Source organism: Peromyscus leucopus, chromosome 1 (genome assembly GCF_004664715.2).
Source record: "Peromyscus leucopus breed LL Stock chromosome 1, UCI_PerLeu_2.1, whole genome shotgun sequence".
Taxonomy (NCBI): domain Eukaryota; kingdom Metazoa; phylum Chordata; class Mammalia; order Rodentia; family Cricetidae; genus Peromyscus; species Peromyscus leucopus.
In genome coordinates, this window is record NC_051063.1 from 117,900,282 (window position 1) to 117,972,370 (window position 72,089).

Sequence of the window (72,089 nt, forward strand, 5' to 3'; positions counted from 1 at the left end):
TGGAGTTGAAAGGTGCAGTGTTTGTGCTGTTGGGTCTTGAGATTTCGTTGGTTTAGTCTTTCATTGTTTTCCCCCTATTGGTGAAATTATTAAGGCCACTCCACTTAGTTAATGGGGGAGATTTATTTAATGGTGTAACTTACAAATGAAGGGATAGATAGTTTGCGGGTTCTGTGAAAGATGCAGTGCAGTATGGCGGTGTTCTCTGGAGAACTCTCCTAGGTCTACCTCTAGCGTTCATGGTCCAAGAAGGAAGAGAGCATGGCACATGCTGATCTCTGGTCTTCAGGGCCCTCCCTTCACCCCGCCTTATAGGCATGATAATTACCAAAGCCTCAGTGGGGTTTGGAACTTCCAGACCAAAGCTGGAATGGCTACCTAGTATATCCCCCCATTTCTCCTTTTAGAATGTAAATAGTTATTCTGAAGTATATTGGAAATATGTGAATTATTTTTTAATTTTACATGTGGTTATATTTAAGAGAGTCTTTTAAGTTCCAGAAGGAACTTTAGGCTTTGGAACATGTTAAAATTGTTGAGATTTGGGGTATTCTTATGTATTTTGTATTGAGACAACTACTGTAACAGACATTAGCACAAATGACTCCACAATGGTAAAACCGTTCATGACCCAAATCTCAGCATGTAGACAACACTACCTGCCCAACGAAAACAAAGGTCCAATCCTTCCAAACTGATGGGAATGGGAAAATCTCTAAATGTTATAACCTTGCCCTTTGGCTTCTGTAGTTCAGCTTCTGTCTAACTGGTTTTTTTTTTGTTGTTGTTGTTTGTTTGTTTCTGTTTTTCAATTTCAGTATGTGGACCAGGATATTTTTTTGTTCTTAACAGCTCACATTGAGAAATGCTGTTTGAGGGCTACACTGGAAACTGAAACATGTATGGTAATCTCCAGCCTTCTAATAAAGACTTTATATTGGTTTAAACTTATGTTCAAGTAGAATTCTCTGGTGGATATCCAATATTTTGGAGGTCCCACAGAGATAGAGCCCCAAATACCAGACCTCAAGATTGGGAGGCACTCATGTCCAGGCTGTTCATGTAGATCATCCATTTCTCCATCATTGATTGGGCAATCCCGGTGCCTTTCTTGGGGTCTTGTTTTCCAGGTAGCCTCACTGGTGATGTGAGTAGCAGTCGAGTCATCCTTGTTCCACATCTAGTATCTTCCTATGAGTGAGTACATACCATGTTTGTATTTCAGAGTCTGGGTTACCTCACTCAGGATGATTTTTTTTTCTAGATCCATCCATTTGCCTGCAAACCTCATGATGTCATTGTTTTTCTCTGCTGAGTAGTATTCCATTGTGTATATGTAACACATTTTATTTATCCATTCTTCAGTTGAAGGACATCTAGGTTGTTTCCAGGTTCTAGGATGTCTCAGACTACCAGCCAGCAAGAGGAATACACCAGGAGAGCCTCTACAGAGTCATGTAACATCAATGTTGTAAAATGGCTCATGGATCGCTTGGTAGATTTGAGACAAGGTACATGGTGGGTAACAGAAACACAGCATGCAGATGTTGGGGGGGGGCGGTGGTGTGGTGTGGTAGAAAGTTACTCACACCATGTAGACACAGCATCCATGGGGAAGGTTTTATTGGGAAAGGGAGGATAAGGAAGAAGAGAAAGAGAAAAGGGAAGAAAGAAAAACAGGAAGAGTGCATTACATCATAGCATGAGAGAAAGGAAGAAAGAATGGAGGTAGAAAAGGAAGTTACTATTGTGTACTGTCTGCAGGGGCAGCTAGTCTGTATTGAAAATGCTCTAAGGTCTTAGTTAAATATGTATAAAGCTGTCTTTGTAACTGAGAATACTGTTACTTTCCTGTGTCAGTCATGAAAAATATTCTAGTATTATTTCTAGTTATCAGAATTATACACAATACCAATGGCTGTGCAAAGAATCCCATAGCTTTTTTTAGGGAGGTAAGTCTCTCTCTCTCTCTCTCTCACTCTCAAATCCTGTGCTCTATCACTGGGTACCCAAATCATTTTGATTCTGACAGGTTACCCAGAGAAATCCAAAAGACCTGTCACTTTAACCCTGGAGTGCTGAATTGTTTATTATCTCAACTCCTGCTCAGGGTCCAGGTCAAATTTGGCCCCTGTGTGGAGGCAGAGAAGGGCAGGACTCTCATCCAGGACCCCTGCAAACTAAACAGAATGAACACAGGGAGGGAAAAATAGTTCCCTGAAGTGTGTTCATTCCCTCAACTAGCAGCCCTGGGGTAAGGGAAAAAAGGAAGTTCCACTCCTTCCTCTTTTATGATTTGCCACCTTTTCAACCAATGATCTGTATAACTGCAAACTCAAAACCCAACCATTTTCTGAAAAAGTAGGAAAATTTGCCCCAGCTAGGGTAGGGGATGGCTGTTGGATATTGCACTCTGGATATAATGTAGTTGCTTTCTGTCCAACACTGGCCAAGGAGATTTGAAACCATTTTCCTTATGGCCTTTCTTGAAGGAATAAAGACAGCTGCTAAAAAATTTCTTTTGTCACACAGTTGGCTAAGGACATTAGAAAAAAAAAACTTTGTAAAAGTTAAAAAAAATAGATATAAATATGTCCCTGCTGCTGGAGTAGTGCAGGATTAGTTTTAGAACAGAAAACTGATTGAAAGACAAGAACTTTTGCATAAACTGAAAGCCAAAGTCACTTTCTCTGATGATGAAATACAGTTAAACTTACAGATAGCCAGCAAAATTTTTCTGTCTTGCCATCTGTCAGAAGAATAACATCTAGTGCTATGGGATGTTCTGCACACCGTGAATGTGGTGCTCTGATTGGTTGGTAAATAAAACACTGATTGGCCAGTAGCCAAGCAGGAAGTATTGGCAGGATAATCAGACAAGGAGGATTGTGGGAAGAGGAAGGCTGAGTCAGGAGATGCCAGCCTGCCGTCCAGGTAGCAACAAGTAATGGCACACAGGTAAAGCCATGGAATACATGGTGACATATAGATTAACAGAAATGGGCTGAATTTAAGTTTAAAAGTTAGTCAGTAGTAAGCTTGAGCTAATTGCTGAGCAGTTTTAATTAATATAAGCCTCTGCCTGGTTCTGAGCAGCTATGGAACCAGGCAAGACACAGGAAAACTTCTGACTACAATCTAGCTTAAAGCTTTCCCTAATCAAAAGATACAGTTGGACTGTCACTCATATTGATAACAAATATTCCTGGGAGTATGGGCAGAAAACAACCCCCTGGGGCTGGCCCAACACCAAGTTTCTATCATTGTAAATTAACTAATTGCTCAACTAACTAATTAATTGCTTAGTCTACTCCCATCCAGATTAAACAGTGCCCCAAGTGTGTGGAAACAAAGAAGAAAATTACAGTCACCATTGCCTGGCGTGGAAAGTCAGGCATCCTGGTGATCTGCTGGTCAATCTGGAATACACCTCTCCTACCTGTGAAGAAACCTGGACCTCTGATTCTCTTGAGTCTAAATATTCCAGAAAAACAGGTGTATACTGCCTTTTACCTGAAATATGCATTCCTTTGCCTCCCCTTGGAAGAAGTGTGTCAATCCATTTTTGCTTTTATGTATACAGACTCAGATATAGGTTACAGTAAAAAAAAAAAAAAAAAAAAAAACTGATATAGTGGGTAGCCATTCCAGCTTTGATCTGGAACTTCCAACCCCCATTGAGACTTCGGTAACTGTCACACCTACAAGGCGGGGCCAAGAGAGGCACCTGGAGACCTAAGATCTAGATGGGCTAGCGCTCGCTTGGTTCCCGGGACCCTGAATGGTGGAGGTGAACCGAGCAGAGCTCCAGAGAACACTGCTGGGCTATGATACACCTTCCCCAGACCCGACGACATACCTATCCCTTAATTTGTAAGTTATGCCATTAAATAAATATCCTTTTAACTACATGGAGTGGCCTTAATAATTTCACCAATATCTGGCACTTATGTGGGGCAAATTCCAAAGACCTGGGTGGCTCCCACTCTCTCCTCCCTGGCTGGTGGGTACCTAAACCCACCTGCAAAGTTCCATATAACCAGGTTCCATTCCTGAAAAAGGGAGCAGCTAGTCCAGTCTCAGTTCCCTAGCTTAGCCCTGAGACCAGTGAAAGAGGCACTCCTATGCTCCCTGAGTGCTGGCTCCAGCTTCTGCCATCTCAACTCCAGCGAGATGCAGTCAGTCAAGATCACCAGCAAGCCCTGCTTTGGAGCTGTACCAACTCCAGCAGCTGGCTGAAAGGTGCTACTCCACCCCCCAAAACCACAAAAGGTAAGCATATTGTTTCAAGTAATGGTAATTGATAATTTTACACCTTAAAATTGACTAACAAATTTTGAGTAATTCTTGTAATATGGCCGACAACATTACCTCACAAGAATTTAAAAACTTTCTGCCTGTATGATGAATGACATCTTCCTGGAAATATACGACCTTTCTTTTTTTTCTTTTCTTTTTTTTTTCTTTTTTTAAATCTTTTTTTAACCTTTTTTTTTATTTTACAACACCATTCAGTTCAACATAATAGCCACAGATTCCCCTGTTCTCCCCCTCTCGCCCCCCTCCCCCTCCTCCCCAGCCCACCCCCCATTCCCACGTCCTCCAGATCAAGGTCTCCCCCAAGGACCGGGATCAACCTGTTAGACTCAGTCCAGGCAGGTCCATTCCCCCCCTCCCAGACCGAGGCAAGTGTCCCTGCATAAGTCCCAGGATTCAAACAGCCAACTTATGCAACAAGCCCAGGACCCGGCACCAACGCACAGCTGCCTCCCAAACAGTTCAAGCCAAATTACTGTCTCACCCATTCAGGGGGCCTGATCCATTTGGGGGCCCCTCAGCTCTTGGTTCATAGATCCTGTGCTTCTATTCATTTGGTTATTTGTCCCTGTGCTTTATCCAACCTTGGCTTCAACAATTCTCGCTTATATAAACCCTCTTCTTTCTCAATAATTAGACTCCCAGTGCTCCACCAGGGGCCCAGCCATGGATGTCTGCATCCAGATTCCTCAGTCCTTGAATGGGGTTTCTGGCACAACTATCAGGGTGTCTGGCCATCCCATCACCAGAGTAGGTCAGTTCCTGCCATCTCTTGACCATTGCCAGCAGTCTTTTGCGGGGGTATCTTTGTGGATCTCCGTGGGCCTCCCTAGCTCTCTGCTTCCTCCCCTTCTCATGTGGTCTTCATTTACCATGGTCTCCTCTTCCTTGTTCTCCCTCTCTTTTCTTGATCCAGCTAGGATCTCCCACTCTCTTTCCCTCGACCGTCGCCCTTCATTTTTCCCACTCATGACTAGGTTGTTCATGTAGATCTCATCCATTTCTCCATGTCTTTTTTGAGGTCCCGTTTTCCAGGTAGCCTCACTGGTAATGTGAGTAGAAGTCGAGTCATCCTTGTTCCAAATCTAGCATCTTCCTATGAGTGAGTACATACCATATTTGTCTTTCTGAGTCTGGGTTACCTCACACAGGATGATTTTTTCTAGATCCATCCATTTGCCTGCAAACCTCGTGATGTCATTGTTTTTCTCTGCTGTGTAGTATTCCATTGTGTATATGTACCACAATTTATTTATCCATTCTTCAGTTGAAGGGCATCTAGGTTGTTTCCAGGTTTTGGTTCTTACAAACAATGCTGATATGAACATAGCTGAGCAAGTGCTCTTGTGATATGATTGAGCATTTCTTGGGTATATGCCCAGGAGTGGTATAGCTGGATCTTGGGGGATATTGATTCCCAACTTTCTAAGAAAGTGCCATATTGATTTCCAAAGTGGTTGTACAAGACTGCATTCCCACCAGCAGTGGAGGAGAGTTCCCCTAGTTCCACATCCTCTCCAGCATAAAGTGTCTTCAGCGTTTTTGATCTTAGCCACTCTGACAGGCATAAGGTGGTATCTCAGAGTTGTTTTGATTTGCATTTCCCTGATGATTAGGGATGTTGAGCAATTCCTTAAATGTCTTTCAGCCATTTGGGTTTCCTCACTAGATGCAGAAAAGGCATTTGACAAAATCCAACACCCCTTCATGATAAAAGTCTTGGAGCGATCAGGTATAGAGGGAACATACCTAAACATAATAAAGGCAATATATAGCAAACCAACAGCCAACATCAAATTAAATGGAGAGAAACTCAAAGCAATTCCACTAAAATCAGGAACGAGGCAAGGCTGTCCACTCTCCCCATACTTTTTCAATATAGTACTTGAAGTTCTAGCCAGAGCAATAAGACAAATAAGGAGATTAAGGGGATTCAAATTGGAAAGGAAGAAGTCAAGCTTTCCCTATTTGCAGATGACATGATAGTATACTTGAGTGACCCCAAAGATTCCACCCAGGAATTGATAAATCTTATAAATACCTTCAGCAACATAGCAGGATACAAGATCAACTCAAAAAAATCAGTAGCCCTCCTATATACAATGGACAAAGAAGCTGAGAAGGCAATTAGTGATACATCACCCTTTACAATAGCCAAAAATGACATAAAATACCTTGGGGTAACACTAACCAAGCAAGTGAAGGACCTATATGACAAGAACTTTAAGTCCCTGAAAAAAGAAATTGAAGAAGATGTCAGAAAATGGAAAGATCTCCCATGCTCATGGATAGGCAGGGTTAACATAGTAAAAATGGCAATCTTACCAAAAGCAATTTACAGATTCAATGCAATCCCCATCAAAATACCAACACAATTCTTCACAGACCTGGAAAGAATAATACTCAACTTCATAGGGAAAAACAAAAAACCCAGGGTAGCTAAAAGAAACCTGTACAATAAAACAACTTCTGGAGGCATCACAATCCTTGACTTCAAGCTCTACTATAGAGCTACAGTAACAAAAACAGCTTGGTATTGGCATAAAAACCGATGTGTGGATGAATGGAATCGAATTGAAGACCCTGACAAAAAACCAGAACAACAAGGTAAAATCAGAGATTTTGTGATCTCCCAAGATCAAATACTTGGTGAGGGATGTTTCACTGACAGGAATGTACAAGGCACTTATGATGAGCATACAGTATCCCTATGCCGTACAGCAGCTCTAAATGCTTGGGAAAAAAATCCAAAACCTGGAAAACTAACTGAGATATACACAAAGATGTTTCAGGGACTGCACTAACCCTTCACTGATTTTTTTTTACAAAGGCTGAACATAGCTATAACAAAAGCTGTGTCAGATAAAGAATCAAGAAAAAGTATTAACTGAGCACTTGGTGTTTGACAATGCTAAAGCAGAATGCAAAAGAATACTTACATTATTAAAGATCAAATAAGCTCCTTTGGAAGAATGAATTCCGTATATTAATGTTGTTGAGTCTCTTAACTACAGTAATGAGGCTTCAATATGAGAGACAAATCCCAGAGGTGAAAGAAGACCTCATAGTACCAAATGTTTTAAATGTGGTATACCAGGTCATATAAGTAAAAACTGTACATGGGCTACTCCTAGAAGTAGTACTCCTTCTAGGAATAGCCTAACCAGGAGACCCCAACCACCTCCTGGATTATGTAGAAGATGTGGCAAAGGCCGACATTGCATGAGTGAGTGCAGATCAAAAATAGATATACAAGAAAACCCTTTACTGGTGGGAAAAGGCTCAGGGGGTGTCTTGCAGCCCCCAAATCAAACGTGGTACAAACATTCACAGCCACTGTGGAAGAAATTCCTCTCCAGGACAACTGAATAAACCAATGCCTAATGTAAAAACCGATACTGCAATGGATGATAAAACAGCTTTGATAGATGAATCACAGTTTACAAAGAACACTATAAAACAAATATTTTGGCAGACTTCCATAAATGAACAAAGACCAAAGCTTACAATAAGAATTAATGGCCTGGTTCTGGAGGGCCTGGTAGACACAGGTGCAGATGTCACTATAATTACACCAAAATAATGGCATCAGAATTGGTCTCTTCAAGTGGTAGGTGTCCAACTTTTAGGGATTGGCACCCTATCTCAGATAAAACAGAGTTCGAGATGGGTTGAATGCATAGGGCCAGAAGGACAGAGAGGAAGGCTGAAGCCATATGTAGCAAATGTAGCAGTAATTCTTTGGGGCCCAAATCTGTTACAACAGTGGAATACCCAGATTAAAATTCCTACACTCTTAGAAAAGGAATATAGACCAATGCATGTTTCTAGGAATAATATCATGACATGCTATAAAAATCAATCACCAACCATTCAGGCTTTTTACAAACAGAGCACAACTGTTGTTGAACTCTCAGAAGTACCAACTGCCTTATCTTTAAAATGGCTAACTAATAAACCTGTCTGGGTTGGACAGTGGCCTTTGACAAAAGAGAAGCTACAAGCTTTAGAACAGCTGGTTCAACAGCAGTTAAATGCTCAACACATTGAAGAAGCTACCAGCCCTTGGAATTCTCCTGTATTTGTTATTAAAAAAAAGTCTGGACACTGGAAAATGCTGACAGATCTGAGAGCTATTAATAAAGTAATTCAGCCTATGGGCTCCCTACAGACTGGGATGCCCTTGCCCTCTCTGCTACCCAAAGAATGGCCTATAATAGTTATTGACTTAAAAAACTGTTTCTTTACCATACCATTACAAGAAAATTATAAAGAAAAATTTGCCTTCATAGTACCTAATTATAGTAATTCTCAGCCAGTCAAGAGATATCAATGGAAGGTCCTCTGACAGGGAATGTTAAACAGCCCTACGTTGTGCCAATACTTTGTGCAGAAACCATTGGAGATAATTTGTGTAAAGTTTCCAAAATCTATAATTTATCACTATGTGGATGTTATCCTATTAGCTGATCCAAAGTTGGATACATTAGAAAGCATGGTTGAAGAAGTAAAAAAGTTTTGCATTGCAGGGGACTGCAAATTTCTCCTAAAAAATGCAAAGAGGAGATTTTATTAATTACTTAGGATATAAGATAGAGCTACAAAAATTAGACCCCAAAAGGTACAACTAAGGAGAGATCAATTGAAAACTCTTAATGATTTTCCAAATTTATTAGGAAGCATTTCCAACTTACTGGGTATCATGGGAATACCCAAAGATGGACTACAAAATTTGACTAATAGTACAGAAGGGGACAAAGAATTAAATAGTCCAAGAGAATTATCAGCCGAAGTTGAGAAGGAATTGGCTCTAGTAGAAAAGACAATTTGAGAAACACATGTGGATCATGTGGATCCAGAACTTAAATGCATTCTTGTCATATTCCCCCCAGACATTCCCCAACAGGTATTTTGATGCAGAGGGAAGATATTATATTGGAATGGATGTTCCTACCACGTAAACCAAATAAGAAATTAAAGACTTATATAGAAAAGATCTCTGATTTGATTCAAAAGGGTAAATTAAGATTTTGCCAGTTGACAGGAATGGACCCACAGAAATTGTAGTACCTTTAACTAATGAGGAAATTTCATCACTATGGAAAAATAATGAATACTGGCAAAAAGCCTGCAGTAACTTTTTGGGAGAGATTAACAAACATTATCCCAAAAACAAGAGAGTAGAATTCATAAAGAAGCCTGAATGGGTCCTTCCTCACATTGTATGACAAAAGTCAATTTCTGGAGTTCTCACATTCTATACTGATGTAAATAAATCAGGGAGAGTAGGATATAAACCAGGAGACATAAGTAAAGTGGTACAAAGTCCGTACAGCTCTGTACAAAAGGCAGAACTGTATGCCATTCTTATGGTACTGATGGACTTCACAGAAACCCTCAAGATAGTCACTGACTCTCAATATGCAGAGAGAGTTGTTTTACATATTGAAACTGCTGAATTTATTCCGGATAATACAGAATTAACTTCATTATTCATAAAATTGCAGGAAATCATCAGAAAAAGAGAATACCATATATATCTATATATCTATAAATCTATATATCTATATATCTATCTATATCTATATCTATATCTATATCTATCTATCTATCTATATCACATATCAGATCCCAGACAGGTCTGCTAGGACCTCTAGCACAAGGTAATGATGAGATTGATCAGTTACTAATAGGTAATGTGCTAGAAGCCTCAGAATGTCATAAGAAATACCATGTAAATAGCAAAGGTTTGAAGAAGGATTTCTCCATCACTTGGCAACAGGCTAAGGATATTGTGAAACAAATGCCCTACTTGTTCCTTATATAACCAAACTCCATTACCTGCAGGGATCAATTCAAAAGGTATACAAAAAATGAAATTTGGCAGATGAATGTGTTTCATTTTGCAGAATTTGGAAGATTAAAGTATGTACATCATACCATTGACACCTATTCAAGATTTCAATGGACAACTCCTATGAGTTCTGAAAAGGCTGATTCTGTGATTACACACCTATTAGAAGTTACGACCATCATGGTAATACCTGTACAATTAAGACAGACAATTCCCCAGCATATGTCTCCAATAAAATTAGACAGTTCTTTGCTTATTACAATATAAAGCATGTTACAGGTATACCACACATTCCCACAGGCCAAGCATTCATAGAAAGATCCAATGGATCTTTAAAGGATATGCTACTTAAACAGCAACAGGTAACAATGACTCCTAGAAATAGATTGCATAGTGCTTTATTAACCTTGAATTTTCTCAATGCTGATGAGAAAGAAACAACAGCTGCAGAGACATTAGACGACAGATGAATCTCCTGAACTAAACCTACCAGTTTATTTCAAAGATGTGCTGACCTCAGAATAGAAACCTGGATATGTTCTACGTGTGGGAAGGAGTTTTGCTTTTGTTTCTGCAGGAGAAGAAAAGCTACGGATACCAACAAAATTAATAAAAATTTGATTCGAACAGGAAAAAACTCTTGATGAAGAGAAGTAAAAGATCATCCACCAATGTGACATCTCTACAAGTTGTAAGAAAGATTTAACAATCAAAGGTTGGGGTAGGGTTCTGTTTTTGTCTTTCCAGGATAATGGAAATACCCATCTTCCAAAAATCATAAGGCCTTGGATATCCGGATGTTTACAGCAGAAAGAAAGAGTCTACTGGTACCAATCTACACATGGTAAAATCTCACTGTCTAACATCTATATCTCTATCAATCTAGAAAAGTTGTGGTTCCAATTCAATTATAAGCCAAGCTGGTTTTGGAGATAGAATTGTCTCACTCCTTCACTACTCAAGCATATTTCTAAAAGAAAATTTTGAGAGATTCTTTAGTCCCATATCAGAAGAGCCCTCTGGTGTGGGACAGAAGGAATCCAATAAAAAGGGACCATTGTCTTCTAAATTCTAATTCTCCCAATGCTTACTCTTGATTTCTCAGAATCCTTTCTTACACGCTATGTCCTCTTTAAATCCAAACCTTCCATTTTTGATAATGAAGTTTTTCCAATAGCAATCTCTGAAGTCTCCAGAAGGAAGATGGGGCCCCAACAACAACTCTACCCAATCCAGAATGATGCCATGGTAATCATCATCATAATACACTTCTTGCCAGAATTTCAGACAGTCTTACTCTAAGACTTGCTGCAGAACCTACAGTTAGTCTAACTGAGATTTACCTATCTGAGCTTTCTCTCAGTACCCAACAGAGATTACATCACCCCCTAAATGGCAGGAAGCAATTCTAAAAAAAACGATGCCCCTTCTCCCTTTGGTTTCATAATTCTCAGGGTTATGGATGATGGTTATAGGGTTGGTTGTCAAAGAAAATATTAGACTCGGTATTCTTAAAAAAAAAGGGAAAAGAAGAAATGGAATGGATAGGTATAAGATATTATGGTAGATCATTGTATATACTAGTAAATAAATTTAGTAAAATAGCAACCTTAGATAATTTGCACTGTTATGGATTCTTATATGCTGTTACAAATGTAAACTATTTTTATATTTCTGTTTATGATAATTTGTATATTGACACAAATACTGAACTATATTTGTTATAATGTACATATATTTCTATTCTTATTTGAAATCTTTGTATATTGATATAAATGTAAATTTATAACTGTCATACTTTATGTATGTTCTACTTCTATTTAGGATATTCAGTATATTGATATATATTTAAGATTATTGTCATATTGCATATCACACTAAATATTCCTAACTCTGTTATAAATATCTTGTGCATTGTCACAATTTTGAAGTCATTGTTCTTTACCATACATTTGCTTATAGACTGTTTACCTTGTTTACATGAAGCCTTAGTCCTTAGGTTATTTTGGTAGATAAGACTTAAAGATTTATAGTCACCTATGCTTTTCATCTCTATAGTTACATTAGTTAGGTTATCCATATTTACAGATACATAGGTCAGATGGACAGGTGATATTTAAACACTTCATATACCTAGAGAATATGGCATTTAAATAACTTAGAATTCTGTTGACATGAGACACAATTGCTCCTGGCTGCACCAATTTGTTCCCAAGAGAATGTTGGGCTTCTAAGACATTTCCATTTGGAAGTTTGTCTTCTTGGCACAAAATGGCCTACTGGGCTAAGAACTGCCCTTGTCTCGATGGCTGACAGTACGAATGTAATGCTGTCCTTTCAGGACAAGCGGGCAAGCGACCACTGCATTCTGCCAAGACAGGGTAAATTGGTCTTTCATAATTCCTGCTTCTGAAAATGGTCTGTCAGATACGCTAGTCTTGTAGGCAATTTGAATGCACCAGCAATGCTGAGAAACATTAAGTGACTGTCCAGGCTGCCAGCTGTCTTGGTCTACTCTTGCAAGATTCCTGAAAGTTGCTTGCATCCATCTACCATTTCCCACGTACCATTATGTTCCTTCTCAGGTCTTTGATGGGATTGAAGACTAGCGGTTATAGTTACAACTTAGTATATATAATATCTTAGATGAACATATTAAGTACTAGATTCAGGTTCTTTAGGATAGGACACCTTTTGGAATGATCTTTATAACATGCCATTTACTTATGCTCTATACTTCTCTGGATTTTAATATGTGTTTCTTGCTTGATATTGTTTGCATTGGTTGTAGTTCCATCTTATCTAGGTCATTATCCCTCATTATTCCTGGACAATATTTGATAACCATTCCATTGTATATAGTCTTGTATTAGGTTAGAACCTTCTATTTAGTTAAAAATGGGGAGATGTACTGGGTAGCAATTCCAGCTTTGATCTGGAAGTTCCAACCCCCATTGAGACTTCAGCAACTGTCACGCCTACAAGGCGGGGCCAAAGGAGACCCCTGGAGACCAGAGATCTGGATGGGCCAGCGCTCTCTCTGTCCCGGGACCCTGAATGGTAGAGGTGGACTGAGCAGAGATCCAGAGAACACTGCTGGACTGTGATATACCTTCCCCAGACTCCACGACCTACCTATCCCTTAATTTGTAAGTTACACCATTAAATAAATATCCTTTCAACTACGTAGAGAGGCCTTAATAATTTCACCAATAAACTTACATATACTGGGTTCTGCTAGGATTTAAAAATTATTCAGCTCTGTTTGACGAGACATAATATGCTGACATTTTGCCCTTCCATCAGAGGCTTTTCAGGACCATATTCATAATAAGCAAATAATCTCTTCATCTACAACTAAAAAATATTTATAAAAGGAACACTAGGGGGCTCTTACAAGAGTTACAGACCTTGGTCTACAGAATGTCTGCTAAGAAAGCCCAACATCAGAGGCTACCTAACTTGACTACCACCTGAGGGGATCGAGAAAGAGCTGATCAAAGAGTAGAATTGTAGCCATCTTCAGATTCTAACTCCAAAGACAAAGTTAAAGGCTTAAGGTCTAGGTTTTGCTGTCTGTGGACACCAGAGTTTGCAGGAATAAGAAGGCTTCTATATACCAGCACCAAGTGTCATTCAACCCTGATCTATACTGAAACTAAACAAATGGCATTTTTTGTCTTTAAAAGTAGCTCTGATTTCAACTCCAGCCCTAGCACTTCCAGATGTTTCAAAACTTTCTGACCTGTTTGTCAACCAAAAAAGACATTGTAAAAGTAATTTTGGCCAAACTTTTGGGCCATGGAAATGCTCCATAATATAGTTGTCCAAAAGTTTGGGCACTGTAGCCACAATATGGCCCATCTTTCTAAGAACTGTAATAGCTACTGCTAGTCTAAAAAACAAACAAACAAATTAACTCTGGGTCAGAATCATGTACTTACAGCACTCCAAACCATTGAGGACTTCCTTTAAGGAACACCAGGACAATAGCTGTCTAATGCCTATGTGGCCCTATTCCTGATCCACCCTCCAATCTGGTTTGAGAAACGCTCTGCTGTCAATCCTTCTAGCCTCTTCCAAGATGATCCATAGGTGTTCATTCATGACTATCTGAAGATGAATGATGAAACAAGTAGCTGAAGTAGTTCCTTTAACTGAAATGATTTGACCCATATTGAGGTACCTTACCTGAGAGATAAGAATTGATCATATGACTCAGGCTCTTAAATGAGGAAAAGGATAGTCCACCAGTCCATACTTTTACTATAGCACATATCCACACTTTAGGCTATAGAGAAAGAGAACTTCTCACTTCTGTAAAAAAATGAAAATAAAAATAAAACAAACAAGCAAAATTCCCAGTCCTCCTAGAGGCTACTTGGCTTCTCCTATGAATTACTGTTATCCACTGCCCAGGATATCAAAACATGATTCCACTAAGGCAAGTAGAGCTTTAACTGGGATGCTGATGTTTCTGTCCAACAAATGGCCTTAAGACCAGTGGGGCCTATTGATATTCTGGTGACATATCCTGTGCTAGTATTGCCTGAAATTCATTGATACAACCAAAATAAAATGGAGGATGTAAAAGAAAATGGGCAGCTCAAATGCACAAAATTGGTGGAGGACACCAGAGAGAAATATCATTCTTCCATAAACAATTGGCTCGACTCTGGCTGTTGTCTTCATCTGGACACATATCTGGGGTCCATAGAAGTTCCTGAGTTCCTTAGACCAAGGAATTCAATACTATTTCTAGCCTAGAAATCCTGGCACCTGATGTTTCAAGATGCCAGGTATGAACTCAAGTAAATTCAAAACAGAGAGTTCTTATTCAGTATGGAATCTGAATGGGAGGCCAACATCTGGCAAATTCTGGGAAACTGTCTTCAGTGGGATCAAGCCTGCCAGGATAGATGTATTTGTTTGTTTATAGAAATAATTTTTTTAGGATGGGTAGAAATGTTCCCCATTGAGACTGAAACTGCTCAAATAATTTAAAAGTTTTTCCAGCAACTCGTTCCCTGATTTGCCCCATCTCTAGCAATAGGGTTTGACAATGACCTGGCTTTCATATCCAAAATCTATCAATTAACAGCTAAAGCTTTAGACATAGATTAAAGACTTCACTCTGCATATAGTCTTAAACATTCTGGGCAAAACAAAACTCTCATTAGAGTCCAGGAAAGCGTGGATAGACCTCCTGACTTTGCTTTGTTTTATGCTTCCTGCATTCCATATATCCAGGTTTTTTAAAAACTATGGTATTATTATTGCCCCCATTGCTTCCACAGCTTAGGGACAAAGCAGTTTACAGAATTCTCTATTACTTTCTGAATACACTACAGGCCTTTTGGTACTCTATAAAGGCTAGTAATTGGATTATTTGAGAAATATAGAAAACTCTGAGTTTACAACCAGTTTTTTCTTGTTCTAGGCCAGTGAGACTGGATCTGGATCAAGCAGGTCATCAAATAGGCATTGGAAACAACCTGAAAGGAACAACTATTGAATCCAACTGGAGCCAACGTGAAAAGTGAATCTTCCCATTTCTATGGCTTTGAAGGTATCTGGCATTACATTATGGAGTCAATACTCCAATATCAAGAGAGTAGAAGACACATATAAGGATGGGAAATGTACTGTCTCCAAACTATGACCCATTAAAATGGTTTCATTAGTTCCTACACCCTTCCACTTCCTGCACCTTTATCTCCTCCTAAGTCTTAAGTTTTGTATTTTGGGTATGAGTTTCACAATACTATGGTGGATCATGGTCCAACCCACCATTCTCAGGCCTGGAACTGGGAAATGAGGGAGGCTGATATGATAAAGATTGTAGCTAGCACAACTACAGACAAAAAACTTATATTCCATTTTGGCCTTTAATCATTTTTAGCCAGAAATCAGCCAAGATTGCTGATTGTATTTAAACCCCTGGGCTCTGTACTATACAAGGATAGTATACTATCCAGACTGTCAGCCCATGGATTGATAAAACTTATTGTGACTGGGGGCAACCTAAGTTAATTTTAGAGAGTTATAAGGGTCTGAAACTTGTCTAATATCCAAAACTTTTGACTTAGGTACTTCTCCATCTCCTCCTCCTTCTTCCCCTTTATATTAAACATAGATTCTTTTCTCATACGTTATAATTCCCCACCCTCTACTTATCCCTTTTCCTCTCCACCTCCTTTCCTGTCTTGATCTACTCCCTTTCAGATTCGCATTAGAAAAGAAAAGGCTTTTAGGAGGTAAAAAAAAAACACCAAAATAAAATATAATTTGGTAAAACAAACACCATCATATTGATGTTCGGCAAGACAAGCCAACATAAAAATAAAGAGGCCCAAGGGAAGGCATAAAAATCTGAGACCTACTCATTTACACATTCAGAAGTCCATAAAATACTAACCTGAAAGCTACAATATTCTGCAGAGGACCAGGTGTGAACCATATAGGCTCTGTGGTTGCTGATTCAGTCTCTGTGAGCTTGATCATTTGCCTTTGAGAACCTTGTTTTCCTGTTGTCTTCCATACCTTTTGTCCCCTCCACTCCTTCTCTCTCCTCTTTCACTGAGTGTGGGAGCCCTTTCTCGGGTTCCTCATGGCTTTACCCAGCAGGTCCAAACAGAGAATGATCAGGACCACGGGCCTGAGTACAGGTGTCTAAGATGGTCTGCACTTGGCTGTGCTGTTGGAGGAGGTCTTTTGCTCCACCCCTTGGTGTCTCTATAAAAACCCTGGGGCAGAGATAGTCTGGGCCCATTGGAATAGGTTCCAGGCCCTCTCGAGGCTATCCTTTATTTTCTATCTGTTTATCTCCGCAAGATTCTCCACAATAAATCCTTCTATCTAATATTTCCTGCTGCTTGCACTCAAGAAAACTCTGGGGAACTGTGGGGGTGATGGGTAAATGCCCCACAACTGAGTTCCCTGGTGTCTGAGCAGATAGAATTGGTGGAGACAGGAGATATCTTAGTTTGTAACTTCCACAAGTTGTGTAAAACTACTTCCCTAGCATATTTTACATGCAGGAAATGTTGTAGATCAAAGGCTTTGCAGTTAGGTTCCTATTTATTTTTCTCTTTTGGTAGCTTTCAGAGTACCTTTCTGTGTCACAGACACTAGAACATGGGAGTAAAGGTTCTATGTAGACACCATTTCATCTTCTCCATGTTCAGTGAGTTGTGTAGGTGTTGGCTTTAGCAAGAGGGTCTTGCTGCCAGTTTGTAGAAAGCAATTGATTGTCTTGGCAATCAGTTATTTTTAGATTTTCATGGGAGTCTTTTGTCCAACAACTCCATTGGTTGAAACCCAGTCCTGGCACTGGAAATTTCACTTGGTGATAAGAGATTGCGAGTGTAGCTGGAGTTATTTTCTCCAGTCCTGCCCAGGCCTGCAGCTGCTCAGACCCAAATAAACACACAGAGGCTTATATTAATTAACACTGTATGGCCTAATGGCTCAGGCTTCTTACTAGCTAGATTTTACATCTTAAACTAAACCATAATTCTTATTTATGTTTAGCCATGTGACTTGGTACCTTTTCCCAGTTCTGCCTTCATATCTTGCTTCCTCTGTGTCTGGCTGGTGATTCCTGACTCAGCCTTCCTGTTCCCAGAGGCCAGCAAATGTTCTGTCTCCCTCATTATTTGGAGACTTCAGTAGGATTATTTTTACACATTATAGGAAGTTTCCACTGCACTAGATTTTCATAATGCTACTCAAATGCTCTTCAATTCTAAATGTCTCTCCCCTCATTCCCTCCTTCAATCCCATCTCTTCTCCCCATTCTCCAACCTGGTATTCCCATTCTCATCCTTCTCCAACCTTTGGCTCCATTATACCTGCAGAACCTATTTTCCCTCTCAGAGAGACAGGAACTGCAGTTATGAATGGTTATGAGCTAACATTTGAGTGTTTGTTAGTAAAACCTGGGTCCTCTAGAAGAGAAACCACTGCTCTTAACCACAGACTCACATCTCTAGTCTATAAAAAATTATTTTAATGCAAAGAATTCCATAAACATCTTAAATAATTATATTCATAACATAAATTGTGATACTGATTTTAGAGGAACTACTCCAACAGACACTTAATAGACATCTTTTTTGATTGCAATGAAACAATATTGAGAATTTTTATAGTCATATCACCAGATGGATTTTATCAGAATTGTTATTTATTGCTTTTCTATTTTATGGCTGTGATACTACTTGTCCAATTTAATTAAGATATCTTGGTATGTAGTTTAATAAATTGAAACTCAAATATGCCTACTTATCTGAAAAGCTACCTAATTAGAATTACTATAACCAAACAAATTAATATTTCTTTTTTTTCCTTTTATTTTATTTTACAATACCATTCAGTTCTACGTATCAGCCACAGATTCCCTTGTTCTCCCTCCTCCTGCCCCCTCCCCTTCCCCCCAGCCCACCCCCCATTCCCACCTCTTCCAGGGTAAAGCCTCTCCTGAGGCCTGAGATTGACCTGGTAGACTCAGTCCAGGCAGGTCCAGTTCCCTCCTCCCAGAATGAGTCAAGCATCCCTGCTAAGCCTCAGGTTTCAAACAGCCAACTCATGCAATGAGCCCAGGACCTGGTACCACTGCCTAGATGCCTCCCAAACAGGTCAAGCCAATCAACTGTCTCACCTATTCAGAGGGCTTGATCCAGTTGGGGGCCCCTCAGCCTTTGGTTCATAGTTCATGTGTTTCCATTCCTTTGGCTATTTGTCCCTGTGCTTTATCCAACCTTGGTTTCAACAATTCTCGCTCATATAAACCCTCCTTTTTCTCTCTAATTAGACTCCCGGAGCTCCACCCTGAACCTAGCCGTGGATCTCTGCATGCAGATTCCTTAGTCCTTGGATGGGGTTTCTGGCATGACTATTAGGGTGTTTGGCCATCCCATCACCAGAGTAGGTCAGTTCCAGCTGTCTCTCGACCATTGCTAGCAGTCTATTGTGGGGGTATCTTTGTGGATTTCTGTGGGCCTCTCTAGCACTTTGTTTCTTCCTTTTCTCATGTGGTTTTCATTTACCATGGTCTCCTATTCCATGTTCTCCCTCTCTGTTCTTGATCCAGCTGGGATCTCCCATACCCACAGGCTCTCTTTCCCTCGAACCTCGCCCTTCATTACTCCCACTCATGTCCAGGTTGTTCATGTAGATCTCAGCCATTTCTCAGTCACTGGGCAATCCTTGTGTCTTTCTTGGGGTCCTGTTTTCCAGGTAGCCTCCCTGGTGATGTGAGTAGCAGTCCAGTCAACCTTGTTTCACCTCTAGTATCCTCCAATGACTGAGTACATACAATATTTGTCTTTCTGAGTCTGGGTCACCTCACTCAGGATGATTTTTTTTTAGATCCATCCATTTGCCTGCAAACCTCGTGATGTCATTGTTTTTCTCTGCTGTGTAGTATTCCATTGTGTATATGTGCCACAATTTATTTATCCATTCTTCAGTTGAAGGGCATCTAGGTTGTTTCCAGGTTTTGGCTATTACAAACAATGCTGATATGAACACGGCTGAACAAGTGCTCTTGTGGTATGATTGAGTATTTCTTGGGTATATGTCCAAGAGTGTAATAGCTGGATCTTGGTGGAGATTGATTCCCAATTTTCTAAGAAAGTGCCATATTGATTTCCAAAGTGGTTTTACAAGCTTGCATTCCCACCAGCAGTGGAGGAGAGTTCCCCTAGCTCCACATCCTCTCCAGCATAAGGTGTCTTCAGTGTTTTTGATCTTAGCCTTTCTGACAGGCATAAGGTGGTATCTCAGAGTTGTTTTGATTTGCATTTCTCTGATGATTAGGGATGTTGAGAAATTCCTTAAATGTCTTTCAGCCATTTGAGTTTCCTCTGTTGAGAATTCTCTGTTCAGTTCTATAGCCCATTTCTTTTCTTTCTTTTTTTTTTTTTTTTTTGGTTTTTTGAGACAGGGTTTCTCTGTGTAGCTTTGTGCCTTTCCTGGAGCTCACTTGGTAGCCCAGGCTGGCCTCGAACTCACAGAGATCCTCCTGGCTCTGCCTCCCGAGTGCTGGGATTAAAGGCGTGCGCCACCACCGCCCGGCTATAGCCCATTTCTTAATTGGACTGTTGGTCGTTTTGATGTCTAATTTCTTGAGTTCCTTATATATTTTGGATATCAATCCTCTTTCAGATGTGAGGTTGGTGAAGATCTTTTCCCATTCTGTAGGCTGTCACTTTGTCTTGTTGACTGTATCCTTTGCTCTACAAAAGCTTCTCAGTTTCAAGAGGATGAAAGTCCATCAAATTAATATTTCTTGTTACTTCAGGATATTATTATAACTTGGAATTCGATGTGCAGATAAAACAAGAAGTATTCTCATTTTCTGTATATGATTTACATACATTTTTGCCTTTCTATAGCTTGCATATGGAGATACCATCATACTCTCACATTTAATGGTTTGGTCCTGTTGTTATAACTACTGTGGATTCATATGTGTAACTGTCCTGGTGTGCTCAGAAAACATGTTTTCCTTGTATTCATCCATTGCTTTATCTCATTGTTCTTAATGGGAGAGTAAAGTTTTGTGTATATGTTGACTCTCTTTCTTTTAGAATGATAGTGAGGAATAGTAGAACAACATTATATGGTAGTGTATTTTCACTTTCTGAAGTCACTCAAAAAATTATCCACATTGAGTATACTTACATTTACATGAACAATACACTAATGATTCATTACTTTATTCCCTCACAACACAGTAGATTGTAGTGTATTTACATCTCAACCAAAGTTTCCCCTTGCTCATCTCCTCCAAGTTTCTCCCCCAATTCCCCTCTTAAACCCCATCTACTCCTCCTCGACTGTTTCTCTTCAAATGCAGGTAGGCCTCCAACCAATAACAGCAAGCCAAGGTATACCAAGTTACTGTGATACTAGGCTCCTCCTCTTCTATTAAGGGAGATAAGGCAATTATGTAGGAGCAATGGGTCTCAAAAGCAGGTACCAGAGTCAGTTCCTATTCTCAATGTTAGGTGTCTCACAAGAAGATCATATCACACAACTGTAATGTATATGCAGAGGAACAAAGGTAAGTCCCATGCAGGCTTCCTGGTTGTCAGTTCAGTCTCTGTGAAATTCTGTGATCCCACATTAGTTGGTTTTGCAGTTTTTGTTTCATGGGTTTTTTTTTTTCATTTTTTTCTTTTCAATTTTTCTTCTTGGATCCTTGACCTCTCTTATGCCTACAATCCTTCCTCCCCCTCTTCCATAGGCTTTCTACAATTCACTTAATGCTTGTCTGTGAGTCTTTACATCTGTTTACATCATTTACTGGTGGAAGCCTCCCTGATGACAGTTGAATGAGGCACTAACTTATGAGGATAGCAGAATATTACTAAGAATAATTTCATTGACTTTTTTCCAGTTGGGATTGATTCTATCCTAAGTCTCTGGAGTATCCCACCATTGGGATTTGGTTATCAGAGGTGATCTTCCTCTCAGAGTATAGGTGCCCTGCTGTACCAGTCATGAGTTGGTCACTGCTACAATTTCTGTGCCATCTTTACCCTAGCATTTCTTATAAGCAGGACAAATTATAGGTTGAAGAGTTTGTGGTTGGGTTGGTGTCCCATTCCCTCGACTGGACGTCTTGCCTGGTTACAGTAGATAGCCAGTTCAGGTTCTATATCCTTCGTTATTTTGACTTTTACCTAGCATCATCCATTTAGATTGCTGGGAGTTTCCATTGCCCTGTTTTCTACCTTATCCTAGAGATGTCCCAGATTCTAGTCATCTCTCCCAGTATTCTCTCCCAATATCTAACTCCCACCTGATGCCTCATGTTTCCATCTTCCCTAAACCTTCCATCTCTGTTCTTTGTTCACTGGCAAACTCCATTCTATTTTCCCAGAACAGTGAGACTCAAACATCCCTTCCCCTCATTCTGTTAATTCTGGTTTGTTACATAGCTTCTCTGGGTCTGTGGGATATAGCATATTTCTCCTTTGCTTTATACCTAATATCCACTTATGAGTGAGTTCATGTCATGTTTGTCTTTCTCGTCTGGGTTCCCTCGCCTAAAGTGATCTCTTCTAGTATATTCATTTGCCTGAAAATTTTCTAATGCCATTGTTTTTAACAGCTGAGTAATACTCCATTGTGATAATGTACCACACTTTCTTTATCCATTCTTTGGTTGAGGAACATCTAAATTGTTTCCAGTTTTTGGCTGTTAGGGGAAAAATGCTGCTATGAACATAGCTGCACAAGTGACCTTGTGGTTTAATGAAATGTCCTTTGAATATACTCTCCAGAGGGGTATATCTCAGTCTTGGAGAAGATTGATTCCCAATTTTCTGAAATCCCCCATATTGATTTGCAAAGAGGCTGAATATATTTGTATTTTGAAAAGCAGTGGGAAAGTGTTCCCCTTGCTCTATCTCATCTACAAACTAAGCTGTCACCTGTGTTTTTGATCTTAGCCACTTTGACTGATGTAAGAAGGAATCTCATTGTATTTTGATAAGCATTTCCCCAATGACAGAGGATGCTGAACATTTCTTTAAGTGATTTTTCAGCCATTTGATATTCTTCTGTTGAGAATTCTGTTTAAATATGGACTCCATTTTCAAACTTGCTCATTTGATTTTTTGATATCTATTTTCTTGAGCTCTTTCTATATTTTGGATATTAATCCTCTGTCAGATGTAGGGTGGTTAAAGATTTTTCTTATTCTGTTGGCTACCCTTTTGTCCATATCTGTACAGAAGCTGTCTGTTTTTATGCCAATACCTTACAATACCTTACCTTTTTTTTTTTTTAATTCTACCTCTGTAATACAGGTTGAGATCAGGAATGGTGACGGCTCTGGAAGTTCTTTGATTGTACAGGATTGATTTAGCTATCTTAGAATTTTTTTGTTTTTCCATATGAAGGTGAGGATTGTTCTTTTAAAGTCTGTCAATACTTGTGCTGAAATTTTAATGGGGATTGCATTGAATCTGTAGATTGCTTTTGGTAAGATGATATTTTTTACTCCCTTAATCCTACTGATCCATGAGCATCTTTTCCACCTTCTTTCTTCAAAGACTTGAAGTTCTTGTCAAGCAAATCTTTCACTTGCTTGGTTAGAGTTACACCAAGATATTTCATATTATTTCAGGATATTGCAAAGGGTGTTGATTCCCTGATTCCTTTCTCAACTCATTTATCATTTGTAGATTAGAGAGTTACTGGTGTTTTTTACTTTTATTTTTGAGTTAATCTTGTATCCAGCCACTTGACTAAATCTCTTTTGCTAGCTGTATGAGTTCCTTTCTAGAATTTTTGGGTTTGCTTATGCATACTTTCATATCATTTGCCAATAATGCTGTTCTGACTTCTTCCTTTCCAATTTACATCCCCTTGATTTACTTTGGCTGACATATTGCTCTATTACTCTAGCTAGAAATTCAAGTAGTATATTGAATAGATATGGAGAGAGTGGACAAGCTTGTCTTACCCATGATTTTAGTGGAATTGCTTTGAGGTTTCTCTCCATTTAATTTGATGTTAGCAATTGGCTTGCTCTATATTGTTTTTATTTTGTTTTTATGTATGTCACTTATATCCCTGATTTCTCCTAGACTTTTATTGTGAAAGGGTGTTGGATTTTGTCAAAGAATTTTTCAGCATCTAATGAGATGATCATATGGTGTTTTTCTTTTAGTTTGTATATATGGTGGATTACATTTACAGGTTCTCATGTGTTGAAACTTTCCTGAATCTCTGGAATGAAGCCTACTTGATAATTGAAAATAATGTTTTTGACATGGGCCTGGATTCAGTTTGACAGTAGTTTTTTTTTTTTTTTTAATATTTTTACACCAATATTCATGAGAGGAATTGATTTGTAATTCTCTGTCTTTGTGGGGCTTGGTTATCAGGGTGAATTTGCCTCATATAAAGAATTTGGCAATTTTCCTTTAGTTTCTATTTTGTGGAAAAATTTGAGGAATATTCATGTTACCTCTTTTACAGTTTGATAAATTTCTTCACTCAAACCACCTGGCCTTGTTTTTTTTTTTTTTTTTTTTTTTGGTTGGGAAGGGAGACTGTTAATGACTGTTTCTATTTCCTTACATGCTGAAGGTGTATTTAAACTGTTTATCTGATTTTTGTTTAAACTTTATTAAGTGGTATCTATTAGGAAATTTGTCCATTTCTTTCAATTGTTCCAATTTTGGGGAGTACAGTTTTTTAAAGAATGACCTAAAGATTCTCAGAATTTCCTGAGAGTCTCTTCTTATGTCTCCATTTTCATTTGTGATTTTTTTTAATTTGAATATTGTCTCTCTTCCTTTTACTTCATTTAAAAAAGCTTTCATCTATTTTGTTGAAATTCTTGAAGAAAGAAATCTTCCTTGCCAAATTGAGTCCATTGACATTGAGAGATATTAATGACTAGTGCTTGTAATTCCTATTTGCTGTTGTTGTTATTGTTGTGTGTGTGTGTGTGTGTGTGTGTGTTTCTGTGTGAGTTTCCCTTCTTTGTTTTGCTGTTTTCATAGTTGTAGGTAAGTTCCTTAGGTTGTAGTTTTCCCTCTATTATCTTCTGTAGGGCTGGATTTGTGGATAGATATTGGTTAAATTTGACTTTTAATGAAATTTTTTGTTTTCTACATCTACGGTGATTGAAAGTTTTGTTGGGAATAGTAGTCTGGTCTAGTATCCATGGTCTCTTAGAGTCTGAAAGAGGTCTGTCTGGATTTTTATGGCTTTTAGTATCTTCATTGAGAAGTCAGATATAATGCTGATAGGTCTGCCTTTATATGTTTTTTTTTTGTTGTTTTTTTTTTTTTACTTTTTCATTTGCAGCTTTTAATATTCCTTCTTTATCCTGTATGTTTAGTTTTTTGATCATTATATGGTGAGGGAACTTTCTCCAGTTTATATGATATTCTGTAAGCTTCTTGTACTTTTATATTTCTTTCTTTCTTCCATGATTTTGTTGAATGTATTTTCTGGGCTTTTCAGCAGGAATTATTTTCCTTCTTCTATTCCTATTAATTTTAGGTTTAATCTTTTCATAGTGTCCCAGATATCCTGCATATTTTGTGCTAGGAATTTTTTTTTATTTAACATTTTCTTTGAGTGATGAATCTATTTCTCCTAACATATCTTCAATTTTGGGGATTCTCTCTTCCAGGTCTTGTATTCTGTTGGTGATGCTAGTATCTGCAGTTCTTGTTTATTTACCCAGGTTTTATATTTCCTGAATCCCTTCAGTTTTCTTTTCTTTATTGCTTCTATTTCCAATTTTTTAGGTCTTGAAAAGTTTTACTTGTTTCCATCATCTGTTTGATTTTCTTAGTATTTTGAACATTCTTTAAGAGATTTATTTATAGCCAGGTGGGGTGGTGCATGTCTTTAATCCCAGCACTTGACAAAGGAAAGGAGACTCTCTGTGAATTTAAGGACAGGTCTACAAAGCAAGTTCCAGTACAGGCTCCAAAGCTACACAGGAAAAACCTGTCTCAATAACCCAACAAAAAAAAGAGATAGCTTTATTTCCTCCATTTTTTGGTTGTCTTTTCTTCTGTGTATTTAATGTGTCTTTACATTTCCTCTTTCAAAACTTCTATGAGCTTTATAAAGTTATTTTTAAGGTCATTTTCTTGTGCTTTAGCTGCTTTAGAATATAGGATATAATAACCACATTGGTTCTGTAAATACAATTAAATATTTTCTCTGATTTACACAACAGATGTTAGGAAGAAATTCACCTATTTTTGAGAATAAATTTTTATTTTCCAACAATTGAGTAGGTCACAATCAACTATAACTAACAGAGAAATGTTGAATAAAATATATAGGATCTTTATTTCTTTGAAAGCAAAACAAAGAGACAAAATCAAATGGGTGTCCAAGTGTCATCCTAAAAACAGCATAAAGAGATCATTAGAAATTAGGTTTCGAACATGATAATATTAAATCAGACTAATAATGTTTATGTACTTAATGCTTGTTTTCTAGACCCATTCCTATGGTACCACATGTCTTGTTATTGTGTTGTCTGAGAATGTGAAATATAAACAACCAAAAAAGAAAATAAGCAGAGAATTAGATACAATACATTTTTAATGAATGTACATTTATGTATAGATAAATTAATGGAATCATTAATATCACAGACACCTTTGAATATCTGTGCTATTTACACCTACATAATCCACTTCTTGTCTTTAAAATATTCCAGTTATCTAAATTAGAAAGATCACATCAATGAGAACTATTGAGCCATATACTGGTGAGATTTAAGTACCAATAAAGGAGGAATTGCAAATTATCTTCCTTTGTCTTTCAAGAAAACAGTTTCTCTCCAACTTGCAAAACTCTAGAACCATGTAATAAGGCTTTGCTTAAATTGAGTCAATATTTTTTTCCATCAAACTCTACTGACCCTCCCCTTAGATATTTCTCATATTTTTCTGATATTTGGACTCCTGTGCAATCTCTGTTCTGGGATGTTTTTCTGTAGTTGTTTCTGTGGGTTTTCTTGTGATGTCCTTGAGCCCCTCTGGCTCAAATATTCTTTCCTTCCTTTCTTCAGCAGGATTCTCTGAGTTCTACCAAGTGTTTTGTTGTGGGTCTCTTCATCTCTTCCCATATGTAACTGGATGAAGCCTATCGATTGACAGTTGGGTTAGACACAATCCATGAGTATAGCAGAATATTTTTAGGTATCATGATGTTCAATTTTGTTTTTGTTGTTCTATCCTTTATGTCTGGGCCACCCAGCCTCTGGGTCCTGGTACTCCAGGCAGTGTCAGGAGTGAGCTCACTCTTGTGGAATGGGTATCAGGCTAGACCAGTCATTTGTTGGCCACTACCACTGTCTCCATGTCACCCTTACCTCAGGCACAAATGATAGGTAGGACAGAATGTGTGTCAAAAGCTTTGGGGCTAGGTTGGTATCCCAATCCCTTTACTGGAAGTCTTGCCTAGTCAAATGTGATACCAGTATCCTTTTTGCTAGGAGTCTTGCATGGGTTAATCTTTGTGGAATCCTGAAAGGTTTCCTATCATCAACTTTTTACCTGAGCCCAGAATTCCACCCCAGCCTTCTAGTCATCTCTTTCAGTACCCTACCTCTCCATACCCAAAAAGAATTATTCATGTTCCCATTCTCAAACTCCTGCAGTTTAACCAGGAGATCTTGTGATACCTCAGTAACCCCCCCCACTCTATCCCCTACAGACAAAGAGAAGCTTAAACCAGGATTCGTAATTGTAAATAAGAACATAGACCCCTTTTCCCCAGGTGGCTGTATCTGCTACAGGGACTTTGAAAAACACAGTCAGGATATTCTACCAAAAGACTAAAAAGGGAGGCAGGTTAAAATAAATCATATGGTCTGTGCCTTTAAGAACTAGCCTCACAAAGAAAGGGGAGAGCTCCTTCCAACCTCCCTGCTGTGAGTGAGATTTAGAAGAGCCTCCCTGGAGGCTTGTAAACTTAGAAAACACCTTACTTTTGCATTCTGTACCTAAAGTCTCCAGTGGCAGCTTTGGGGAGGAAATCTAGTTACAACAAGACCCTCACTCTATTGTCTCAAAAAAGGGGCCTTAGACAAAGATATCTCAATATAGATAGACCCAAGCCAGTTTCAAGTCCCCAGAAATGATGGCACCAGCCCCAGGAACAAAAGAACAGAGTCAGCATGTCTGATGGTAACCAATTAACCACAAGATGCCCCTCTCCAGAGATAACATGACCAGACCCTGGAGAGGAGTTGTAAAACTCCTGACAGGGCAAACAGATAAGATAAAATAAGATAAAGTCCAGGACCGGGAAAAACTGGACCAATCAAGGATGGACCCATACTAACCCCCTCCCCTCTAAGAAATTTTATGGGTTTTGCCTATAAAAACTAACTTCCCCAAGAAAGAGGGGCTGCTCCCTGCCTCACTGTATTGGGTGTAGGAATGAGTCCCTGTTTGGACTTGTATCTGCAGAATAAACCTAGCTGTTGCATTCTACACATCCAAGGTCTTCGGTGGTCTCTTTGGGGGGTCACAATCTGGGCATAACAATCTCTTTTACTTTCCCTTCCCAAGGTGGTCTATGCATGCCCACTTGGGCTCTGCTTGTTACCTAGCATTTCTGGTGCTTTGGATGTAACATGGTTATCCTTTACTTTACCTCTCATAGCCACTTGCAAGTTTAGTCTTTCTGACTCTGGGTCAACTCACTCAGGATGGTCTTTCTTTTTTTCCTTGTCCTAAATCCCATTTTACTCTGCACATTGGGAGTTTAAAAGCATATATCCATTATTGTCACATGAAAAAAAAATGTTGGCTTTCATAGAGGCAGAAGTATTTATTGTACAATAAAGAGCAGTAAAATTATCCTTAAAAGCACTGTGTTTACACCTTCACTATACATAGTAGAAGAGCAGACATATTTTACATAGACATTCTGGTGAGGCTAGTGACTGAAGTCATGGAGATGTTTGGGATAGTGATGAGAGTCATGATAGGAGAAGGGGTAGTAGTTTTGATGGCTATGACAGTGGTATTGCTAGATCATGTAGTCACACTGGTAGAAGTAGTTATTATGATGTTTGTAATGGTATAGTTGTTGAAGATGATGGGGACAATGATTGGTCTGGAGAGGAAATAGTGATGGACATAATAATGCTGAGGAAGGGATGATGCTGACAAAGATGGTAATTGTTATTATTGTGATAGTGATGTAAGGGTGGTAGAGATGATGGTAGAATTGGTGGAAATATGGTTGGGATGATGATCAATATATCATGGTGGCCATGCCTAGGTTGTAGTATTTAGATGTCATTAAAGTAGCGCTAGTGCAAGTGCTGACATCTCATGGTGTGGAGTGATGTTAAATTGACTGTGAAGTAATAACAATCATGTGTGCAAAAGTATTGCCATTATCTCATGCATGTGAAATTATGTCATATATAATTTATTCTTCATAAAGACACTATGGCAGGGATACTACAATTATCCTCATTTTAACCATTAAGGAGAAAGTACAAAGAGATTATTTCATTTTGACTGAAGTTACACAGCTGGGAGGGCCTGGAAATCATATTCTGAATCAGCATATTGCCTTTGGCTCCTTATATTTCTTACATTTTCCCTTTCTTCCTTCCTTCCTTCCTTCCTTCCTTTCTTTCTTTCTTTCTTTCTTTCTTTCTTTCTTTCTTTCTTTCTTTCTTCCTTTCTATCTTTATGAATGCATGTATGTATGTATGTTAATTAAATTTATTCATTTATTTTACATCCTAACTGCAGTTTCCCCTCCCTACTCTTCTCCAATTATCTCCCCATAACTCAGCTTTGCCCCCCTCAAATCTACTTCTTCTCTGTTTCTGTTCAAAAAGTTATAGGCCTCCTATGGGTATCAACAGAGCATGGCATATGAATTTTAGGTAGGACTATGTTCTTCCCCTCATGTTAAGACTTGGTCAGGCAACCGAGTATGAGAAACAGGGTCCCAAGTCCTATCGAAGTACCAAGAGGCCCTCTTCCCACTGCTAGGAGTCCCACAAGTAGACCAAGTTATACAACAGTCACACATATGTAGACCTTAGGGTCTCATCATGAGGGCTCCTTTGCTCTTGTGCCAGTGTCTGTGAGCTCTTAGGTGCCCAGGTTTGTTATCTCTGTGGGTTCTGTTTTGATGACCTTGACCCCCCTGGCTCTCACAATCCTTCTATCCTCCCTTCTATAGAATTCCCAGTGCAGAGACCAGTGCTTGGCTGTGAATCTCTGCATCAATTACTATTTGGATGAAGGCTCTCTGGTAACAACTAGGCTATTCACCAATCTGATTACAGGAAATGGCCAGTTCAGGATACCTACCACTATTGGTGGGAGTCTTATCTGCGGTTGGTTGGTAGATTCCTGGGAATTTCCATTATACCATGATTCTACTTATCCCTGATTGCATCCCTATCAAGACATCTCTTTTATTACTCATACCCCAACTGGATCACTTATGTTCCCATTCCCACTCATCCTTAGTTTAACCAGGAGATACTTCCTAGGAAAATCTATGCATCTCAGTTCACTGTTGGGACCTCCTTGTTACCTAGCCTCTCTGGGGCTGTGGATAGAAACATGGTTATCCTTTACTTTAGTGATAATATCCACTTATGCACAATCAAATGCCATGTTTGTATTTGGATTTGGGTTATATATCTCAGGACGATGTTTTTCTAGTTCCATCCATTTGCCTTCAAATTTCATGATGTCATTGTTTTTAACAGCCGAGTAATATTCCATTGTGTAAATGTACCACCACACACCTATGGAGTTTGGTTTTTGACAGAGGAGCCAAAAATGTACAATGCAACAAAGAAGGCATCTTTAACAAATGGTGCTAGCATAACTGGATGTCAGTATGTAGATGAAAGCAAATATATCCATATTTTTGACCTTGTACAAAACTCATGTCCAAGTGGATCAAAGATCTCAACATAAATCCAGTTACACTGAACCTGATTAGAAAAGAAAGTGAGAAATAACTTTGAATGCATCAACATTGGCATGGGAAATAACTCTTTGACTATAAGACTAGTAGTAAGCTGGGCGGTGGTGGCACACGCCTTTAATCCCAGCACTCGGGAGGCAGAGCCAGGTGGATCTCTATGAGTTCGAGGCCAGCCTGGACTACCAAGTGAGTTCCAGGAAAGGCACAAAGCTACACAGAGAAACCCTGTCTCGTAAAACCAAAAAAAAAAAGGTGGGATCTTATAAAACTGAACTGCTTATATAAGGCAAAGGGCACTGTCAATAAGACAAAGTACCAGCCCACACAATGGTAAAAGATCTTCACTAACCCCATATCCAAAAAAGGGCTGATTTCCAAAACATGTAAATAACCCAAGAAACTAGACATCAGAAAACTAAATAATCCAATTGAAAAATAGGGTAAAGACCTAAACAAATAATTCTCAAGAAAAAATCTGAAATGCCAGGAAACACTTAAATAAATATTAAACACACTTAGCCACCATGGAAATATAAATCAATATGACTCTGAGATTTTATGTTAGACTTGGCAGAATGGCTAAGACTTAAAACACAAGTGGTAGCTCATGCTGGAGAGAATGTGGAACAAGAACACTCTTGTAACTGGGTGGTGGTGGCCTGTGCCTTTAATTCTAGCCCTTGAGAGGCAGAGCCAGGCAGATCTAAGTGATTTCTAGGCCAGTCAGGTTTACAGAGCTTGATTCAGCACAGGCACAAATCTACACAGAGAAACCCTGTCTCAAAAACCCACACACATTAAAAATAATAATAATAAAAAAATCTATTGCTGGTGGGATTGCAAATTAATACAGACACTTAGGAAATCAATATGGTAGTGTCTGTGCCCATTCTCCGTTCCTCGTGGCTTTACTCAGCAGGTCCACATAGAGGATGATTAGGACCACGGGCCTGAGTGCAGGTGTCTGATATGGTCTGCACTTGGCTGTGCTGGGGGCTAGGTCTTTTGCTCCACTCCTTGGTGTCTCTATAAAAACCCTGGGGCAGAGACAGTCAGGGCCCATTGGAATAGATTCCAGGCCCTCTCAAGGCTATCCTTTATTTTCTATCTGTTTATCTATGCAAGATTCTCCACAATAAATCTTTCTATCTAATATTTCCTGCTGCTATCACTCAAGAAAACCCTGGGGAACTGTGGGTTTGGTGGGTAAGCGCCCCACAGAATGGCGCCACAAACAGGTACTAAAGAAAAAAGAAAAAAAGGGACTAAAGAAAAAAAAGGGACTTAAAAAAAGGGGGGACTAAAGACAAATGAACAGGGACTAAAGACAAAGTAATAGAGACTAAAGATAAAGGAAAACAATAGTTTTATTACAGAGATTTTGGCGAAAGTGTGAGCCAGCCCTGCCTGCTGGTGTTATAGAAATATATATATATATATATATATATATATATATATATATATATATATATAGAGAGAGAGAGAGAGAGAGAGAGAGAGAGGCAGGGGTTTTATCCTCGAGAGAAACGGAAAGCAGACTGGAAGGATGTCCGATGCTGCAGCAAAATTCTCTTCTGTCAAAATTTTCTATCTTCTTTCAATTTCTCAATTTCTATCTGTGAAAAATAAGTATAAGGTATAGGGTAGTAATATTGTTGTGCCCAGATCATAACCCCCAGAGAGACCACCAAGGATGAGCATACCAGAATGCAAAAGCAAGGTTTATCTCTTACAAGTCATGACAGGGGACTCATCTCAAGCCATCTCAAGTGAGGCAGGGAAGAGTTACTCTTTCTTGGGGAAGTTAGTTTTTATAGGCAAAACCCATAAAATTTCTTAGAGGGGAGGGGGTTAGTATGGGTCCATCCTTGATTGGTCCAGTTTTTCCCGGTCCTGGACTTTATCTTATTCTAGCTTATCTGTTTGCCCTGTCAGGAGTTTTACAACTCCTCTCCAGGGTCTGGTCATATTATCTCTGGAGAGGGGCATCTTGTGGTTAATTGGTTACCATCAGACATGCTGACTCTGTTCTTTTGACTTCCTGGGGCTGGTGCCATCATTTCTGGGGACTTGAAACTGGCCTGGGTCTATCTATTTTGAGATATCTTTATCTAAGGCCCCCTTCTTGAGACAATATAGTGAGGGTCTTGTGACTAGATCTCATCTCCAAAGCAGCCACTGGAGACTAGGTACAGAATGCAAAAGTAAGGTGTTTTCTAAGTTTACAAGTCTCCAGGGAGGCTCTTCCAAATCTCTTTCTCACAGCAGGGAGGTTGGAAAGAGCACTCACCTTTCTTTGTGATGCTAGTTCTTTTTTTTCCAATTAACAAACTGTAATTATTTTCCCAACGATACATTTTTTCCATACATATCCACCATGCACTGTAACCAAAAAAAGCAGTGTACATGAAATAAGAGAAAGTAAATTAAAAACCCATAGCATAGGTAAGGAGGCTCTAGTCTGGAGCACAGCTGAGGCACAGAGCATATAATTTATTTTAACCTGCCTCCCTTTTTAGTCTTTTGGTCAAATATCCTGACTGTGTTTTCCAAAGTCACTGTAGCAGATACTGCCACCTGGGGAAAGGGGGTCTAAGTTCCTATCTACACTTAGGAATCCTGGTTTAAGCTTCTCTTTGTCTGTAGGGGGGTTTTTACTGAAGTATCACAATATAGTGTAGGAAAAACTTAGAAGTGTAAGATCATGTAGGAAAAAATAAGTAAGGCAACTAGACAGAAAAACTCTACAATTTTCTAACTTTGGGGGCTGTGAATGCAAACTGGGGAAAAATCTTTCTTTGGGCTTTACAGGTAGTAAAAAAAGCTCCTCATTGAACTTATGGGGAAGAAAAAGTTTCCTATGGAAGCTTTTGACCAGGGACAGCTGAAATGCTAAGTCCAAGCAGCAGGAGAAAGTGTTTTCTCCCTGAGGCAAAAATGGGGGTGTAAAAAGCCAAAAAGTTTAAAGTTCAGAAGTTTTGGGTAAAGTTGGTCTTTCTCTCTTGGGGAAAAAAAATCTTTCTCAAACTAAAAAGCTTTTCTTGGAAAATTTGGGGGAAATTTTTTTTTTAAATCGCCTTAATCTTACTCTCTTAAAAAAAAACTTAAAAACTAAATCCTTTAACTTTCTCAGTAGGACAAAAATTACAATATGGGGTCAAGGACATGTTTGTGTTTTTTTTATAAGAGGAGAATGAAGCTCAGTGGTTACCGTCTGATAAGGAGCGTGGAACTAAGCAAGGGCCAGCTCCAGTGACGTTCCTATAAAGGAACCAGAATGAAAGTGGCTCAATTAGTATTTCTGAGATTTTGTCACTGGTTAATGCAAACAATGAGGAAATAGAGTTTTGAGCAGTGCAGCTTTTGGTTTTACTAGCTCCTTTAGAAAAAATACTTTATATCACCTAATAGCTGTGCAGTATTTGGCGAAGAGCTTTACAGCAGCTAATACGGTAATTTCACCCTCAGCGTGAAGTGAAGTTTTTTCGTTAGGGTGAACCAAAAGTACTGCTGTAATAGAAACATTTGTCTGAATTGAAACACTTAGAGGAACTACTATGAATTTGGGTGAAGGGACAGCCTCTAGTTAAAAACCGTTTACCACTGACAGTGCATCTCTGCTGGTTCCAGAAAGAATGAGAGAACTGGCAACTTCAGGGTGTGGCTTTGTCTGGAGAATGTTACAGTCCCTTAGCAACAAGTAACATAATTCTATAATGACAACACTCACTAAATCCCAGTATTGTATAGCAAAGCTGACTATAAACTCTAAACTTTAGAAATGATGTACATACTTCCTGTCCAGTTAATAGAATCTTTCTAATAGTGATAATAATTAAGAGTAAGAAGTAGAAAAAGATGAAAATAAGATATGTGAGTTTGTAGAAATTATTCTCTAGTTAGATCTCTGTGTTAAGAAATCTTTGTGTGTTTCCTAAGTTAAATATATGCTAATGGTAGCCCCATATAAGTTTGTAAAATAGATCTATAGAGTTCCTTTAAGAATATAGCTTGAAGCTGGGCGGTGGTGGCACATGCCTTTAATCCCAGCACTTGGGAGGCAGAGCCAGGCAGATCTCTGTGATTTCGAGGCCAGCCTGGGCTACCAAGTAAGTTCCAGGAAAGGCATAAAGGTACACAGAGAAACCCTGTCTTGAGAAAAAAAAAAAGATTTAGGGCTGGAGAGATAGCTCAGAGGTTAAGAGCACTGACTGCTCTTCCAGAGGTCCTGAGTTCAATTCCCAGCACCCACATGGTGGCTCACAACCATCTGTAATGAGTTCTGGCACCCTCTTCTGTGTACAAAATAAATAAATAAATCTTTTAAAAAAAGAATATAAGCTTGCAAGAAATATCTAAGGTAGTTTTAAGACATGTAATAATAAGCTTGTAAGAAGTAAAGATACTAGTTGTAAATGTAAGTTTAAATAAGAAATAAGATAAGACCTACATAAGAAGTAATTAGAAATATATTTGCTAAAGTAGTTCTATAGTTTCCTTAAGGAGTATATATGTGAATTTGTAAAACGTAAATGTGAGTCTAAATGCCTTGCAAGGCAAAAAAAAAAAAAAGTTATATGTGAGTTTGTGAATTGTAAATGTTAAGTGTGAGTCTATTCTTAATGTATATGGTTGAAGAACCCGAGACACAGAAAGTAGTGTCCCAGTAGACTGCAAAGTAGGCAGTCTGAATTATTTCAAAAGCTCCAGAAGCTCCTAAGAAGCTAAGAATGGCGGACGCAAGAACCAGCACAACAAGGAATCCACAGTTGAAATTCGTGAAAAATCAATGCAACACAGAAAAACCTGAGCTAACATCAAAAAAAATGGTGCTGTTTAAAATATTACTGTAACTAAAAAGGTCTCCAGCTTGATAATGAAAGTTGCAGATATGCTTGTTTTAACTAAAATTGTTAACTGCAAAAAGTTTTGGTTGTAAAACGTCTCTTCATATTTGGAAGTGAAAAATCTGATACCAGAATTTACTTTTTTGAACTTTTTGAACTTAAAATGAGATAAAACTACAGAAAAAAATTTGTTATAGATTTCTTCATATTTGGAAGGCTTGTACTGGAATTATTTCAATTTTGGGACTTAATGAAATGAACAATAGATTTAATTGCAATGGGACAATTTTGAGTTTATTTATAGTAATGACCTAGGAACTGTTTTTTGGAACTGGGTTAAAAATGGAACTGTTTAAATGAAGTTTATTTCTACCTAGACTAAAGATGCAATTTTGTGTATGCATGTATGCTTTATTAACTGGTGATTCATGAATTCTTTTGTGGAACTATTTATGTAAAAATGGAATTACTTATGGAACTGTTTTTGTCTTAGAAATGAAACTGTTTAAAAAGAAGTTTGGGTTTTAAAACTAGACTTGAGATTTTGCTTAAAAAATTATAAAAGGGAGAGTTAATATTCCTTAGTCTATTTAATTTAAAATTTTTTCTTTGAGTGGATTAATGTCATGTTTTATTAGTAAGAAATGCAAATGGGTATACAAGAGACTACTTTTAAAGTGTGTAAAGAGTTTTATTAAGAAACAGCTTTTGGATGTTTTGCTAAAAGTTTTCAAAGTGTTAATGGTTAGACTGAAAATATTGCTTTTCAATATGAGGTTTAGGAATTGTATAAGTTTTGGTTCCTTTAACTAGGTTTGAGATTTTGTTTAAAAAATTATAAAGAAAAGGAGGAGTTATGAGATTGAATTATGTTTGCAGAAATCTATTGATATTAATACACCCTGGTTTTGTGGAGTTAAGGAAATATCTAAGTTTGATGTAAATACATTGAAGTTTTTCCTATGTTCTGTTAGCAAGAAAATTCAAATGATTGAGTTAAAGTTGTAAGACGGAGAAAATTGTTAACTATATATAGCACCATATATGCTAATTCAAATGGTCCTGTTAAGAGTTTTGAGCTGTAAGATTGAGACAATTGTGACTATGTATAGCAATATTTATGTTAACCTGTTAATGGTAATGATGAATCTAAGGGATTCTTTAAGTTTGTAGTCACCTTAAGAGTTTTTGGTTTAGAAAGGGCTTGAGGCAGCTAAGACTGCTGTAGTCACCTTGGACCTAATTCAAAAGAGAAATGCCATCTTTATCATCCTATACTCCATACTGTGAGGTGTAACAGCTATGGAGATTGCTGTAAGCCATTAATAGTTATTTTTTATATATTAAGAAAGGGGGACCCGTGGGAGCTCGTTCTTGGATTCCTCGTGGCTTTACCCAGCAGGTCCACATAGAGGATGATTAGGATCACGGGCCTGAGTGCAGGTGTCTGAGATGGTCTGCACTTGGCTGTGCTGGGGGAGGAAGTCTTTTGCTCCACCCTTGGCATCTCTATAGAAACCCTGGGGCAGAGACAGTCGGGGCCCATTGGAATAGATTCCAGGCCCTCTCAAGGCTATCCTTTATTTTCTATCTGTTTATCGCTGCAAGATTCTCCACAATAAATCCTTCTATCTAATATTTCCTGCTCCTTGCACTCAAGAAAACCCTGGGGAGCTGTGGGGTTGGTGGGTAAATGCCCCACATGGTGGTTTTTCAGAAATCTGGGAATTTTTCTACTTCAAGACTCTACTATATCACTCTTGACCATATAACCAAAGGATGCTTAATCATGCCACAAGGACACTAGCTCAACTAAGTTGACATCAGCTTTATTCACAATAGCCAGAAATTGAAAACAACCTAGATGTCCCTCAATTGAAGAATGGGCAAAGAAAATAGTTTTAATGACTAAACTGTTGAAGTATGAAATTTCAGTTATCATATATTTTACTTGGGTCATGTGACACAGATATACAACCTCAACAACAACATCATCTAGATGATAACAATATAACAGAGAGGATGAGAGTATTGTGGGAAGGAACTCCACAGTGAGTGGTGAGACCAGTGATCCTCTTTCACTAGGCTTTATCTTTCCATATTAGGCCCATTTCAACATGATGACCTTAAGAACCAAGCCTTTAAACCACTAGAGTTTGGAAAGAAATGACATCTAATCATAACAAATTAATTCCACATCTCATGTACAAAGTTTGGTAAATGGCAGAAGGAAACATTGTTCCATCTTAATAATTTATATAAAAATTCATGAATTTCCTTAATAAAATTTATAAGCAAAAAAGTGCTTGGTGATTTCAGACAACACATTCCTATTGTATCCCAGTTGTAATAAAGGCAATAATATTAAGAAGACTATCTACTCAATAGACAAATCCTCATCAATGCCTGAATTCGTTTTCAGTCTTGTTTGAAATTATTTGACAGAATTTACTTAAGCATGGAAGTGTTTACTTTTACTTCTTTTTTAGAGCTTGAAGGTAAAGTCTGTCTTGGTTAGGAAGCTATGTGACATGATCTTGAGTCAACTGGTTCCACCACATCTGTGAGCAGGAAAGCAACAAATAAGAATGCTATTGTTCAGCTCATACTCCTCATTGTATTCAGTACAAGAACAAAACCAAAAAAAAAAAAAAAAAAAAAAGGATTGCAACTGCATCATTCAATCCAAAATAATTCAACAAATCTGAAATAATCCCTGATGGACATCCTTTGAGTTTTGTTTTCTTATTTATGCTAACTCATATCAAATTGATAATTAACATTATGCACTACAATGACCTTTGTTTACCAACACATTTCTGTGTGCCTAAACAAGATCCTTCAATCTACCTTGCACAATAACATCCCATACTGTCCACCAGCTGTACAAACTTGAACAAGTTTTTGATTGGAGTCTGTTATATATCTGGGATGTGAAATCCCACATTTAATGTTTCCATATATCCTGGTCAGGCTCCATTGTAGATCCTGAATAGGAATGCTGCTGTTAATATCAGGGCAGGGATAACAAAGGAAATGTTGGACAAATGATGTGCTGGGATTATATGATAAACAGTATGATATAGGGAAAGAATTTTGTCATCAGAGATATTGACTAGTACAAATTGAGGGAAATAACCCCCAGGCAACCTCAAGACCCATGCTATCCTTCTGTCTCAACAACTTGAAAGTATACACAAATATGCTGGGGGACACAGATGGTGTGGAATACCATGTCATTCTAGATGTCACTTTTATAGGCCCAGGCATCCTGATAATAGCTAGGCAACTCAAGCTGTAAGCTAGGGACACATGACTCCTTTAAACACATTACTATATACAATATTAAAGAAGTTTAATAAGAATCTTGAGTCCTTGATCAAAGAGAAAATATGGAGGATAAAATAGTACCCACAAGCTCATAAGATGGCTACAGCAACTGTGTATTTTCTGCAAATCTCATGAAATCCTGAGCTCTATATAGAAGACACTGTTTTATCTAAGGAAACCAATTCATTTGCAGAATAAGTGATACTTTCCTATGACAATTTTGGTTTTAGCCAAAACATAGGAATTAGTGTGTAGTATCTTCAGAGGCCCTTCAAAGTAAGTGTCTAATGTAAGTAAAATAACTCAAATTTGGAGTGGGGGGTCCTAAACTAATAGCTATAATATATGCACAGATGACATGGTCCAGAAGTGCGTAGATCCAGTACCTGCTGCTTCCATCTATCTGAGCCTATAGGCACCTTCTCTTATTTGATTATGAAAACAATTGTCTCCTAATGTCCTCAAATTCTTCTGGCTCTTAGAATCTTTCTGCCTCCACTTGTGTGGAATTCTTTGAGCTCCGAGGGGAGGGATTTGATGTAGATCTACAACTTAGACTTTCTCTCTACTAAATATCTGGCTGTGGGTCTTTGTATCTTCTCCCTTTTTCTGCTGGAGGAAGCTTTTCTGAGGATGATTGAATCAGACACTGATCCAAAAAGATAGATCATCCATGGGAATCATTTTATTGGTTTTCTTTTTAGACCAGTAGTCTTTGGTTTTATCCCTGGTTTCAGTGCTATCTAGCCTCAGGTCCTTGACTATCCATTCAGTGATGAGTGTGAGTTCCATTGCAAGAAGTGGACCTTGGTCAAATTAGACATTGGTCTGCTATTTCAAAAACTCCCCTGCCATCATTGCTCTAGCATATTTTGCAGGCAGGACACAATGTAGATCAAAGGACTCTTTATTTTAGGAGTGAATGGGTCGCTTACACTTATGCCCCTTTTGGGGATTTTTCCCCTGTTGGGTTGCCTTTTCCAACTTCAATGCAATAATTTTTTTCTTTACCTTATTGATTTTTTTAATATTTGATTTTTAGCTCTTAGAAGCCTTTTTTCCTGATGAGAGGCATAAGTGCAATCGTTCTGAAAGGAAGCATAGGTGGAGAGAAAACAGGAGGAATAGAGTGAGGGGAAATCATAATCAAGATACTTTGCATGAAAAATTATTCAAAAAAGAGAAGGAATAACTAGGAAAGACTAGTAAAAGATGTATGCATCCTAATGTAAAGTTCTACATCATCCCATAAAATATGTCATAAGTTATGGAATAGCTTCTGTTTTCTCATCATTTCTGAATTTCATTTATAATTACTGTGCATAGTAGGACAAGATGACTCTTCTTTAATACTCAGGTTTTTATGGAAGAAAGAATTTTGAAATATAAGAGAATGTCTAAATTAGAGAACAATGTGTGTGTATGTGTTTTATGTAAATGTGCACATGTATGTAAATGAGTGTTTATGGGCAGGGGTATATGTAGTATGTGAAGGGCATGATAATAAAGAAGTAGGAAAATGAGAAAATTTCCTTTTCTTAACATTATGTTTTTAGTGAAATAGAATAATATCTGGCCCCTTTCCCTATCCTTCCTACAGTCACTGTCACTATTCACAAGACCTGATTTTCAAGTTAAAATACTCTTAATTTTTTATTATTTTTGTTATATATCAATGTATATATGTCATGTAAACAAAAAATACTTGGTCCAAAAATGAACTAATTAATTTATGTAAATTCTTAATTATCCCATGTCAAATTAAAGTGAATCATCATTTAAATACATGGCTATACTCTCTCCACTGTAATGATTTAGTATGGAATACAACCTTACTGTATAATTCATACTGGAAAAGCTATATTAGTTGTTTTATATAAAATTCAGACTAATGCATAGCTATTATCCAATTCAACACCAAGCATGGCTCTGAAGAAGGAAACCAGCTTTACAGATATAGTAATGTCAGGTCACCAAGTCCATGAGAACTAACATCTGGGCCAAATTTTAAAACTCTGATTTGTGGTTTATTTTCTGCTTTTATTCATGAGGCAAAGTACACATTTTGAGGTAAAATTTGAGAATACAATTGTCAGTGTAGTCTTGTTGGGAAGCATGCTCTAACAATAAAGGGAAATTTAATGAATATTTTCAATTTTAAAATGCAAATTTCCAAACTTTTGAAAAGAATTTCTCTCAGGTCTTAACAAAATAACATAGCATTTTGGAGCAAAGATGCAAAGAAGCAGCCCTGCACTGGAGGCCAAGATACAGAACACCTCCACTGCCACCATAGCCTTGCCCTTGGTACTATGGTATACTGGGAGGAAGGTAACCCAGACACTACAGAACACCAGCATACTGAATGTCAGGTACTTTGCTTCATTGAATGTGTCAGGCAGATTCCTAGCCAAGAAAGCTACAGTGAAACTTCCCATGGCAATGGAGCCCAAGTATCCCAGAACACAATAGAAGGCAATAATTGACCCTTTGTTACAAACAATAAAAATGTAGTCTTTTTCAACATGTATGTCAACATCAACAAATGGTGGGGAAATTCCCAGCCAGATCCCACATAGAATCAGCTGAATCACAGTGCAAATTGGAATAATGAAGTTAGGTGCCCCTGACACCAGCAGCCACCTCATCCTTCTACCTGGAGTAGTAACCTTGAAGGCCAGTACTACTATAAATGTTTTGGCCAAGATAGTAGAAGCAGCCACAGTGAACACCACAGCAAATATGGTCTGCTGCATGAAGCATGTGGTCATATTGGGTTTGCCAATGAAGAGCAAGGAGCAGAGAAAGCAAAAGATGAGGGAGATGAGTAGAACATAGCTCAGAGCTCGGTTGTTGGCCTTGACTGTGGGAGTGTCCTTGTGTTTCAAAAAGACACCCAGTACAAAAGCTGTGAGAATAGAAAAACACAGAGCCAAGCAGGCTATGGACATTCCCAAGAGGTCTTCATAACCCAGGAATGCCACTACTTTTTTGAGACAGTGATTTCCTTCAGGGTTGGCATAGTGATCATCAGGGCACTTCACACACTGATCCATGTCTGGTACAGGAATAAATGTATCATCAGGTTCAATATTTCTTGGTATTTTACAGGGCATATTAAATTAATGCATTAAAATTCTTCTGAATTTTTTTGAGGTAGACAGAAAGTTATTTTTTATTTAAGAATTAATAGCAACAACAATCTAATATTATAATGCACAGCTTTTAATATCTGTCATTACATCCAATACTTTTTAGTGGTTTTCCAGAATTAATTAACATGTGACAGAATATTGTGTACACAATAAAACACCTTACTGAGTACAATATAGAAACACATACTTATTCTTAACAATTCAGTCGATTATAAAGTACAAAATCATAAAACAAGTTCTTCCATTGATACTTTTGTCTTTCTATCAACTGCAAGGCAAGTATTACATACCAGTGCCCTTTTGTAACTGTTTGTGTACTGAAACATGAACAACCCCATATATTGCTTATAAGAATGCATGCATAATGTCAGGGAAAGCAGAAGATTCAGGAACCATTTACCACCTAAAGTCTCTACATGTTAAATGTATCCCATTTATTATTAGGTTTCTTATGTATTTTGGCTTTAAACAGAATCTACCATTTTACTAATTTCTGTAAGTTTGGACCATAATAGAAAAAAAATTTTGAGAAGAAAATATGAAGGTGATATATTCCATATTTTTAAATTAAACAAATGTATTCATTTATTTCACTTCCAGACCACAGTTCCCCTTCCCTTCTCTAGTCCCATTTCTTTCCCACAGCTCTCCTCTACATCCCCCAATCCATGTCTCCTCTGTTTCTCTTCAGAAAGGGGCATGCCTTCCATGGGTACCAAGGAAGCTTGGCATATCAAGATGAGGTAGGACAAGGCTCCGCCCCTAAGGACATAGATAAAGAACACAATAAAGGATAGAAGTTCTCTTCCACCCATATCATGTGATTTATAACATCACATTTTCAACTGCATTCAATTGAATGATAACCAGAGCAAACTTTAAAGTAACAATATTACTCTTATTATGAGTCTTTCCAGTCATGACTGTATATCCTTACCAATTACTTTTGTTCTGTCCTATTTTAATATGTGATATTATCCAAAAAATTGGACCAGTACATTCATATTCTTTTATATTGCTAATTATTTTATAATAATTATTTGCTATAAATATTTTATTTTTATTATTTTAAAATATACATAAGCAGTTACCAATTTTCAAATACTAGTATATTAAATTTATTTTCAATTAAAGTTAATATATGTAAAACATAGATTTCATCAATTTATTTTCTACTTAGTATTCCATGAAACTGTTTTTCCCATTATTCACTTGGTCCTCTACAAAATGTTTAATATTTCAATTGAATTATTTGTATGTAAACTCTTCATGAATTCCCATGCTAATGATGCTTAAGCTATTTAGCACAATTTACATTCTCTTTGCAGATAAAATAAAAGAGCAATTTTATTTTTTAGGTTTGTGTTATTACTCTCAAAAAATTAATTCCTTTTTTTCAGTTATCTGCTATGGTAGTTATAACATCACTATTAAATTGTTCCCTGGGTGCCTTTTCTCTAAAAAGATATCCCCACCTATGCAGTCTGAAAAATTTACATGAATACTTGTTTTCAATATTGAAATATTAAAAAAAGTGTTTCATTTTGGAATTCTACATGTTGTCTATAAACTCACCTGTGGACTAGTCTATTAATGAAAATACAACCAAACAAATGACAGCATGATCTACATTAGACACATGAGAAAATACATGTCTCTTAATCAGGAGACATCATCAACGATCATCTACAAATTATCACATCTCACATATACTATGTAAATAAGAATGTGCAGATTCCATGTCTTAGGAAAGAAGAAAAAATAAATATATTATGAAGGACTAGATTCCTGGCTAAGATAAATGCTACAGTGATATTTAGTACTTTAAATCAGTTTCCAAATAAAATTAATACATGAATAGGTGCTGGAGTAATGATTCAAAAATGTGTCTCAGGTCATGGGTTGTGATGCTCAAAGGCAGGATTGCTGCTCATTTGACTACATGATGAATTTTATCTTTTCAATTCCCAGAAAGTGTCATTGAGACAACAGAAATTTACCAATCTAATGAACCTGTTGGTATGTTGTATATTTACCTGACACATTGGAAATCTCATTTTCTGGGCAAGGGATGCAATCAAAACAGCAGACAGCCTTTCCCTGCTGAGGGGATTTTCTGAATCCTGGACTGCAAGGCACGCTGCATATTGAGGATGGAATCTGAGAAAAATAACAAATGTTATATAATGAAAAAGTCTGATCTACTTGGGAATAGTGATAGAAATTTAGAACACGGTACTATTGAAAAACACCCTTTTACAAATATGCAAATAAATTAAAAAGTAGCATTTATTTTATATTGTAGTTATATATCATAGATGCATTGTGATTTATATAATGATAAACTTGTATGTATATATGCATGTTTATATTTAATCAATATTTATGTATCTATTACATGCATAGACATCTAAATATGTAGCTATGATGTTGGAAGACATTGCTGTCTGGTAAATATCAAAGCCTCCCCATGGCCTGGCAGCTTATCTCAAAAGCTCCATAACATGTGTTTCCCTTCCTCTAGAAGAATTTCCTGCCCCTACCTGTCCTTTTATTGGGAATGTACCTGAGCCTGTAACTGAAAAGCTGTCTAAAACCAGAAGCCTGTCTCTAAAGCAGATGCTGATTCATCTTTGGCTTGAACTTTGGCACAGATTGCTTCTAGAACATTTGTGCTAGGAGTTCTGCTATAGAACACTCCTGCCACATACTAAGGCTTGTGATGATGACAGTTTGCCACTTAATGCAAATTATTGTTTGTCCCCAGTCTCCCCAGTCTAATATATTCCTTATATTCTAGAATACAGTTGAGCTGATTCATCAAAGTCTGTCTTCTGAAGAGCTGTCTCTGCTCATGCTCAAGTGCCATGTACAAACTGTCTGTCAGAGCTACTGACTTGGCCCTCTCAACCTTGTGGCCAACAAGCCAAGAGGAAAAGAAGACCCCTCACAAATTATGAATATTCATACTACTGAAATAAAATGTGTCCTGAAAGAAAAATCTAGAAATGTATGAAATAAGTTAATGACTATATTTGAAAATACTCTATCTCAGGAGGGTGCTGAAGGAAACTTGGAGATTTTGGTTACTTATGTTGCTTGTACAGTTGTTCAAGTAAGTCCAACAAACCTGACTAAAGTCTTTGTTCCACTTTATCATCTCTTCAGACATATACAATTGTTGTCCATGTAGCAAATGTTTGGAAAACTTTCCTATTTTCACCTTAAGGCCAAGATTAGGCAAAAACTCAATGCTATAGTGAATGTCATACTCCACATCTTGGTTTACTTTCTGATTCATGTTCACTTGGTCTCCAACAGGGTTTATAAATTGTATGTTCTTCAGGAAATGGACCATCTGAAACATTTATTATGTTAGTTTCAAGTATGCCTACACATTAGAAGAAATATTTAGAAGTGTAGATTGCCACTAATTATAATTAATCTGTCTAGAAATGTGACTTAATACCAATTACTCATATAGTAGATGGAAAAATCCAAATATGGATAATAACAACAATATGATTTGGAAATACCAGCTTCTCACTGATGTTAATTATTTAACACTTGCCCACCTGAATGATATTCCTGGAGAGTAGACAGGTATTACCCACATTATTTCTTCTAAATGTTACCTGATAATTAGCTAAGGAATTGAGGTTCTTGGTATGTTAAAAAAGTGTTGAAGAATTACTTGCTGTTATTTAGAATCTATTCACTTAATTGCTGACCAACATTTTGATCACTTACAAGGACATTCAGCTTTTTGTTGGCTTTCAAATTTTCATGGAAAGAAATACATTACTATTTCAAATATGAAAAGCATGTACATGTGGAAGAAATATTATGGGAAACATTCTTGGTATAGATCATGAATATCTGTCTGAGTGTCAGTGTTGGCTGGATTAATTACCATAAACAATAAATTTCCCATGAAATTCTATCTAAGGGTACACAATTGTTGTGTAAAATAGAAATGATCATGGAATTATTGGAGAGAACCTACATTATCTATTATGAAATTATATTTATGACACTACATTACATTCATTGAAAAACATATTACCTGCCAAGAGTCAAACTCCAGTTTTTTCCCAGAATACTTTGACAATGTATCTACTTCTTGTAGCAGCATCTTATGGAGTGCATGGGCCACAGCATACACAGTATTGTATAGGACATAACCTGTACCACTCACAGACATTTCAAAATGTTGCTGGAATAGCCACTGCTGTCGTTTTTCTATTGAGCAATTCTTAAAGTACATAGACTTAAATGATGTCAGAGAACAATTAAAATAAATCCACCATAATTTGGCAGAGGAAAATGGATTACTATACCTGGAATCATGTACTGTCTCAATAAATGTTCCAAAACCAGATAATTCAGAGAAGTGAAGTAAAAATATAAAGGTCCCATAGAAGGAATCAAGAAGTAATCTTCCATTATGTGTGATCATATCCCACTGGGAAGTGGTGACCCAGATCCTCTTAAGGTTTGATAATCTGTAGAGTCTAAGGTTAAGTTGCAGATGAGAGTCTTTGTCTCCATAAATGATAACAACTTTGGCTGATGATGCTGTGATCTCATTATAATAGATGTTTGTATTTTTCTGGAATAATATTTTATCTTCCATAATAATATGCACAAAGGCTAAGCACACACTGTTTCTTTGCATCTCTCTTCTCAATTCTGAGAGAAATTCAAGACCTAGGTCATCATCTGAAATGATTGCTCCAACCCAGTTCCATCTGAAATATACCACCAAAGACACCATGGACAAAGCCAGAGATGTGTCCTTAGGAGCCATCTGGTAGAGATGTGGAAACTGTTCATGGCTGCTCAGGACAGGGTGAAATGGTCCATAGTAAAGCTGAAAGACAATGAATTGAAGAAGGTAGAATACATATTGATCAGTCTAAAACTAATTATGTCATCATAAGCTGAAAATATTAGGGCATGTGTATTTTCATCTCATTAAATTTTATGTAATTTCTTGTGAATATCTTAAAAAGTACAGATGAGCTAAGTCTGCTACTGAAATACTTCAAATTTCTCCTTGTCCTTGGGTCTATTTATGCTAAAGTACTGGTATATGTCAATGCTTTATCAGTATATATGCTTAGAATTCTATGCATCAAAATGCACACATACATACTTTTTTTTCTTTAATCAGCCTTGGTATCTGAAAATCAGGATGAAAGAAGACAATGTTTCATTAAAACTAACTCATCCATGCTTACCTCTGGTTTATTTGTCATGTGCAGGAGTGGTCCAAGCATAGCAGATGATAACCATATTGGACCTGTAAGTGTGATTAAATATCTTCTCTGATTTATACAGTAGTAGTTAGGAAGAAATTCACCTAATTTTGTGGATAAACTATTCATTCTCCAATCATCCAGGAGGTTACATTCAACTTTAACTAACAGAGAAATGTTGGGTAAAATGTGAGGGTCTTTGTTGATACTTTCAAGAGCAAAATAAAGAGCCAAAATCAAGTGAATATTCTTATATGTCAACCTGAAAAGAGAGCAAACAGATCATTAGAGATGGGGCTCCAAATGTAACATTAAATTAAATGAGTAGGGTTTGTTGGGTTTTTTTTTTTTTGAGTCAGATTTTCTCTCTGTAGTTTTGGTGCCTGTTCTTGATCTCTTTCAGTATCTCAGTAGACTGGTCTGGCCTCAAACACACTGATATCAGCCGGGCTCTGCCTCCCTAATGCAGTGTGTCTGCCCAGCCTTAAAAATAGTTTTCATGTATTTAATGCTTGTTTTTCCAATTGTAATGGAGACACAAGCCCTGTCACTGTGCTGTTTGAGAACATGAATTCCCTGGGATTAAATAAAAATTCTTAAAAGTTTAGGAGGTGGATCTCACTCATGTGGGATGCTTTGATTTTGAATTTTCATACAGCTTTATTTCTTTGTCTGTGTGCATGGTGAGAAGAAGATCTTAAAAGACATTGAACCTGCTTATTCCTGTATTGTATAATTATAGTAAATACCATAAATGTAAAATAGATGGATTTTATCTTTTACCCAGACTGTGATAGATTTTTACAGTGAAGCAACTGTTGACAATGCCCTGACTTAGTTATGAATATAAAGAATGGGTAACAAAATATATCCATTTGTATCACCATTGCTGGGAACCTTTAAATTTATAAGCAATAAGCATAATTTCTTTTACTTTTTCTTTGCATTTCACACACCTTTGTCCTTTTCCATTCTATTTTATGCTCTATAATCTTCAATGAATATTATTGTTTATAACAATGACCATTTATTACAAAGAATAAACCGTCTCCACATGGGCCCTTGCTGTGGGATGTCTTTATGCATGTTCTGAATATGTATTGCTCTGAGTGGTTGATAAGTACAGTCGTTTGACCTATGGTAAGTCAGGTTATAGCTAGGTGAAAATTTGAAGAGAAAGACAGGAAGAAGAAAGGCAGAGAGGAAAAGACTATATCCTGCCATCCAGAGAGCAACATGTAATGGCACACAGGTAAAGCCGACAGAACACAGGGTGACATATAGATTAATATAAATGTGCTGAGTTTAGATATAAGAACTAGCTTATAAGAAAATTGAGTCATACATCATGGCCATACAATTCATAATTAATATAAGCCTCTATGTGTTTAGTTGATTCTGAGTGACTGAGGCACCAGGCAGGACACAGAAAACTGCCAGCTACAGCCCCTTAGGTTTTGATGAACAATTTATTTTTTATTTGTTCATCTGAACATGCTAGTTTTATTTCTAGATTCCTGTTGGTTTGTGCTAATTATCAAAACATTGTCCTTCTCTAATATCTTAACTTTTAATCTCCATGCAAATCCTCTGATATCAATAGTGGAGAGGGTGAGTGAACTGGCTTACATCAGTAATGATATTGGTCAATACCCTAACTGTCAGCATAGAGCCTTCATCTAGTAACTGATAGAAGCAGATGCAGAGATCCACAGCCAAGTACCAGGCTGAGCTCCAAGCATCCAGATGAAGACAGAGAAGAAGGGTTCCTTGAGCAAAGGGCATCAAGATCATAATGGGGAAATGTACAGAGCCTACTCGTGGGAACTCATGAACTGTGGACCAATAGCTGCGGATCCTCCATCGGACTGGATTAGGCCCTCTGCATAGGCAAGGGAGTTGTGTAGGTTTACCTGCTTAAGGACTCCCCCCCCCACCCGATTGTGAGATCAAGATCCAACGCTGGTGCATCTGTGGGCTTTTTCGAGCCCAGTGTTTCTGGTGAGATACTTTACACAGCCTTCGTGCAGGGGGAGGTTTTTGGACCTGCCACAACTGAGTGTACTAGGCTCTGCTGACTCCTCTTTAGAGGCCTTGTCTTGGAGGGGTTGAATTGGGGCCTCTGTTGGGGCAGAAGGCTGGAGGATGTGAAGAGGTAGGAGAGGAGATCTGTGGTTGATATGAAAATGAATAGAAAATTTCTTAATAAGAAAATCATATGTAACAATTTGTTAAAATTTTGTTTCATTGTCTGTTTTCCTTTATTGTTTCAGCTTTTGTTTCCTCTTGTGTATATTCTATTGCTTTAGGACAATGTTCCATATCTGAGTGCTCTAGCCTATTCTGTTGCTCTACAGCTAGTAATCAATTGAATGAATAGTATATTTGCCCTAGAATTTGTGGTTCTAATGCTTGAAAATTTTTACTATGAAGTTTTCTATTCTTTTATTTCTTAAAGTTTTCTGTTGAATTCAGAAATAACCAAGCCTGAATTGTTTTTTAGTGCTCTGCCATTTGGGTTGGATTTTATTGATATATGGGTATTTCCAGTTTTAAATTTGAATACTCTAGTTCAAGCAACAAATTTACTATTCTATGACATTAATATCTAAAATTGCTAAAATCATTTTTTTCCAAATAAAGTTTCAGAATTTATAATTCTTATTCTTATGGATTCAAGTCATCAATTTCCATGAACTCTTACTATCCATTCATCTTTCATTTAAAAGTTTCCATATCATATCTTTGACCAATTAGTGATTTACATACATTTAAAAAATCATTTTCACATTTCCTAATATGATTGATCACCAGTTCTCGATTTTCATTTTAATCCATGGACAATCTGGAGTGTAAGTAAATATTATTTCCCCTTCAATTCATAACATTGCCTTCTGCTCCAAAGCATGAATGTGATAAGGTACTGTCAAACTTGAATGCTGTTTGTTTTCTAGACCAAAATTTTGTTCCCACTATTTGTTTATAAGCTAAAAAAATTCCTTTAACATCAAGATTTCTATTGGTTATTCCCTAATGGGATTATCCTCATTTCTTATCTAGTTCCTTTCCTCTGTGTTTTTAGGTATCTCTTGCTTTATTTGCAGTCATGAATTTGCTGATTTATGTAAAACCTTTATACATACATAACAGAAACAATCTAGACACAAATCACATTCACCACAGAAAAAAATGGTCAAGTATAGATTAATATTGGCCATTAATTAATTCTTTTAAGGGAAGACTCAGTTTTCTTTACGAGTATGACCCATAGTGGATCATTAATTTCCCAGTGGAAGGACTCATGTGCAAAATTAATCAGAAGCACAAAATATACTTGGTGGCTTAATTAAAAGAGTGGTGAAGGAGAGGAGCAATTATTGTCAAATTACATTATACCAAACTCTTAACCAACTAATAAAAATTGTGCTTTATGCAATTAGCTTCAAATCATGACAGTTTTATATTAGTTCACAATTTTGGAGATTTAACTTTATGTGAATGCAGTTAAATTGTTATTCCTGGCAGCACCATGCACCTAGGTTGGAAAGAGTGAAGGCCAAAGCATTTATATCATGTCTTGAGTAAACAAAATAGTAGAAAATGAATTAGGATTCTACAATTCCATTAGAATATCTTATCCCCATATCAAGTGTGCCATATATAAACATTGTTCAAGAATATTACCGACCCTCAAATCAAATCTATAATAATTCTTAATATATAAAGAAATAAAATACAGTCTCCCAGTTTTGACTGGACCAAGCGAGCCTTCATCAGTAATACATGGAAGCAGATGCAGAGAGATCTACAATCAAGCACCAGGCCAAGCTCAGGGAGGCCAGTTGAATAGAGGAAGAGGGATTACAAAGAGCAAGAGGGGTCAAGATCATGTTGGGGGAAATCTACAGAGACAACTGAACCAAGCTCAAAGGAACTCATGAACTTCGGACAGTTGTGGAACGAGCAAGGCACTGGACTGAACCCTCTGCATTCCAGAGACAGTTGTGTAGCTAGGTATGGGGCCCTGGCAATGTGATCAGAGTGTATCCCTGGTGAATGAGCTGGCTTTCTGGATCTTATTATCTAAGGTCAGACATCTTGTCCACCCTTGATGCAGTGGGGAGAGGTTTGGTCCTGCCTCAACTGAATGTACCGGGCCTAGCTGTCCCCACCATGGGAGAAGTTACCCTGTTGGAAGAGGGGATGAGGGATAGTGGAACAAAGGCAGGGGTGGGGGAATGGAGGGTTAGGGAGTGGAGGTATGGGGGAGGAAAGGGAATGGGAGGAGGGGTGAGAAGGGGATCTGTGATTAGTATGTAAAATGAATAAAAGAAATTTTGAAAAATACTTACAATATACTACCTTTCTGTCATCAATCAATCCAATCACAAGTTCTAGTGAAGTACTGAATCCACAATGGGAAAAGCCTCTGATTAGTCAAAGAAATTATGATTATGTGTCATCAAAGGAGTTGGAATATGCGAAACCTAATTTATTATATTCTACACCAAAAAGGCTGATTATACTCTGAAGTATCTAGTCAGACTGTTCAACTAATAATCATTTTTAGTGATTGCATTTTGAAAACTGTGCTGTATAACATGAATGAAAATATTTTCTTAATTAAAAAAAGAAAGAAAAACCAAAACAAACAAACCAAAAGTGATTAACTCTAAAACTCTTCCAGAGACAAAATGAAGCACAAAATCCAGCAAAGCACATAACTTCATTCTTACTGGCATTAGAACACATTTTTGAGACATTTGGTAATTTTGAAATGTCTTTGGCCAAGTCATGAGTAAACATGTAACTGAAGAAAAGTAGCTGGTGGTTTTCAACATAAAAACAAGGGGGCTTCACTGAAGATGATGAATGTGTGACCTTCAGTGTGGTTTTTCTGGTATTTTTCTAAAATCTGCTGTGTAAAAATTTATATCCTGTTAAAACAATAAGTTTTTGATATTTTTTCAACCACTTTTTCCTTGTTTGAGAATTTCATGCACTTGTATAGTATATTTGTCTATGCCTTTATCTCACATATTCCTTTCAAGTTTGAATTTGCCATCTATCATTGTTTGAAATTAACTACTGTCTCAATATAATAATAAAGTTATATTAAAATTTGATTAAAAAAAAGAAAACTGTGGGTGCCTAATACTGGTCTGGTATATTGAAGCAATTCTTCAATTCAAGTTTAAAATGAACTCATATCAAACATTTCATTTTAATACTATAATTTGTCACAACATCAATTACTAATGTTATACAAGGTCCATGAAAAGAAGCAATGACTAGGGATGTCACATATTGACATATGCTACTGGCAAACATGTTTACTACAAACACATGAATAATCATATGAACATTCCTTCTGGGATCCAATACAAAACACATTCAAAAGATATTTACCTCATGTGTAAGCTCTCATTGATTTAAAAGATGTAAAATAAAACAGAGAAGATGTTAGAGAGTGTTTCTTTCAGTGTTAGATTACAAAACTGAGGAATAAACACACTAATTTCAAAGATATTTTAGCAAATTATAAATGCTAAAAGTTTGAAGGTACTAATGAACAAAAAGGGTGAAATTTTTTTCCCCCCGGAGCTGAGGACTGAACCCAGGGCCTTGCGTTTGCTAGGCAAGTGCTCTACCACTGAGCTAAATCCCCAGCCCCGAAATTTTTTAAAAATAAGTTCATAGGATATAAGTAATATAAAATATCATAAAAATATTATTAATAAGTATTTATGCATAACACAAAATATTTAAAACTAGATAAACATTTGAAATGTATATTAATATATAAATTGCATATATGTGTATAAATGTGTGTGTATGTATATATTTATACATATATAAAATAAATTACCTCTATTATACTTGTGTTTTGGAAATGAATAATTTATTTGCTTTACTATAAAATTAGATCTCAATTCAACCTGACAAAGGAATATGTAGGGAACTTTTGCTCAATTTTTAATTTTTACAACATCATTTTCTTTATCAACTATTATGTTCTTTTAATGAGACAGCATATGAACAGAGACAAAACATGTGTAGAAACATACTTCTATGATGTTTTATGTGATAAATATATACTTAAAAGCATATCAGATAATTCAATGCCATTTTTTTTTTAACAATTGTTTATTTACATGTAGAAAATCATTAACAGGATCAGTACCATTTAGCAACTTTTGTATACCGGTTGCTTTTACGCCTACGTTATCCATTTCTTGCCTTAACGAATATCCCAGGAAACTTACTGAGAGAGATCATGTCATTGAGGTGTGTTTAGCCATAAACTGATGAGATTTTAGAAACAATATAAAGGGAAATTGCAAGTTCTCTCATCTCTATTTCCAAGATGACAGTTTCTCTCCAACTTCAAGAACTCTAGTGACTGGTAGAGATATAACAAAACTGTGCCTAACTGGAGTGAAGATTTTCTCATTTATGTTCTAATGAACCTCCTCTTAGAGATTTTTAAAATTTGTTTGGTATTTTGGGCTCTGAGTCATCAGCCTCGTGCTCCCTTTCACTGTGAAAAGTGCTTTGTCAATGTAAAAAATATGTGATGTCACTTGAAGTCATTCCTCATTGTCCTTTATAGCTATGGTTATGTTTTACACTGAAACCAGTTTTATTGCTGTTCTTCATTATTTCCTTAATCTTCTTGAAAATTTCTCTCCTCTGCTCCATGATCCCAAACATCATTCTCTGCTATGAATTGCATTCATCCATATGTTATTAATAAATTAATATAACTTTTGTCTCAAATATTAAAACTTCATTGTGGTATCCCTCACAGAGAGTACAATGCCCATCTTGTACATGTTTATTACCAGATCTTTAGAATGTTACATGTGACAATTTGCTTAGCATTCTACAGGAGACATTGCCACAATTATCCAAACCAAATATCAAATCCAGTACAGATCACCAATCCAGTTAAATTATGGTCAAATCAAATTATGGCCCCCCAAAAATGACAGGGAAAAGTATTAATTATAAAAGCTCAGCCTTAACTTAGGCTTGTTTCTAACTAGCTCTTATAATTTTAACACATATCTGTTAATTTACTTTCTGCCTTGTGACTTTATAACCATATTTTTGTAGTGCCCCTTGCTTGCTCTGCATCTCCTGGCATCTCTGCCTTCTTCTTTCCAGCATCCTGCATACCCAAAAATCCTGCCTAGACATATTGGACATTCTGATTTTTTGCAAAGAATAAAATTAGCACAGTGAGTGATTTTTTATGTTTTTATGTTTGATTTCAGCTGCAGGAGTCATACAGTACAGCAGTTTTGAAATGATGGCATAAACGACATTTGAATAAAAATGCAGTATTCATTTAAGAAATGTACCCATGAAGAATTTAAGAAATACCAAATTGGTCATTCTATCATGATGGAAAAAAAACTAGCACAACACTTATAGAAAAATTTACTCAGCCTCAAAGAAATGGATTCCTCTCAGTGCCTTGGATTATGTTTCCTGGAAAAAGCACTTGGGAACATACAGTAGGAATTGCCAATATAAAGGAAATCTCTCCAGAAGAAATATAGACAGGGTGTATCATTCAGCTTTCAGCCTGAAAAATCTGACTCTAAAAAGATGAATCAGATAACCATTAAATCACCTGAAAGAGGGTAACAATCGGCATAAAAAATAAATTTTGGCCATGTACTAGATAGGAAGGTAGGGCAAAACAGACAGAAAACTTGGAGAATGATATTTTAACCAAACTTGGGCCTTCTAAGTATTATATTGATGATCAATCAAAAACAAATAAATGAAAGGCACTTACTTCTTATCTAGATTCATGGTTAAATATTCATTCTTGATGTTACCATGCTTTGTGTAAATAGAAAAAAAACAATCAGGGTCTTTATCCTCACCCCAAGTATGTGGATCTTTAAATCTCAGAAAGCAGCTGGGACCCACCAAACTGCAGAAAAGGAAGGAAAGCCTCAGGACCAAGAAGAAAAATGTCAAATAGAACATCTTTATAATGTCACCAAGACTGGAACCTAGATAAAAGTGTAAATAAGCAGAGTTTCACAGAAAACACGTTGCAAATATGCCTGTACACACACATGTGGCTCTCTATTTGCTCTAGTAGTCAGAAGTGTGTTTTTATTTCCTAATATAATTCTTCTCACCTTATTATTCTCTGAAGAACTCTTAAACATACTCAGCTTCAGGGCGTGCCTTTGAGTTATTATGCTCAGGTGCACGAAAATTTCAGTAATTCTATTTAAGTAATTATCTTCATTTCCACATTCCTGTGATTCCCTCCACATCAGTAGACATGAAGGCCCCAGGCTAGATTCGTCCTGAGATATCCATGTAACCACCCTAATCCACATGATTTCTTTTCTTATCAACATGTGAAGTATTTGAAGCACATTGCACTAGAAATTCCAAACCAAGTATGATATGGAACCCATTCTAGGGAGAGTTAACTATATACAAACAAGTATTACATCTATGCATGTTCATGAGATGGTATGCATTAACACCTATTTGGTTTCCTGATGTCCACAGAGCATGCAATTTAAAACACACACACACACACACACACACACACACACACACACACACACACACACACACACACACTGAGTGGCCACAGGCAACACAAAATCTCCCACAGTTGCAGAGTTAAGAGAACCAATAATCATCCTGAAATCATAAATTTCTGTCCAGAAGAGAAGTCCAGGGCAGTATCTCAATATCAGTGCAAAAGGTAAACAGCTTTTTTATAGTTCTATTCATTGGCTGAGCCTCAGTTCCAGTTAATTGATATCTCATGATCATACACTTCTATATCTATAATATTGGTTATTCACATTATTTTTTTCTTTGAATAGTCTAATACCCCTAATTTACTCCATATTTTTAATGACTTCTATGTGAATAAAACAGTACAGATCTTTGTTTCTTTTCCTTTATTTGTTTGGTGAGTTGGTATTTTTATTTTTATTGAAAATAACTCCTTTACTCACAAAATATATCCTGATATGGTTTCCCCACCATCTACTTTTCTATTTTCACCCCTACCCTTGTAAGCAGATCTTTCCTGTTTCTGTTTCTCATTAGAAAACAAACATTCTTTAAGGGATTATAATATAAGAAAATGTAACTTAATGTATTCAAACTGAAACCAACATATAGAAATTAAATAAAATGTAGAAAAGGAATAAAAATAGCCCAAGGGAAGGGACATGAATCAGAAGATCTGTTGTGTAACACATAGAATCTTATAACTACAAATCTTATATATTCAAAGAAATGTACCATAAAAATATGGAAAACAATTAAATAATTAATATAAAAGACAAAAAGAAAATGTCAAACTTTCAAAAATTGTAAAGTCCTGACATGACATTTTGAGACAAGGAATTTCCAAGGATGACATGGAGTTTAGATTCTGCTGGCCATCTACTGCTGTGTATGAAGGCAAACCTTAAAAGTAGTTAGTTTGCCCAGTGATATTCACTTGGAAGCAGTTAACCAATTAAAGATTGCTTTTGGCTTAGGAATGGGGGCATGTGTCTACTTCTTCTTTCAGCTCTAGATCCCCATATGATGGAGACTCATGAAAACCCATGCATGCTGTGTCAGTGAGTGCATATGTTCATCAATCAAGTTAAAATACAGGTTCTTGATTTCTTAGTGTCCTTCATCCTCTCTAGCTTTTATACTTTCTGAGAGGAGGCCTTTGATAGTTAATACATTTAGGACCAAGTGTTTCAATGTTTCTCACTCTCTGCTAATGTCTTGCTTTGGGAATCTGTATGAGTTACAATCAACTGCAGGAGGAAGTTTCTCTGATGATGGCTGAGAAAGGCACTGAACTTTGAGGATAGCAGATTGCCATTCAGAATATTTTTATTAATATGGATTTTGGAACAGTTGTATTTGGCTCTACTCTGGGTCCCTGGGCTATGTAGTCTGAGGTTCTTGGTCAAGCAAGCAATGTTGAATATGATTTCTATCTAGTGGAGTTTGTCTTAGTCAAATTGGCTATTGGTATGTTCTCACCAAAACATTTGTCTACCATTGAACTATCATTCAGTATAGGCAGAATAACAGTGTAGATTACAGAGGTTGAGACTATGTTGTTTATGATTCCCCTTTGATGGTATGTACAATACTTTCCTGTACTCAAAATTCTAGCATATCAGAGTGAATGTTCCATGTAGACACCAGTTTTACATCTCCCTTTTCAGTGAGTTGTATAGGTGTTGTCTTCAGCAATGTGACTTTGCAATCAGTGTGTGAATAGCAACACTTAATGACAGACTGGTTTGTTTTGGGTTTGCTGTGGGACCTCGTTGTTTAATGCTTCAATTAAATGTAACATAATCCTGAGACTGGAAGCTTCATTAGTGAAAAAATTATGTCCATTTGGGGCTCTTTCTCCCTTATTGTTGGATGATTTCATTTAGATCACCTCACCTTCATGGTTTTGTCTATGTTAGGAAGCTGCTATTTTATTAGATTTCCATATAGCACTCAAATGGCCTCAAGTTTAATTTATTCCCTTCCTATTTCCATACTCTGACCCTTCTTGCCATTTGATATTCCCATTCCAGCCTCTTCCCCATTAATATGTACTTAGCAATTCTCCATCCATTTCCTAGGAAAATATATCTGGCTTTCCTAGTCCCTTATTTTGTACTTGGCCTCTCTATGTCTGTGGATTCTGGATTGCTTGTCATTAACTCAAAATCAAATGTCTGCATATAAGCCAATACATACCATATTTGTCTATTGTGTCTGGGCTACCTACTGAAATGATGTACCAGTGGATTTTATAATGTTTTCATTTAAATGGATGAGTAATAGTACATTGTATAAATGTACTACATTTTATTTATCCAAATATTTGTTGAGAGCCATCTAGGTTATTTCCAATTTATACTTATTATGAATAAAGCAACAATGAGATTGGGTGAGCCAATATCACTGTGGTAGGATGAAGCACACTTTGGACATAATCTCTAAAGTGTTATAGCTGGATCTTTAGGTAGACCAATTCCCAACTTCGTGAGGAACTACTAAAGTGATTTCTCTAGTGGCTGTACAAGCTTGTACTCCAACCTACAATGGATGCTTGCTTTCTTTAGTGCACATTCTTAGTCGTGTAGACTGTCACTTGTTTTATTGATTTTACCTATGCTTACCGAACATATAGAATGCTGAACACATCTTTAAGTATATCTCTGCCGTTTGATATTCCTCTTTTGAGAAATCTCTGGATTTGTACTTCTTTATTTCTTGTGTTTATTTTACCTTGAAATTATTTTTTACATATATATATATATATATATATATATATATATATATATATATATACCAAGTTGGGGCTCTGTCCCTCCCATTAGTGGGATATTTTATTTAGGTTACCATCATGCATGTATATATTTAGAAAGTAAATATTTAAGTATATTTCTATATAATATTCAAATGACTTTAATATAGTTGTCTGTGTACTCCCTTCCCAATCTCACACTCTGCTCCCCACTGCCATTGGTCTTCCCATTCTTGCCCACCTCCATGCATGCACATCTATCTCTTCTTTTTCCATTTACTAGGAAAGTGTATCTGTCCTTCCTAATCCCTTATTTCATACTTATCCTTCCTACATTCATTGATTCTAGTTTTATTATCTTTGACTCAAATGCCAAAAAGAGTGATAAATTATGATGTATTTGGATACTTCTACACACAGCCATCCATTTTGACTGGAATCATTTCTTGAAGCTGTTGTCTATTTTCCAGCATGTATTTCTGGCATTTTATCAAAAATCAGGTTTCTGTAACTGTGTGTATTTATGTCTGGATCTTCATTTGTTTTCATCAATCAGTTATATACAAATTTATCATGTTTTAAATTCTATAGTTTTTTAGTCCATTTTCAGATGGTTATCATTTTCAGATGGAGTTATCATCAGCATGATGATAACTCCAACATTTCCATTATTATTTATATTTTATCTATTCAGAGTTTTTGTGATTCCATATGATGCTGAGAATATTTGTTCAAGATCAATGAATAATATGGCCTTTGATGGGGATTACAATTAATCTTTGTAACTATTTAGGTCAGATGGCCATTTAAACGATATTAATCCTATCATATTATAAGCATATGAGATTGTTCTACTTTCTAATATCTTTTTTCATGTTTTTTCTCTATATAGTTGAAGTTTTTGCCATACAAATATTTCATATTCTTTGTTTGTTTCTTGTTTCACACACACACACACACACACACACACACACACACACACACACTACATTCTATCACAAAACATATGTCATTTATATATAGGAGAACTGTTGATTCTTTTATGTTAAGTTTAATCCAACTCTTCTGATGAAAACATTTATCAATTGTCAGGGTTTCCACTTGTTGATTTATTTAATCTCACAAGGAAATTTATCTTTTCAAGTCCCATAAGACATCAGAGAATTATATAAACAAGGGACACATTAATTCACCTAATGAATCTTCTGGTAAGTTATATACAAATGAGTCATGTTGGAAATTTCATTTTCTGGGCTGGGGGTACAATCAAAACAGCACACAGCCTTTCCCTACTGATGTGATTTTTCTGAATCCTGGACTATAAGGCACACTGCATAGTGAAGGTGGAATCTGCATAAAGTAACAAATGGGTTAGAAAGCAAAGGTTATTCATACTTGGCAATAGTTGCAGTGACTTAGAACATGGCATCATTGAAAAACATCCTTGAATACACATGAAATAAATTAAAAGTAACATTTCACTCTATTTTGTGGTTAGATAATGTTGCTGGAGGGCTTCTCTCCAGGTTCCCCAAGGCCCGCAGTCCCACAATCCACTTATAAAATAATCACTCAGATGCTTATATCACTTATAAACTGTATGGCCATGGCAGGCTTCTTGCTAATTGCTCTTTTATCTTAAATTAACCCATTTCTATAAATCTATACCTTGCCATGTGGCTGGTGGCTTACCGGTGTCTTCACATGCTGCTTCTCCTGGTGGTGGCTGCAGTGTCTCTCCCCTCAGCCTTCCGCTTCCCAGAATTCTCCTCTCTCCTTGCCCCACCTACTTCCTGCCTGGTCATTGGCCATCAGTGTTTTATTTATATAGAACAATATCCACAGCACTTCCCCTTTTTTCTTTTTTTTTAAAAAGGAAGGTTTTAACTTTAACATGGTAAAATTATATATAACAAAACAATTACCGAGCAAGAATTATAGTTACAATATTAAAGAAGATGTCCTATCTATCTTATATTTGTGAGTTTAAGGTTTTATATCTAACTTATCTTTTATCATAACTGAGGAAATTACAACTATCTAGTTTTCAACCACATCAAAGACCAGAGAAGGAACATAATGGTACCTGAGAAATGGTAGATGGATGCAAGCAACTTTCAGGAATCTTGCAAAAGTAGACCAAGACAGCTGGCAGCCTGGACAGTCACCTAATGTTTCTCAGCATTTTTGGTGCATTCAAATTGGCTACAGGCCTAGAATATCTGACAGACCATTTTCAGAAGCAGGAATTCTGAGAGACCATCTTACCCTGTCTTGGCAGAGTACAGTGGTCACTTTCCTTGTGTCCCGCTTGTCCAGAAAGGACAGTATTGCATTTGTACTGTCAGCCATCAAGGCAAGGGCAGTTCTTTGCCCAGTAGGCCATTTTGTGCCAAAAAGACAAACTTCCAAATGGAAATGTCTTAGAAGCCCAACATTCTCTCGGGATCAATTGGTGCAGCCAGGAGCAATTGTGTCTCACATCAACAGAATTTTAAGTTATTTAAATGCCATATTCTCTAGGTCTATGAAGTGTTTGAAGATTACCTATCTATCTGAAATATATCTATGTATACCTAGAAGACTTAACTAACATGGCTACAAATATGATTATCATAGATGACTGATTATTAATCTATTTTTAATTATCCATTACAATTTTAAATGAGTGAAACATAATACCTCAAACAAGAATAGAAATATATATATATACAGTATAACAAAATTAACTTCAAGTTTGTATCAAATAACTAAAATTAATACCAACGTAAAACATTTTAAACATAAACTAAAATCTATATCAATGTAAAACATTTTAAGCAAGTTGTTCTTTAAAAGTAAGTTCATTAATCTACCCTTTTATCTTATCATCTCTATATCCTCTTATATATCTATATCATATCCCCCCCTTTTTTTTTTAGAAAGAGATCACATTTATAATCAACCTGTTTTAAATAAAAATATTGTTTTTTCTCTGTCCCACACCAGAGGGCTCTTCTGATTTGGGACACAAGAATCTCTTAACCATTTTTTTTAAGCAATATGTATGGGTTTAGAGGGGGAGTGAGCCAATTCCACCTCTAAAGCCAGCTTGGTATATTTGGGAATTTGGGCGTAGCATCTCTTACTACTTCCTGCTGAAGGGGGGCGCTGTATCTTATGGGGAAGCAAAGAAAATTTTAAGCATATGGGGTAGTCCTTGAGGCTGTATTGAAACCGCTCTGGATGTTGGATCATATGGGCCATGGTGTAATCGGAGACCTTTCAGGGGGTCTTGGCTGGTGAAACCTGATGTATCTTAATCTGGAACAAATCCATAGCCTCTGGCTTTCTGTGGAAACAAAAGCAAAACCTCTTTTCCAAAGTAACATATCCTTATATCCAAATTTTGAAGTCAAGGTACCTTTAAAATATACATTTTGGCATAACTGAACAGCTTTTGTGATCAAATGTTTTTCTTCAGTTACAAATATCAAAGAGAACATAATCCAGATTCTCTGTGTGGTAGCCATCTTTACGTGGCTTATTTTTTACATTACCTTGAGCTTATTGGTTTAAACTGCACAATTTTAAGACTGAAACGGCGATGTGGCTGCTGGCTCCGCCCATTTTAGTTTACCAACATGGCGTTTTCTGCCAGTTCTGTGAGTCATCAAGTCTCAGAAATAGTAGGTCTACGCTTTTATCAAAGCAGCGTGTAGCCCAGAAACCTCTCTCTCTCTCTTTCTCTCTCTCTTTTTTTTTAATACTAGTAAAGACTAAATCTACCACACAGCATAATGTGCCGCTGGCAGATGCCTCATTCCCACCATACTGCTGGTCAAACGCACACGCCAGGAACCCGCCAGTGTTCAAACCTGCATTTTGCATGTGCCCGTATGAGAAAAGAAGCCGGAACCTGGTTTTGGCTCTGTTTAGAATTGGTTATTAAATATTCTCAGGTTTAAGGTGGAAACTCAAGCCGTTGGGCGCCATTTGTTGCTGGAAGGCTTCTCTCCAGGTTCCCCAAGCCCCACGTCCCACAATCCACTTATAAAATAATCACTCAGACGCTTATATCACTTATAAACTGTATGGCCATGGCAGGCTTCTTGCTAATTGCTCTTTTATCTTAAATTAACCCATTTCTATAAATCTATACCTTGCCACGTGGCTGGTGGCTTACCAGCGTCTTCACATGCTGCTTCTCCTGGCGGTGGCTGCAGTGTCTCTCCCCTCAGCCTTCCGCTTCCCAGAATTCTCCTCTCTCCTTGTCCCACCGACTTCCTGCCTGGTCATTGGCCATCAGTGTTTTATTTATATAGAACAATATCCACAGCAAGATAATATAGATTTATTATTACTTCTATAATGTGAAACATATCTACATATGTGTTTTATATATGTATAATAAACATCTCTCTATCTATCATATATGGGCATGTGTGTTTTAATATATGTGGTAATATATTGTGTAGCCTAATAAAATTTGACTGACGATCAGAGAATAGAACAAGCCACTAGATTAAACGTAGATGCCAGGAAGTGGTGGCACATATCTTTAATCGTAGCACTCGGGAGGCAGAGATCTGTCTGGATCTCTGTGAGTTCAAAGCCACCCAGGACTACATGAAATTGACTCAGACTAGAAGAGAAACAGTGCCGGCAGTGGTGGCACACACCTTTAATCCCAGTATTGGGAATCACATGCCTTTAATGCCAGAACTAATAAGAAGGTTTTGGGTGGGCAGAGAAAGGTAGATAAGGCATGAAGAGACAGGAACTAAAGACTTTTCAGGCTAGGGAGTCCTAGAGACAAGATACGGTCATGGCTTGTTCCTTTGTCCTTCTGATATTAAGGCATATTTTATTATGGTACACAATATAACAACACCCACACCCACACTACATGTATAAGTGAAACAAATACACACACACACATATGTATGTGTATATATATATATATACACACACACACACACACACACACACACACACACACACACACACATACACACACACACACATATGTATATGTATATAACTGAAGCAAAATATATCCTGATAGGAAATCTTGAAATGTGGGATATGAGTTAGTGACTATATTAGAAAACACTCCATTCCATGGGGATGCTCAAGTCAGTCTTGAGATTCAGTGTAATTATGTTGCATATAGATTTTCAAAAATAAGTCCAACACACCTACCTGATATTTGTGTTCCACTTTATCATCTTTCCACATATATACATTTGATGACCATTTGGCAAATATGGGGAAAACATTACTACTTTCTTCTTAAGTCTGAGAGTGGCAAATAATCCATAGTGTAGTGAATGTCATACCCCATATCTTGTTTTTTTTCTGTTTCATGTTTATTTGGTCTCCTAATGAGTTTATAAATTGGAGCTTCTTCAAGGAAGGTTCAATCTGTAACACTAATTATATTAATCTCAATAATGCCTCCACATTTGAACTGAAAATATGAAGTTTAGATTGCTTCTAATTTTTAATAATCTGTTTCAAATTGTGAACAACTTACAAGTATTTAGATAGTAGAAAAAATCTAGATAGTAGTAAAAATATCATATTTTGGAAGCACCAACTTCTCACTGCACTTTATCTCTCAAACTTGCAAACTTGAATTATCTGGAGAGTGATAAGATAATCCAAGCCTATTTCCTGATTTATGGTATCTCTCATTCAGTTAGGGATTGCCTGTCTCAATTGATTAATCAATATGACAAAGTCACCTATACTTTGGGACCCATTCAATTCATTGATCTCCAATATCTTTATTACTTAAAAGACCAGTTTCATGTTTGTATTAAAATTTGCACGGGAAAGCACTAAATTTTTGTTTCAAATATTAAAAGCATTAAAAGTATGTGTTAAAAATATAAACATTTTGAATTGGATTATGAAACTCTAATTGGATGTCAGTTTTGGCTTGATTTGATCTAACAAAAAAGGGGATTCACATGATATATAGTCAAAGCATAAAAACTGATTTTGAGAGAAGCTACTAAAATACTTGAATAGAACCCAAGGCACAGATTATAAAAATGATGTTTATGGTGCTAATATGATATTCATTAGAATACATATTACCTGGTATAAGTCAAATTCCAGTCTTTTCCCAGGATTCTTTGGCCAAGTATCTAATTATTGCAGCAGCATTTGATATAGAGTGTGTTCCAGAGCAGGCACATACTATTGTATAGGATGTAACCTGTACAATTAGAGAAATTTCAAAATTATGCTTTAATAACCATATCAATCTGTTTTTAGGTGAACAGTTCTTAAGATTCTTACCATTAAATGATTACAAATTACCTTTAAAATATATCCACCATCATGGCATGAAATCTAATAGGTCTTTTAATAAAAAGCTCGGATCCAGATATTGAAGTAAATGCTGAAAGATCAGAGAGGCAAAGGAACAAGCCTCAGCTACTTCCTAACTCATCAACTTCATGAATGCTCTGACTGAATGTCTCTGAGTTCTTGGCCAAAAGGGGTCCAGCCAAAAAGGGTTTCAGCTGAAAAAGCTTCAGCTGAAAGATGGCTTCTGCCAAAAAGCCTTTCTCAACACAAAAGGGCCCTTGTTCCTGTGTCCTCATGCCTTATATATCTTTCTTGTCCCAGCCATATTACATCCTAGTGCTGGGATTAAAGGCATGTGTGCTTCCCAAGTATTGGGATTAAAGGTGAATGCCACCACTTCCTGGTTCTGTTTATTTTCTAGACTAAATCAATCTCATGTAGTCCAGGGTGGCTTTGAACTCACAGAGATCCAGACAGATCTCTGCCTATCCAGTACTAGGATTAAAGGTATGTGCCACCAATGCCTGATATCTATGTTTAATCTAGTGGCTTGTTCTGTTCTCTGATCTTCAGGCAAATTTTATTAGCATACACAATATATCACCACATTTCCCATTTTGTCTAAAATAAAAGCGATTATATCTAATATAAGAAAAACTATATATAATAAGTACAATAAGTGTATACAATATATACAGTCAAGAATTACAAAAACAATTTTTCAGTGCTTAGATATTTGACAAATGAAAAGAAAATACTCCATTATTTATCCTACTTTGGTGAGTCTAAATTTTACCTAACACACTTTCTATCCGAACTAGTATTACCAACCAAAAAGTATCTTTTGATATCTTTCAAACCTAAAACTTTACAATTCCCAAGTGAATTTCTTTTCTGAATTTGTTAATAAGGAAAACTATAACTATCTAATCTTCAACTCCCTCAGAGACCAGAGAATGAAATATTAAATGAGTAAGAGGAAAGTGCAAATAAGCGACTTACAAAAAATGTGAGGAATGACAGAAATAGCTAGCTGCCTAAAGATTCATGTAATTTACTCTGCAACACTGGGGCATCCATCTTAGCCTACATGCCTAGCATATCTCACAGACTCATCTGTAGCAGGATTTTCTGAAGGGCTGTCCTACTTTGTCTTGGCAATGTTTTGCAGTCCTTTCTTTTGAGTTCTACTTGTCGCATTTGGACAGCAGAATGTCAGCAGTCAAAGCAAGTGCATTTTCTTGCCCAGTGGCTAACTTGTCACAAAGAAAGTGAACTCCATAGAGAATTTCTTTGATATACATCATTCTCTCTGAAGTAGATTGATGCTGCCAAGAGTAGACAGGTATCATATTCATGAAAAATTATCTGTTATTAAAACATCTTAAATGCCATATTCTGTAGATCTCTGAAGTATTTGAAAATGACCTGTCTATCTAAAATAGGTTTGACATTGGAAACATACCTAACCTTACTACAAGTTCAATTGTAATGACTAACTACTAACTTTCATTTCTTTATATCCTAATTAGTTGGTAATAATAACTTTCAAGGACAAGCAATTTGAATTACATTGTTCCTTGAACTGTATAGGAATAAAACCTTAAACAGGAATAGAAATACATATGTAGTATGATCCAACAAAAATAGTCTCAAATTTGTATCAATATACAAAATTTGTGGTGGTATTGTGTTCCCCAAAATATTGTGCACTCTAATAACTTATCTGGGGTCAGAGAACAGAACAGCCACTAGATATAGAGGCCAGAAAAGGGTGGCACACACTCTTTAATCCTATCACTTGGGAGGCAGAGATCCATCCAGATCTCTGTGAGTTTAAAGCCACAAGGGAAACTGTCAGGCATGGTGACTCGTGCCTTTAATACCAAGAAGTGAGCATTTAATCCCAGGAAGTGATTGCAGAAAGCAGAAAGGTATTTAAGGCACGAGGACAAGGAACTAGACTTGTTAAGCTTTTTCAGCTTTTAGCAGCAGTTCAGCTGAGATCCATTTGGATGAAAACTCAGAGGCTTCCAGTCTGAGGAAACAGGATCAGCTGAGGAATTGGCAAGGTGAGGAAGCTGTTTCTTGTACTGCTTCTCTGATCTTCCAGCATTCACCCCAATACCTGGCTCGGGTTTGTTTTTATTAAGACCATTTAAAATTCATACTTCAAAAATGTATATACAATATACAAAAATCCAATCCAATATAAAATATTTAAAAGTAGCTTCTCTTTGAAAGTAGATTCAATAATTTACTTTTTATTACCACACACCATAATGCAGATTAGCAAATATTGTGGCCATTGTTGAATGGACTTGTGTCTGGATGTTTTAATCCAGATAATTCAGAACATTAATATAAAAGAGTAAAAGTCCAATAGAAGAAATTAAGAAGATAACTCTCATTGTCTGGGTTCATATTTCACTGTTTGGTAGTTACTCAGATTCTCTGAAGATTTTCTGAATTGTAGATTCTAAGATTCATTTGAAAATGAGAATCTCCATCTCCATAAAAGATAACAATTTTGTTGGTAATATTGTGATCTCCTTACAATATATGTTTGAATTTTTCCAGAATAACCTTATGTCCTCTATTCATAAATATACATAAAGTCTAAGAACTAATATGCATAAAGGCTAAGTACTCACTGTTTCTTTGCCTCTCTCTTCTCAATTTCAAGAGAAATTGAAGTCCTAAGTCTTCATCTGAAATGATTGCTCCCATCCAGATTCAACTGAAATATACCACCAAAGACACCAAGGCAATGTCCAGAGATGTGCCCTTAGGAGTCACCTTGTAAAGATGTGGAAACTGTTTATGGTTGCTAAGGAGAGGAAAAGACAGTCCATAGTGAAGCTGAAGGCCATAGATCACAAGCAATAACTTAAAGATGGATTGTGTACTGTTCGGTAAAATACCCAGTGTGCTCAACTGAAGCTGGGAGTTTTAGGATGAGTGGACTTTTCATATCACCATTAAAAATATCTAATTCCTTGTGAATATCTTAAAAATTACAGATAACCAAAGTCTGCTAGCAAACCAGTTCAGTTTCCTGCTGTCCTTCACATCTCTGTGGCATAAGTAGTGGTATGCACCTCCAGAGCAGTGGTTCTCAAACTTAATGATGCTGTGGACCTTTAATAAAGTTAAGCTGTAGTAACACCCAACCATAAAATACATTCATTGCTAATTCATAACTATTGTGTTGACACTCTCCTTAATTGTTATGTAAATATCACATGCAGGGTGATAATTGCAGTTCCAAAGATATCCTGACCCACAGGTTGAAAACTGCAACTCTACACCTTCCAAGTATTTCAGGTTTTAATTCTATGCATCAAAATAAACACATTTTCTACCTTTCATTTTTGGTATCAGAAAATCAGGATGAAAAGGGAAAATGTTTTGCTAAAACCAACTCAACTAATTTTACCTGTTTCTTTTGGAGATGTAGAGGATTGGTCTAAATATAGCATATAATAAGCACATTGGTCCTGTAAGTACAATTAAATATCTTCTCTGATTTATACAACAGATGCTAGGAAGAAATTCACATATCTTTGAGAATAAATTTGTATTTTCCAATGAATGAATAGTTCACAATCACCTATCACTAGCAGAGAAATATTGGATAAATTATGAAGGATCTTTTTTATTTCATTGAGAGCAAAACAAAGTGAAAAAAGTCAGTTGAGTGTCCAAGTGTCTTCCTGAAAACAGCATAAAGGGATCATTAGAAATTAGGCTTCAAATATGATAAAATTAAATCAGACAAATTTGTTTATGTACTTAATGCTTTTTTTCTAGACCCATTCCTATAGTAACACAAGTCTTGTTATTGTGTTGTCTGAGAATTTAACATCTGCATAACTAAGAAAGATATTAAGTAGAGAATTAGATGCAATACATTTTTAATGAATGTACATTTATGTCTAGATAAATTAAGGAAATAATCAGTATCATAGAAATTTGTGCAATTTATGTCTACATAATCCATTTCTTGCCTTGAAATTATTCAAGTTATCTAAACTGGAAAGATCACGTCATTGAGAACTGCTGAGACATACACTGGTGAGATTTAAGTACCAATAAAGGAGGAATTACAAATTCACCCACCTTGCCTTCCAAGAAGACAGATTCTCTCCAACTTCCAAAACACTAGAGCTATGTGATAAGGCTTTGCCTGATTTGAGTCCATTGTTTTTCCTTCAAACTCTACTGATCCTTCATTCACATATTCTTCATATTTGTCTCATATTTTGGAAACTGTGCAATCTGTGCTGTGAGATGTCATTCTGTAAGTTGGAAATATGTGTTGATCAGATTGGTTGATAAATAAAATGCTGATTGGCCAATAGCCAAGCAGGGAGTGTAGGTGGAGCAAGCAGATAAGGAGAATTCTTCGAATAAGGGGGCTGTGTCAAGAGTCTCCAGCCAGACACAGAGGAAGCAAGATGACAAGGCCAAACTGATGATAGGTACCAAGCCACGTGGCTAAACATAGATAAGAATTATGGGTTAATTTAAGAGCTAGTCAGTAATAAGCTGAGCTAATGGCCAATCAGTTATAATTAATATAAGCTTCTGAGTGATTATTTTATAATTGGGTGTGAGACCTTGGTGCAGGTGGGACAGGAAAAATCCTCTGACAAGTCAATCTCTCTCTCTCTCTCTCTCTCTCTCTCTCTCTCTCACTCTCTCCCTCTGTACTTTACATCCAGACCAGATTCCCTCCTGTGTTCTCATCCCATTCCCAGTCTCCACCTAACTTCTGCACTGGCCTCGTTAATTCCTCATCTGTTTCTGTTCATAAAAGGGCAGGGTTCTAATGGTTATCAAAAAAGCATGGCATAATACGTTGCTGTAGAAATAAGCCCATCCCCTTATATTAGGGCTGGGGAAGGCAACCCAGTATGAGGAATAGGTTCCCACGAGCCAGATAAAATGCTAGCGACAGCTACTACATCTACTATTAGGAGTTCCACAGAGAGACGAAATTACACAATTGTTACATATATATGTAGAAGGTCTATGTCAGTCTTTGACTGGCTACCTGGTTGTCAGTTCAGATTCTGTGAGCTCCTATGAACTCACATTAGTTGTTTCTTTGCGTTTTATTGTGATGTCCTTGACTCCTGTGGCTCATATATTCATTCCTCCCTCCCTTCAGCAGGATTCCCTGAGTTCTGCCTGGTGTTTTGTTCTGGGTCTCTTCATTTCTTCCCATAGTAACTGGATGAAGCCTCTCTGATGACAATTGGGATACACACCAATCTATGAGTATAGCAGAATATTTTCAGGTATCATTATGTTGAAATGTTTTCTCTTATTCTATCCTTTATGATTTGGCCATCCTGCCTTTAGTTCCAGGTGCTCCAGGAAGTGTCAGGAGTGAGCTCACTCTTGTGGCATGGGTATCAGGATGGACCAGTCATTGCCATTACCACAATCTCCATGCCTTGCTTACCATAGGTACAGCCCACAGACAGGACAAGATGTGTGTTAAAAGTTTGGGGACTGGGCTGGTATCCCAAATGATTTACTGGAATTCTTGCTGAGACAAATGTGATCCCAGTTCAGACTAGGTTTTCACTTTTGCTAGGAGTCTTCCATTGGTTCATCATTGTAGAATACCGGGAGTTTTCCTACCACCAGATTTTGACCTGACCCCCAAATTCCCCCCTCTGTATTCTAGTCATTTCTTTCAGTACCCTGCCACTCCACCTCCCAAAGAATTTCTCTTGTTGCCATCCATAAACTCTCCCAGATTATCCAGAAGTTCACCTCTATTTACCCTTCCCAAGGAGGTCCATGCATGCCTACTTGGGCACTCCTTTTTTCCTAGCCTCTCTGGGACTGTGGATGTAACATGGTTATACTTTACTTTACATCTCATAGCCACTTATAAGTTTAGTCTTTCTGACTCTGGATTACCTCACTGAAGATGGTTTTTCTTCTATTTTCCTTGTCTCAAATTCCACTTTTTTTAGCTCATTGGTTGTTCAAAGGCATATATCCATTATTGTTATATGACAACTATAATTGTTGGCTTTCATAGAGGCAGAAGCATTTATTGTACAATAAAGAGAAGAAGATTCATCTCTATAAATACTGAGTGTATATCTTTGCTATTTATAATAGAAAATCAGATATAGTTTTACATAGACATCTGGTGAGGCTAGTGACTGCAGTCATGGTGATGTTTGGGATAGTGATGAGAGTCCTGGTAGGTGGAGGGGTAGTAGTTTTGATGGCTGTGACAGTGGTATTGATAGATCCTGTAGTCATATATGAGAAGTAGTTATTATGATGTTTGTAATTGTATAGTTGTTGAAGATGATGGGGACAATGATTGGTGTGGAGAGGAAATGGTGATGGATGTGATAGTGCTGAGGAAGGGGTGATACTGACAAAGATGGTAAGTGTTATTACTGTTGTGATAGTGATGTAAGGGTGGTAGAAATGATGGTAGGCTTGGTGGAAATGATAGTTGGGATGGTAATCAATGTATCATGGTGACCATGCCTACGTTATAGTATTTAGATGTCATTATAGTAGTGGTAATGCAAGTGCTGACATCTCATGGTGTGGAGTGATTTTACATTGACAATAAAGTAATAACAGCCATGTGTGCAAAATTATTGACATTAACTCATGCATGTGAAATAATGTCATTTGTAATTTATTATTCATAAAGAAACTATTGCATGGATACTACAATTATCCTCAGTTTTACCATTAAGGAGAAAGTACAAAGAGATTACTTCATTTTGTCCAAAGTTACACAGACAGTAGGACTTGGAAATTATATTTTGAAGCAGGCATTTTGCCTTTGGTTCTTTTTCTTCCTTTCTTTCTTCCTTCCTTTCTTTCTTTCTTTCTTTCTTTCTTTCTTTCTTTCTTCTTTCTTCTTTCTTTCTTTCTTTCTTTCTTTCTTTCTCTCTTTCTATCTTTCTTACTATCTGTTTGTTAATTGTATTCATTTATTTTACATTCTAACTGCAGGTTCCCTGACATCCTTTTCTCCAATATCTCCCCGTAACTCGACTCCGCCTCCTTCAAATCTACTCATCCTCTGCTTCTGTTCAAAAAGATATAGGCCTCCTATGGGTATCAACAGAGCATGGCATATCAAGTTGAGGTAGCCTATGTTCTTTCCCTCGTATTAAGGCTTTGTCAGGCAACCCAGTATGAGAAACAGGTTCCCAA

General features: G+C 37.0%; 1 protein-coding gene across 1 annotated transcript; it reads right to left on the minus strand.

Moving 5' to 3' along the window:
• Positions 1-40,970: 40,970 nt before the first annotated feature.
• On the minus strand, positions 40,971-55,258 carry LOC114687722 (vomeronasal type-2 receptor 116-like). Its single transcript, XM_028862356.1, has 6 exons — positions 55,059-55,258; positions 47,231-47,510; positions 46,054-46,860; positions 45,118-45,345; positions 44,024-44,147; positions 40,971-41,890 (listed from the first exon to the last, which is right to left on the minus strand). The coding sequence occupies exons 1-6, from the start codon at positions 55,253-55,255 to the stop codon at positions 40,971-40,973; spliced, it is 2,556 nt and encodes an 851-aa protein (XP_028718189.1). The 5' UTR covers positions 55,256-55,258.
• Positions 55,259-72,089: the final 16,831 nt, after the last annotated feature.

What these genes read in the sequence shown, in the direction of transcription:
- LOC114687722 (XM_028862356.1), bottom strand. Translation starts at nt 55,255, where the DNA reads ATGTTCTATTTGACATTTTTCTTCTTGGTCCTGAGGCTTTCCTTCCTT. An exon ending in TGGAGTTTGACTCTTGGCAG is followed by an intron (nt 45,346 to 46,053) that starts GTAATATGTTTT and finishes TAAATGTTTCAG; the next exon opens with ATGGTCCATTTCCTGAAGAA. An exon ending in GGAACAAAGACTTTAGTCAG is followed by an intron (nt 44,148 to 45,117) that starts GTTTGTTGGACT and finishes TATTTTTCTCAG; the next exon opens with ATTCCATCCTCAATATGCAG.